This window comes from Bufo bufo, chromosome 8 (assembly GCF_905171765.1).
Source record: "Bufo bufo chromosome 8, aBufBuf1.1, whole genome shotgun sequence".
Taxonomy (NCBI): Eukaryota; Metazoa; Chordata; class Amphibia; order Anura; family Bufonidae; genus Bufo; species Bufo bufo.
The window spans coordinates 18,098,339-18,167,717 of record NC_053396.1 but is presented as its reverse complement, the minus strand read 5'-3'; the positions used below and the strand labels follow the sequence as shown (position 1 = coordinate 18,167,717).

The 69,379-nt window shown below is 44.5% G+C and overlaps 1 protein-coding gene across 1 annotated transcript; it reads right to left on the bottom strand.

The window, feature by feature from the left end:
- Positions 1-16,636: 16,636 nt before the first annotated feature.
- PTGES (prostaglandin E synthase) lies at positions 16,637-68,409 on the bottom strand. Its single transcript, XM_040405140.1, has 3 exons — positions 68,265-68,409; positions 57,854-57,936; positions 16,637-17,919 (listed from the first exon to the last, which is right to left on the bottom strand). Exons 1-3 carry the CDS (start codon positions 68,367-68,369, stop codon positions 17,670-17,672), a joined length of 438 nt encoding a protein of 145 aa, XP_040261074.1. The 5' UTR covers positions 68,370-68,409; the 3' UTR covers positions 16,637-17,669.
- Between the last annotated feature and the right edge of the window lie 970 nt (positions 68,410-69,379).

Genomic DNA, 69,379 nt, shown 5'->3' with positions numbered 1-69,379 from the left:
CGACATTGGTGTGACAAAATGTCGTGCAACAAATGTCGTCGTGTAGCCCTAGCCTTATAAGGGTACTTTCACACTAGCGTTAAAGTTTTCCGGTACTGAGTTCCGTCATATGGGCTCAATACCGGGAAAAAAACGTATCAGTTTGGTCCTAATGTATTCTGAATGGAAAGCAATCCGTTCAGTATGCACCAGGATGTCTTCCATTCCGTCCCTTTTACGGTATTTGGCCGGAGAAAATACCACAGCATGCCGCAGTATTTTCTCCGTCCAAAATTCTAGAACACTTGCCGGATATGGCATTAATTTCCATTGAAATGTATTAATACCGAAATTGCCGTATTGACGGATCCGGTTTTCCGGTCTGTGCATGCGCAGACGTTTAAAAATGTGAAAAAATTAAATACCGGATCCGTTTTTCCGGATGACACCAGAGAGACGGATCCGGTATTTCAATGCATTTGTCAGACGGAACTGGGTCCAGAAACAAATGATTTCCGTTTGCATACGGATTTCCGGATCCGGCAGGCAGTTCCGGCAACGGAACTGCCTGCCGAAATCCAACAATGCTAGTGTGAAAGTAGCCTTTTAAGGGTTCCTCACACAAACATTTTCCAATTATTCCAATCTGGCAGCCATCTTAGAAAAATTAAGTGACTGATGCAAAACCTGTTGAGAGGCAGCCATTTTACTAATATCTCAGAAATTCTGGTAATGCAGGCTATAACTGTGCAGAGAAGTTGTTATATTAGTGAGGCATGAGGCATTCTTTATTATTGGGGATGGCTGGGTAGGCTTCAGTGATATCACTGCATATATGACTGTTGAATACCTTTAAAATGGCTGCCTGTCTTCTGTGAAGGCCTCATGAGGTAAAATTAAAGCAACTAATCAGAGTTCAGCTTTCATTTTCTAAACTGCACTGGAGAAATAAAAGGTGGATTCTGATTGGTTGCTGTGGGTAACAAGGAACTATGGTTGCTGGGAGCTGTAGTTTTACAACATCAGGAGACACTCCATGACAGTGCCTGTATGTGACAGACGCCATGGTGCCACCACCAGAAACAGCCCATTTATAGTAATGACTTTACTCTGATTTTCACAATGATTTCACTCTGATATCACATATTATTTAATTTCTTCTTTATCTTATCGATAGCCAAAATGTATCTAGTCAAATTCCACAATGATGGATTAAGGCCTGAAAACCTGAGAATACCTGAATGTGCAATAGTTTTCACAGCTGAAGGTTTGCTACAGTGGTATAGGCTAATACTGTTTACATGCACTGATACAGTGAGAGAAAAAAAAATCATCAGAGATTTGCATTGCCCCGATATTTAACAGAACATTACTTAGACTGGATGCAATTGTATTTGGTATTATGAATTTTGCATTTCAAGACCTATGCTTGCGGCCAGTGAATGAAAATATCCTTGGTTAAATCAGAAGACTCCACCTGTCCTGTCCCTGAACCTAAGTTTGCAAGCACAACTGAGGGTTTGTTACCATGTATCAGTGTATGTAGGAGGAATTAGTCTACATTACAACAGATTGCAGCAGTGGGAGAAAGGCTTGCATTTCAGCGTTGAGCTGTCAACAAGAAGGTTCCTATTCATTGACAACAAGCAAAGATTTTGAAAATGAAGAATGGTAACTTGAACTATATTAGAATATGGCTACATGCACACGACCGTATGTGTTTTGCGGTCCACAAATTGCAGATCGGCATAAAAAAACTTGTGACATCTGTATGCCATCCGTTTTTTTTTTTTTTGCGGATCCATTGTAACAATGCCTAAAACGGACAAGAATAGGACATGTTCTATTTTTTTTTTTTGAGGGACTACGGAACGGACATACACTGTGTGCTTGATAATGGCTATCGGGTGCACGGTCCGCGGGTGTCCCCCAGGTACTTGATTAGAAGAAAGAACGGTGTGCTGTCTGCATTTTTTGCAGACCCATTGAAATGAATAGGTCCGCATTCTATCCGCAAAAAAACCCGGAAAGGACACGGAAACAAACAACGTTCGTGTGCATGAGGCCTATTATCTCTGCTCCATCTTCTGCTTCTTGTTTCGTAAATTTCAGATTTTGGATTAATTGGGTCCTCTGTATTCATGTGAATGGGGGTGAGCTGCAATACCAGACACTGCCCATGACGAGGGATGGCGCTGTCTCAGAAAAAAATCCTTTGGATGGGGGCGATATTAGAATATAAATTATCTTGTTGAATATTCACGTCATATTGTTATGATGCCAATTCTCTATATATTTACATTTTCTTCGAGGAATTTTCCACTTTCGTTCACCCCCTGCATAGCTGAAGGTAAAGGGGAGTGACCTTGCTTCCATTGGATACTTCCAATCGCCGCTACGTCCAGACCCAGACGCATAGGAAGCGTCCTACTCCCTCCAGCAGGTACGGCTGTGTTATACGTTTTTGAACATGATGATTGTGATCGAGCTCAGGCCTCAATTGACATTATAGAATAGCGCCATCACAGGCCGTGACAGGTACTGCACCCCACAACACACATGGTGATAATCATGAACTAGCTTTTTATAACATTCATTTTGTCGTTTGCAAAAAAACAAAAAAAGCAAAAAAAAAAATATATATTTTATTAAACAGTCAGTATTACGGATCACGCTTGTCTTGTTTCTGTACTTTGTGAAATTGTATCTGTCAAGGAAGGTTTTTGTCTTGTGATAATATTACAGAAAATAATAAATACTTTTTCCAAATGACCTTTTTGCAGTAGTAAAATATCTTTTTGGCGCAAAATGAATTTTATTTACAGGTAATGACTTTACTGTAGATTTGCGTGATGTCCACTAGGGGGAGCAGAGGAGCTAACTCAATCTTGCTTTATTATTAAAGGGTTTCTATCACTTCATATGACATAATTAGCTGGCAGACACTAGCGATCTGCTAGTGTCTGCTCTGGCCAACCATCCTACTATAATCACTTGTGGGGCAGCAGTTTTGCTAAAAAACTAACTTTTATAAATATGCTAATGAGCCTCTAGGTGCTATGTGGGCGTCATTAGCACCTAGAGGCTCCGTCTACCTTCATACACAGCGGCCGCCCAGCACGTCCCTCCAGCCCGCCCATGTCCTCCTCCGTGTGACGCAGCGGCCGAATTCTCGCGCATGCGCCGTGCGCGGCTGTATTCGGCGCATTAGAGATGTCTGAGCTCGGAGCGGTCAGACATTCAATGCGCATGCGCGGAACAGCCGCGCATGCGCATTGAATGTCTGACCGCTCCGAGCTCAGACATCTCTAATGCGCCGAATACAGCCGCGCACGGCGCATGCGCGAGAATTCGGCCGCTGCGTCACACGGAGGAGGACATGGGCGGGCTGGAGGGACGTGCTGGGCGGTGGCTGTGTATGAAGGTAGACGGAGCCTCTAGGTGCTAATGACGCCCACATAGCACCTAGAGGCTCATTAGCATATTTATAAAAGTTAGTTTTTTAGCAAAACTGCTGCCCCACAAGTGATTATAGTAGGATGGTTGGCCAGAGCAGACACTAGCAGATCGCTAGTGTCTGCCAGCTAATTATGTCATATGAAGTGATAGAAACCCTTTAAGTTCAATATACAGTATTTTAGGCCAATTGCACACGACCGTATGGCTTTTTCAGTGCTTTGCAGTCCGTTTTTCACGGATCCGTTGTTCTGTTTTTTGTTTCCGTTGTGTTTCCGTTTCTGTTCCGTTTTTCCGTATGGCATATACAGTATACAGTAATTACATAGATAAAATTGGGCTGGCCATAACATTTTCAATAGATGGTTCAGCAAAAAACGGAACGGAAACGGAAGACATACAGATGCATTTCCGTATGTGTTCCGTTTTTTTTGCGGACCCATTGACTTGAATGGAGCCACGGACCGTGATTTGCGGGCAATAATAAGACCTGTTCTATGTTAAAACGGAACGGAAAAACGGAAATACGGAAACGAAATGCATACAGAGTACATTCCGTTTTTTTTGCGGAACCATTGAAATGAATGGTTCCGTATACGGACCGTATACGGAACCCAAAAAACGGCCAGTAAGGCCTCATGCACACGACCGTTTTTTTTGCGGTCCGCAAAACGGATTTCCGTTGTTCCGTGATCTGTGGCCGTTTTTTCTTCCGTGGCTCTTCCTTGATTTTTGGAGGATCCACGGACATGAAAAGTGAAAAAAAAAAAGTCAAGTTTGCATTGAATTTGATAGGAAAAACGGACACAGATCACGGACACGGATCACGGACGCGGATGACTATCTTGTGTGCATCCATGATTTTGTTGTCCGTTGTCCGTGAAAAAAATAGGACAGGTCATATTTTTTTCACGGACTGGAAAAACGGATCACGGACGCAGAAGCCAAACGGTGTATTTTCCGATTTTTCCACGGACCCATTGAAAGTCAATGGGTCCGCGAAAAAAAACGGAAAACGGAACAACGGCCGCGGGTGCACACAACGGTCGTGGGCATGAGGCCTAAACGGGAAAAAAAAACGTCCGTGTGCAGGAGGCCTTAACCCCTTAGTGGACCTTGAATATCACAGGGGTGCAAGCAGTGTCTGGAGCGGGCTCAGGAGCTGACCCTTCTGCATAGTTGGTTTGTGCTGTATAAGGCCTCATGCACACAAACATATTTCCTTTCCGTGTCCGTTACGTTTTTTTGCGGACTGTATGTGAAACCATGAATTTCAATGGGTACACAAAAAAACGGACGTTTCTGTACGTCCGTTCCGCAAAAAAAATTGAATACATCCTATTATTGTAGGCATTACGGACAAGGAGAGGACCGTTCAATTAGGGGCCAGCTGTTCCCTTCCACAAAATACGGAATGCACACGGACGTCATCCGTATTTTTTGTGGATCCGTGTTTTGCGGACTGCAAAATACATACGATTGCGTGCATGAGCCCTTACACAGCTGACACCAGCCTGCAGCGACCCGAGATTGGAGACAACTCTGATCCTAGCCGTTAAGCCCCTTGGATGCCGCAGTCAATAGTGATCCCGGCATCTGAGTGGTTAAACAGAAGAACAGGAGTTTGGAACCCTATAGGACGCAATTGAGGAGGGTTGAATGGTTGTCACGGCAGACTGAGGCCTAATGAAGGTCCCCAGTCCTGCCATGTTAGTACTCCTATTACACCCTGCCCCTGGATAACAGGAAAATCACAATACAAGCTCGATCGAAGGTTCAGCTCCCCTAGGGGGATTATTAAAAAAAATAATAATAATAAACGGTTAAAAAATGTAATAACGTTTTTACAAACTGTAAAAAAAATTATAAAATTTGTACAGATTGAAAAAAAAATGTAAAAAATGTAAAAATGTTTTTACAAATAAAAAAAAATAAAAAAAGTAATAACCTTTTTACAAATGATAAGCAAAGTTTACTACTAGTAAAACTGAACAAAAGCTATAGGCCCCTTTCACACGGGCGAGTATTCCGTGCGGATGCGAGGCGTGAGTTGAACGCATTGCACCCGCACTGAATACCGACCCATTCATTTTTTTATGGGGCTGTTCACATGAGCAGTGATTTTCACGCATCACTTGTGCGTTGCGTGAAAATAGCAGCATGCTCTATATTCTGCCCAATAGAAGTGAATGGGGTTGCGTGAAAATCGCAAGCATCCGCAAGCAAGTGTGGATACGGTGCGATTTTCACGCGCGGTTGCTAGGAGACGATCGGGATGGAGACCCGATCATTATTATTTCCCCTTATAACATGGTTATAAGGGAAAATAATAGCATTCTGAATACAGAATGCATAGTAAAATAGCGCTGGAGGGGTTAAAAAAATATAATAATAATTTAACTCACCTTAGTCCACTTGTTCGCGCTGCCCGGCATCTCCTTCTGTCTCCTTTCTTCAGGACCTGTGGTGACGTCACTCCGGTCATCACATGATCCATCACATGATCTTTTACCATGGTGATGGATCATGTGATGGGCCATGTGACGACCGGCGTGACGTCACCACAGGTCTTTTACCCAGGTCCTGAATAAAGAATACAGTAGGAGATGCCGGGCTACGCGATCAAGTGGACTAAGGTGAGTTAATTTTTTTTTTTTTTTTTTTAACCCCTCCAGCGCTATTTTACTATATATTCTGTATTCAGAATGCTATTATTTTCCCTTATAACCATGTTATAAGGGAAAATAATACAATCTACAGAACACCGATCCCAAGCCCGAACTTCTGTGAAGAAGTTCGGGTTTGGGTACCAAACATGCACGATTTTTCTCACGCGAGTGCAAAACGCATTACAATGTTTTGCACTCGCGCGGAAAAATCGCGGGTGTTCCCGTAACGCACCCGCACATTTTCCCGCAATGCCCGTCTGAAAGAGGCCTAAGAAGTTGATATCACTGTGATGAAAATGACTCGCAAAACAAGGTTAGGCCTCGTTCGCATTTCCGTTTTTCGCGGTCCTGTGCTATCCAGATTTTCCACGTACACCACACGTACCCATTGATTTTAACGTGTTTGCTCACACAGTGATTTTCCACAGAATGTGCGTCAGTGGAAACATCACGGAGACGTGCACTACTTAGGTTGTGATGTGGCCCACACATGACCATTGAAGTCTATGGATCTGTGATAAACCACTGACAGAATACGGGTGCTATCTGTGTTAATTTCCTGTCAATGCGGAAGACATGCGAAAAAAACCGGACACATGGATCCTTCACTGATATCTTCAATGAGGCCTTATTAAGTCAATTTTAACACATAGTCGATGCCGTAAAAACGAACCACCTCCCCCTCCGTATTATGTTCCATTCAACCCCACAATAATTAAAATCATTTTTTTATAGTTTGCAATACCTTGCTAGGGCACCTGTCAGAAGGATCAACTCTATTAGGCTAGACATCCTTTCTGGTGGGGTTGATCCTGCTGATTAGGCCTCATGCACACACGACCGTTGTTGTGTTCCGTTCTGCAAAATGGGGTTCGGTTGTTCCGTGATCCGTTTCCGTTTTTGTTTCCGTGTGTCTTCCTTTATTTCTGGAGGACCACCAGACATAAAGGAAAGTAAAAAAAAATCTAAGTCAAGTTTGCCATGCAAATGATAGGAAAAAAACAGACGCGGATGACAATCTTGTGTGCCTCGGCGTTTTTTCACAGACCCATTGACTTGAATGGGTCCGCGAACCGTTTTCCGTGAAAAAAATAGGACAGGTTATATTTTTTTGATGGACTGGAACCACGGATCATGAACGCGGATGACAAACGGTGCATTAGCCGAGTTTTCAACGGACCCATTGAAAGTCAATGGGTCCGCAGAAAATCACGGAAAACGGAACAACGGACACGGAACACAACAACGGTCGTGTGCATGAGGCCTTAAACCGATACCGAGGGGTGTGGTCAGCCAGTGGCGCACCTACAGGGGGGGTCCAGCGGGTCTGGACCCCCCCTAGAACAACCAACCGAATTTTTTTTTTTTTAATCCTTCAGGGCCGCACCGCCGATCACCACAGGCGGCGCGGCCCTGGATGTAATGGCGGCCGGGGGGGGGGGGGGGGGGGGGGCAGTGGGAGTACTAGGAGATGAGCGCTTCCATTGTGGAAGCGCTCATCTCCATATCTAATCCATCTGTATCGCCGTCCTTAGGACAGCGATACAGATGCCTGTGCTGTGCTGCGGCAGGGGAGGGAGAGGCGTGTCCCTCCCCTGTTCTTCTGATAGGCCGCAGGCACTAATGCCTGCAGCCTATCAGAGGCCGGCTCAGGCGAGATGACGTCATCATCACGCGCCTGAGCCGGGCAGCACACAGCAGGGACACAGGCCGGAAGAGCCTGCATCGCATCGCTGCTGATGGAGGTAAGTATCAGTGTATTTTTTATTTTATTTTTGTTGTTTTGTTTTTTTTGGAGGGGGGGAGCTGGCACTATGGGGGCACTAAAGGGACGAACGGCACTATGGGGCATCTGGTGGTACTCTTTTTTTTTTTTTAGGTGGCACTTCTTACTGGCACATTATGGGGGGGCGGGACCATGGGGGAGAGGAGCACTATGGGGGCTCTAAAGGGGCTTTTTTTTTTACACATTATGGGGAGAACGGCACAAGGGGGCATCTGGTGGCACTATAGGGGCATTATTTGGGGGGCACCATGGGGGAGAGGAGCACTATGGGGGCCTCTAAAGGGGCTTTTTTTTTTTTACACATTATGGGGGGCACTATAGGGGAGAACGGCACTATGGGGCATCTGGTGGCACTATAGGGGCATTATTTGGGGGGCACCATGGGGGAGAGGAGCACTATGGGGGCTCTAAAGGGGCTTTTTTTTACACATTATGGGGAGAACGGCACAAGGGGGCATCTGTTATTTTCATGCAGGCCTTTTAGAATCGCCAAGTAAAAGAATCAGCACAACACACTACACCCTTTCCCTGCATTTTTAAATATAAAGGGGGCTTTGAAAAATTCAATTAGCATAGCGCACTACACATGCCGCATTTTTTTGCCTTTCGGACCCCCCCTAAAGAAAATTCCTGGGTGCTCCCCTGTGGTCAGCACTGGAAAGCTGAGGAGCTGAGGTGCACTGAGAGACTAAGACCAGCCCCTCGTTGCACTGAAGGCCTCATTTGCGTAAATAATAAAACTATTTTTTTCCTCAGGAACTCTGCAACGATTTTCACAAGGCAGGTATCCTTTTTTAATCAACCGTAGCAGTCATGTTGATGCTGCTGACAGGTGCTCTCTTTAAAGGGAATCCATGCAGCTGAAATGCGAGACGTGCGCTCGCCGGCTGAATGTAATGCTGTTGGCCCCATCTCCATAGGTGGCCGCAATGTAGAGAAAATAGCTTTGTTAAAATATGTAAATTAGCCCTTTAGTGCAAAGAGGGTGGTGCCGTTGCACCCAGAGGTTCCGCACTCTGCCTCCTTTGCCTCGCTCCACCACTGTCATTGACAGGCCAGGCATTGAAAACATATTCACTCCTCGCCCTGAAGTCTCTGCTGGTCCTAGACAATCCCCCGTGAGCTAAATACATCAATAGCCCACATGTTGGGTTTCTATTCACTGTCCACATGCAGAGATTTTGAAAAAGATTGAATCACTAAATATTCCTCCAACATAGACTTAAAACTGACTTAAAAAAATTCCCCTCATGATTTACATATCCCTGTGTGTCACTTTTTATTCCAATCTCAACCCATTAGCCTGAAGCGAACCCACATAAAAGTCCATTATTCCTTAACATTGACTTTGTCGCCGCCTAGTGTCCAAAAATGTACATTACATTAACGTAACCCCAGTTCACAGGACTGGTCCCCCCGACAATGTGCTAACCAGGGGCGTAGCTATTGGGCAAGCAGGGGAAGCGGCTGCTTTGGGGCCCTGACCCAAAAAGGGCCCATCCAGGAGCAGGGGGACTAATGGATTTGGTCAGGGCCCCCTCAACAGTATTACACAATGAATTTATATACAGTGACAGTATAGACAGTGTAGAAAAGGGATGGAACAGCTGCCAGGCCTGGTCTGAGAGAGCGATATTTACTAGCCACAGGAATGGGGGCGGCATGAAAGGAAGGGGTTGCGAAAAAATTACTGGGGGAGGGGGGGCCCCATTCAAAATTTTGCTGTGGGGCCCAGTCATTTCTAGCTAGGCCACTGGTGCTGACTGTAGGGTGGGGTCTCGTTCCAACCAAGCATTCATTTTTCCTACAGCATGCTAAACAAAGCTGTCTGAAATAAAATATATTTGGAGCCCTGCTTGCTGACGGTTTTCAAATACCAAGTAGTGAGGCACTTTTGCATTTGCTGCCTATATGGCTGATCTTGGCTTCTTTTTACAAGGGTTTTCTCTTGGTCTCTTTGTTCTTTCGGCAATCCTTTTATAGGCTATCATACATCCTCTTCCCAGCCCCGTGCCTTTTATTTTTTTTTAATGGTTCCTGCTCGTAATAGCACACGCTGTTTTTCTTTCTTTCTAAATCTGTCTGCGCGAAGTGTCCTATTACCTGAGCCTTGTAAAAAAAAACTGCGAGACGTCAATAGCCGAGCCCGAGTCTAGACGAAGACTCACCGGCCGTCTCTCAACGTCACGCATAATCCCGCAGACGTCACAGGAAATCCCAGGGAGACAAAAGACGCACCCATTGTTGCATGCATGCAGGCAGGCAAAGGGTTAAATGTATATCGAGGGGGGGGGAGAATGAAAAAACAGAAAAATGTGCGCGCCCCCAGAAAGCAGACGCCATTGTGGCTGTAAAATCTGATCCAGATAACCACAGCAATGTCTCCCGCATACAAAGAGAATGTGAGCGCCATAGAGAGCATTAACACCAGGGGCCCGGGAAGGGGGCGGCGGGCTCTTCTGCCAACACATCATACCCCAGGGTCCTGAAGAATAATGTTTCGGAGCGCGCTGTTGTGCTCACACTTACACGTATAGGTTTTTATTTATTTTGGTGTGTCACACATCAGAACCAGAGGCTCAGATTATACAAGCAACCCCCGGTTTCCTTTAACAGGTCAACCATGGAGATTTCCACGAAATAATGGGCTTAGTGCAGCATGTGATGACACTATGGCGGTTTTTAGAGGAAATCCAAGAGGTCATCGGGTCCTAGAGGGGGTGTAAAGATCAAAACAAACCCGGAGATGGTTCACTGGGATCATGTGAAGCCATGTTTCGCTGCATATTTAAAGAGGACCTCTAACCTCTCCTGACATGACTGTTGTACTTGCAGTCCCCCATGTAATAACAATTGAGAAAATTCTATTCTTATGACTCTATGTTGTACCATTCCTCTATTATTCCTGCCAGAAGCTATGAATTCATTTCAAAAAATTTCTAGCAGTCTGCAATGAAGGTCTAGATGGGTGTAACCAGTTGGCAGCCTGAATAATGTGCAGCATTCTCAAAATACTCCAATAAAGAGCCCACACAATGCTGTCATATACTGTATAGTGCCAGTACAACACTGCCATATACTGCCCAAATAATACCACCCTATAGAGCCTAAATAATGTACAGCATACTAAAAAATACTCCAATAAAGAGCCCACACAATGCCGTCATATACTGTATAGTGCCAGTACAACACTGCCATATACTGCCCAAATAATACCACCCTATAGAGCCTAAATAATGTACAGCATACTAAAAAATACTCCAATAAAGAGCCCACACAATGCTGTCATATACTGTATAGTGCCAGTACAACACTGCCATATACTGCCCAAATAATACCACCCTATAGAGCCTAAATAATGTACAGCATACTAAAAAATACTCCAATAAAGAGCCCACACAATGCCGTCATATACTGTATAGTGCCAGTACAACACTGCCATATACTGCCCAAATAATACCACCCTATAGAGCCTAAATAATGTACAGCATACTAAAAAATACTCCAATAAAGAGCCCACACAATGCTGTCATATACTGTATAGTGCCAGTACAACACTGCCATATACTGCCCAAATAATACCACCCTATAGAGCCTAAATAATGTACAGCATACTAAAAAATACTCCAATAAAGAGCCCACACAATGCTGTCATATACTGTATAGTGCCAGTACAACACTGCCATATACTGCCCAAATAATACCACCCTATAGAGCCTAAATAATGTACAGCATACTAAAAAATACTCCAATAAAGAGCCCACACAATGCTGTCATATACTGTATAGTGCCAGTACAACACTGCCATATACTGCCCAAATAATACCACCCTATAGAGCCTAAATAATGTACAGCATACTAAAAAATACTCCAATAAAGAGCCCACACAATGCTGTCATATACTGTATAGTGCCAGTACAACAATGCCATATACTGCCCAAATAATACCACCCTATAGAGCCTAAATAATGTACAGCATACTAAAAAATACTCCAATAAAGAGCCCACACAATGCTGTCATATACTGTATAGTGCCAGTACAACACTGCCATATACCGCCCAAATAATACCACCCTATAGAGCCTAAATAATGTACAGCATACTAAAAAATACTCCAATAAAGAGCCCACACAATGCTGTCATAGGCCTCCTGCACACGAATGTGTGCGGGTCGCAATGCACGAACACAGTCCATGGGGCAGCCGCAGCGGATTGCGGACTCATTCACTTTAATGGGTCCGTGATCCGGCCGTTCCGCAAAAAGATAGGACATGTTCTATCTTTTTGTGGAAAGGAAGTACGGAACGAAACCCCACGGAAGCACTCCGTAGTGCTCCCGTAGGGTTCCGTTCCGTGCTTCCGTTCTGCACCATTCCGCATCTCCGGAATTGCAGACCCATTGTATTGAATGGGTCCGCATCCGTAATGCAGAATGGCCACGAAATCGCGCCCATGTATTGCAGTTGGCAATACGGCAACGGAAGCACACATTCATGTGCAGGAGGCCATATACTGTATAGTGCCAGCACAACATTGTCATATACTGCCCAAACAATACCACCCTATAGAGCCTAAATAATGTACAGCATATCAAAAAATACTCCAATAAAGATCCCGCACAATACTGCCATATCCTGTATAGTGCCAGTACAACACTGCCATATACTGCCCAAATAATACCACCCTATAGAGCCTAAATAAGGTGCAGCATTCCTAAAATACTCCAATAAACAACCCACATGATACTGCCATATACTCTATAGCAGGCATGCTCAACCGGCGGCCCTTTAGCTGTTGCAAAACTACAACTACCAGCATGCCTGAACAGCCTACAGCTATCAGCCTACAACATGGCATTGTGGGAGTTGTAGTTTTACAACAGCTGGAGGGCCGCAGGTTGAGCATGCCTGCTCTATAGTGTCAATATAACACTGCCATATACTGCCCAATTAATAATATCATACAGAGCCTAAATAATGTGCAGCATTCCCAAAATACTCCAATAAAGAGCCCATATAACACTGCCATATATTGCCCAAATAATACCACCCTATAGAACCTAAATAATGTACAGCATTCCCAAAATACTCCAATAAAGATCCCGCACAATACTGCCATATACTATAGTTCCCCATGATACTACAGTACAATTCAGTTCCAAAATAATACCACCCTATATCACTAATAATACTGTCTGTCCTAGGAAATGGGGGCCTTTAGTGTGAACGGGCTGTATGTGAGAGAGGCTCTGACTGGATATGAACATAAGAATGTAGAGAAGTATGACATCATAAGTAGAAAATGCAGAGTGCTCCAGCAGCACAGAGCATTTCAGGAAATGTGAATATGTTAGTGTAGACAGTGGCAGTGTTATGAGAGGGTCAGATTGCCCCCATCAGAGCCAGAGAACTGGGATCCATCAGGGGAGCGCAATTTAAACAGGTCCCAAGAGGCCCAGGGTCAGACATCCCCCTTCCATCCACTGGTTACGCGCTGGGGTCCTGGGTTTGTATCTGACCAAGGAGAACATCTGCATGAAGTTTGTATGTTCTCCTTGTGTTTTTGTGGGTTTCCTCCTAGTATTTCACTAGGATGTGCACACAGCAGTGGTTTACCACTATGACCAATGTACAGTATACCCCACACATCATGATGTGCTATTTCAGGATAGTCCACTAGAGGGCAATGTTCACCTGCTGTAGGTATGATACAAATGGAAGCATAGTTTATTATGAACATAAAATTCAACAAATAGTAAAAACAAAACAAAACAATGAATTCTAAAATAAAAAGAGTCCTTCCAGAGATTGACATTCCCATTCGGATTGGTTTCTTATGTCTTTACAATCATCTAAAATATAATTTTCTAACATGAAAAATAAAGATGTCTGGTCCATAGGTTGGCAGCATTTACAGCAATGGTGTGTCCACTTATGCAACTTTCATTACAACAACAGTGCATGTAAATTTAAACAATGAATCAATTTTAATATTTTTGATTTAAAAAAATCTGCTACCAAATTGTGTATACAGCTCCTATACATGTCCATGGATACAGACTACAATTAAACCCTTTGCAGTCTGGTCCTGCAGTCACACTCTCTTCCATTTGTCTTGTACTTCTTGCTTGCCTACATTAGTAAGCAGCTTCTTATTTAATGCCATTATCAATGCAGACCGACTATCCAGTGGCATACCGCTAGTATATGCCCCCATGGTTTGATATGTGCAGGTCCCATCTCTAGGAGCCGCTCCTATCTCATAAACCGAGTCAGCAAAGTGAAGGAGGGCGCGGTGGGCTCCTATTTATTTCTATGGGGTCGACGTAAATATTTTTATATTTTCGGCAGCCCCATAAACATGTATGGAGGGTGGCACGTCCTCCTTCACTTCGCCGGCTCAGTTTACGAGATAGGTGTGTGTCCCAGAGGTGGGACCCGCACCTATCAGACAATGGAGGCATATCCTAGCGATATACCCCCATTGTCTCAGAGGGGAATACCCCTTTAAATAAGAGGCAGCTGTGGCCAAACCCATTCTGTGGCGTTGTACCCTTAAAAGGGTTTTCCAAGACTTTGATACTGATGACCTATCCTCTGGATAGGTCATTAGAATCTGATCGGTGGTGGTCTGACACCTCGGACTCCCCCGCTGATCAGCTGTTTGAGAAGGCATCGGCACTCCTGTGAGCGCCACGGCTTTCTCGCAGCTCACCAAGCACAGCGCCGTACATTGTATAGTGGCTGTGCTTGGTATCGCGCTCAGCCCCATTCACTTCTATGGGGCTGAGCTGTGCCTAGGTCATGTGACCGATGAATGTATCATCACTGGTCTAGGACTGCGAGCACCACTGCCTTCTCGACCAGCTGAATGGTGTTGGACCCCCACCGATCAGATATTGAGGACTTATCCAGAGGATAGGTCATCAGTATTAAAATCTTGGAAAAACCCTTTAAGTTAATAGGAAGCAGATAAAAGTAAGCATGGGTGCAGGATCAGACGACACAGGGTTTGTTTGTAGTCTGTATCCATGGAGATGCATAGGAGCTGTATTCACAAAGTGGTAAGATATATTTATTCAAAAAGTTGCTACATTGTCTAAACCTGGACCTTCCCTTCAAAGGTGTTGTCCAGGATTCTCTTTTGCCTTAAATACCCTGCCCCTCCCCTGCACACTTGTCAAGGGAAGCATACATACCTGCTCCTAACCCTATCGGTCATAGCTCTGTGGGTCCACCACTGTGTTCACTGTGCGTAAACTTTTATTGCTGGCAGAGGAGCATGTGACCCCCTCCATTCGGAAAGTTTACATGCAGGGACTTAAGTACATTTAAGACATTGGTGACCCAGGGAGTCAAAACTGAGTGGCGGGAGCAGGTAAGAATGCTTCCCTTCACAGGTCCGGCAGGGAATTTAAAATAGCATAGATTCCTGGACAATCTCTTTAAGGTAGTTCTTCCCTTTCGGTGTTGACATTTGTTAGCATTGAGTCATTCACAACTACTGGTACATAGGAAAGGACCCTACGCCCATGCTCAGTATGGAATGTGTACATATATCCTTCCATGTGACATAATCTTCATGCGTAGTCATATTCCTTTTCTGATCCTTTTGTTGAATAAAGAGCCAATGAGCTGATCGTGGGGTGACATAGCAATATTAAGACAACATCTTAAACAAAAAGGGAAGTCCTTCCCATTGGCTTGCATGGCATGACGTTCGGTTCATTTCTCCTATGACCCCTGCTTTGCTCCAGATCCAGTGGAAGCCAGAACACTTCTTCACAGGCCTCATAGCATCTTCAGAAGCAGCCACATAACCTTCATGGATTTGCAAGCAACTGCACAGCCCAGATACAATATTTATGTACTGTCTCAACCAGATGACCCATAGATATCTGAAACGTGATCCAAACAATGTGGACCATAGCTGTGATCTGCCAGCTGGATTCAGAACCAGGTTTGCAAATCATTCTTCATCCTCCCAGGTCTGAGAAAAGAATTCACATTAAAAGCACAAAAATTAGGCACATATATCACACCTAGCAACATTTAAATCCTAAATCGCTGGTTACTCGCAAGCCCCACCCCCATCCTACTGGGAAGGGCCCCCAAATGGGACAAAAACATCCCTTTAATGTAAATGCGTATAAACTCCACACCCGAAAGGTGGTCCGGGTCATGGAGCCATGCCGCAAAACTCAGATAGCTGGAGCATGTGAAAAGAAAGCACATTGTATGCTGCAATAGTCAATGAATTCCTGAGTATTTCTACTCTATGTGGGACATACATAAAGATAAGGGGTCGTTCTGTCTGGGGAATAAATGTCAGATACAGGTGGGTCTCACTTAAAGGGGTTCTACAGTTTGTTTTAACTGATGATCTATCCAGAGGATAGATCATCAGCATCTGACCGGCGGGGGTCCGACACCCGGGACCCCCGCCGATCAGCTTTTTGAGAAGACAGCGGCACTCCTGCAGCTCCGCGGCCTTCTCACTGTTTACCGCTGGCCCAGTGACTTCACGACTAGTATCAACTAGCGTGGGCGCGGCTAAGCTCCATTCAAGTGAACGGACCTTGGCCGTGCCCAGGCCAGTTGATACAAGTCGTGATGTCACTGGGCCAGCGGTGAACAGTGAGAAGCCGGCGGCGCTGCAGGAGCGCCGCTGCCTTCTCAAACAGCTGATCGGCGGGGGTCCCGGGTGTCGGACCCCCGCCGGTCAGATACTGATGATCTATCCAGAGGATAGATCATCAGTTAAAACAAACTGCAGAAATCCTTTAACATAGAGCACATCATCAATGCGCTGCCTCCTTTCCATTCACTGCTATGGGAGTTCTGAATATAGCCGAGCGAGCGTGCATAGCAGTGAATGGAAAGCAAGCCGTGCACCCCTTCCTTCACCACTATGAGACCCTAGAGTTACTATAGTGGTAATTGGAGGGTGGCTGCGCATGTGCGGTTTGCTCTCCCTTAAAGGGGGTTGTGCCATGAAAAATATTCTACCTTTTTCAAATCATCACCTGAATCTGAACATTTTCGTTATTGCAGGCAATTAAAAATTTTGTGTAGCCACTGAGCTATTCAATAAAATGTATCTGTATAGCGCCACCTGCTGTTTGTTCTTTTTTCTTATTTCTTGTCCACTTCACTGAGGTGGCCGCACATGCTCAGTTTAAATCTTCAACTATCACCAGCCGTATCTTCTGTTAGAAGCGGTAGCAGTTACAGCTATAGCATAAAGGACATGCCCCCTGAGAAAGGACATGCCTATAACATCAGTCTTTGTATTTCAGGAGACAGCTTTAAAACATCTGACATTCAGCCAAAGAAAAAGTGTCTACTCCCTCCATCTTCTATACAATGCCCCCCCCCTCCCTTAAAGGGGTTGTCTGAGACTAGAAAATAAGGTAAAAAACAAAAAAACGGTACCACTCTTGCTCGTGGGCTGTGTCTGGTATTGCTGATCAGTATTGAGCTGCAGTACCAGACACATGCCTATGGTCAGGGGTGCTGCTGAAAAAAAAAACTCTGAGACAACTCCTTTAAGACCCCAAATCGAACAAAAAAAAACAACTCCTTCATCAATGGTATACAAACAATATAAAAGCTACATCGCAAACTGTCGACATGAAATAACATGCAGTCAAAATACTGATGTATAGTTTCAAAAATACATATTCCCAATGAACAAGGCACACAAGGCATCGAGGAGGTTGATGGTCAATACTGAACTGTATTCCGGCCATGTAGTGTATGAACACGCTATGCTTTTGTCTACCAGTAGGAGGCGACTGAAAAAAGAATTTGGAGAGCCATAGAGAAGCATGGCAGCTGAGCTATGCTGTAGGCAAGGGAACGTGTCGGGGCTTTCAAGGCCAGCACATAGGCCGCTGTATGTACTAAGCGGCCAATGAAGAAAACTAAGAAATGGATCCTGGCGATGCTTGGGTTGGGATCCAGTAAGGAGTAGATGGCACCAAGGAAAAGGAACGGGTAGATGTTCTCCATGTCATTGCGATGAGCTCTAGGGAAGATAAAACAGGCACATTAAAACATTAAATCAAATAAAAATAAAAAACCTAATAAGAAGGCAGTAAAAAAGTCCTTCATAGTTCATACCATACCGGTAGTCACCTTTTATGAGTGATCACGTGAAATTTAAAGGAACACTACCTGCTGAAATAACAAGATCCGTCAACAGCAGCTTTAGGTATGCCTGTATCTATCACCTTAGGCTTTCCATCAGTGGTGACTGTGTAGTAATACATGTTGTACATGGAGTAAAAGGTCTGCCATCATTGTAATGGCCAACAAGCTGCTGTTGACAGATCTCCTTCTTCTTTGTCTCTGTTTAGACCTGTGAGCACACAGTAGTGCGCTGCTATGAATGGTCTATGGTTCGGGTTGGCCGTTTAGCACCTCAGTATCCTACCGACCCTGCTTGCTGACAGTCTCCAGGCAAGCCTTTTTGTTTCCTCGCCTCACAGAGTAAGAAACAAACCTAAACAATCAAAAACATCCCAAACAGTAATGAAGGTGTATTTCATAGATGCTGGATTTTATATTTGCTGACTCAGTAAACATAACCTTGTCTACTTTAGAAAGCTTATTTTCTTCAACCCTATTAGAGATTTTAGATTTAACAGAGGGGGGAGGGTCCTCTGTTCAGGATCCTAATCTCTCTTGGTCAGAGCTGAAAGCAGTTAGAGAGTCTCTCAATATAGAGGACCTTTCCGATCCTGCATTACGTAGAAAACCCATCCAGGTGAATGGAGAGGTGACCGAGCTTGCGTGGTGCGCACTCCATTCCCTTCTATGGGACTTCCGAAAATAGCCGAGCGTGCGCACTGTCCTTTTGTTCACTTTCGGGGTCCAGAGCTGGGACCGACACCTATATGACAGGTGGCATATCCTTGTGCCAAAGTTTTTACGTAAGTGGCGTTTCTCCGCCAACCACGTCACTCTCCCAAAAAGGCAGCTGGCGAGGGCAGGGACAGTGGCCCCATCATATTTATTCTTCTTTTACGCCTGTTTTTTGGAGTAGAAGAAGACTGATATCAGCAAGGAGCCGACGTAGATTTCAGTTTAGGTGCACAGGTGCCTCATCATAATTTAGGCACAGTCTCTGACAACGCACAGGGATATCATAGACCCTGGTCTGTGATAAATTCACCCCAGAGGCCCTGATTTATCAAGGCCTGCTCTCCCGGTGGAGGCCTTGTCATAAATTACCTGCCTCTTCCGGCTCTCCGTGCACCGGAATGAAATCTACGGCAGCCCCGGGGCTGTCGTAGATTTTGGTCATTATTATTTACACCAGTTTCTTTCGTAAATAATGAAGAATGAGCCCCGCCCTCCCCACACCCTCTTTCCGTAAAATTGGCGAAGGCTGTATAAAATGGCAATTTCCACTTTTTATGCCAAAAATAGACATAGGAGCAATAATGAATTTCCCTCATCAAGTTGGGAAGGGCAGTCATGATACATGGGGAAGGTATATCTCAAGAGCAAAGTTTCCCATTTCAGTATAGCAGAGCTAATAATGTGACTTCAACTGTCGGTGAACCGTGTAATCCCAATAGCGGAACTAATTTCGTGACATTTGTGTCAAGTGATTGCAAATATTAGTCATGTCTATTGGCACTAACACCTCTGCTTCCTTGTGATTACCACTCAACTCTGCCGAACTGCCATTTCTATGGGTGCGGCTGTCTCACGTTAGCACATGTCTGAAGCCCTGGCCCAGCAAGGAAAGGCCCTCTTCCTCTTCTGTGCCCATGGGTGACCCATTGGGAATGAATGTCCGATTCTCAGGGTCAGGCCTGAATTATAGTTCTTGGAGTGATAGCTGGCGCCATAGCCTCCACTCAGAATCAAGCCTTGCGTTTAGGCCCTTGGGCAAACATATGTGGGGTCTCATCTTTTTTTGGGGATGGAAAAATGGAGAGTAATACCATCATAATTCTGCTTTTTTAAACTGTATAAAGTCTAAATGATATCTTACAGGGCATCTGTCAGCAGTTTTGTACCTATGACACTGGCTGACCTGTTACATGTGCACTTGGCAGCTGAAGGCATCTGTATTGGGCCCATGTTCACATGTGCCCGCACTGCTGAGAAAAATGATGTTTTAATATATGCAAATGAGGCTCTAAGAGCAATGGGGGCGTTGCCATTACACCTAGAGGCTCAGGCCTCTCTGCAACTGCCGCACCCTCCACACTTTGATTGGCAGGGTCTGGCATGATCATGTTTACACTACGGCGTTATCAATCAAAGTGCAGAGAGGGCAGCAGTTGCAGAAAGAGCAGAACCTCTAGGTGTAACGGCAACGCCCTCGTTGCTCCTAGAGGCTCATTTGCCAGTGACAGTGTAGTGCAAAGCTGAGAATGATAAATAGTCTTGATGTGATGTTGTATTTCATGGTGGAGGCATTTGGAGCCCCTTTTGTCCATGCTATTGTTCTGCTAATTGTTGTTGATTTGTCTTCTTTTAAGTTATATAATGAGTTATAATAATCCCTAAAGTGGTTTGTTATATGTAGGGGGTTCAGTAATTTACTATTGGTTGTTATATCAGTGAGGTGAGCGATTTTATTTCTCTTTTTTACATTTTTCACTTAATTGGCCATGAGGGATGAGGCCTTATTGTTTTTATATGGCACCATATGTGCCACGTAACCATACTATAAAGTATTCGTACAATACAGCTACAGCCATGAAGTTCCTACATAGTAGTGCCATACAGTGAACACAAAACGGTGCCATAGAAAAAATGCCATGTAATGCTCAAATAATAACGTTCCTAAATAATACCACAGAAGGTGATGTGTTTAGGCCATGCCGGTAGCCCCCATGTTGGTCCTCTCAGGCTACTTTCACACTAGCGTTTTAGTTTTCCGGTATTGAGATCCGTCATAGGGGCTCAATACCGGAAAAAAAAATTCTACAGTTTTGTCCCCATTCATTGTCAATGGGGACAAAACTGAACTGAACAGAACGAAGTGCTCCAAAATGCATTCCGTTATGTTTGGTTGCGTTTCAATGCCGGACAGCAGACCGCAACATGTTGTAGTTTGCTTTCCGTCCTGGGATGCAGAGCAAGACAGACTCGGCATGACCCCCAATGCAAGTCAATGGGGACGGATCCGTTTTCTCTGACACAATCTGACACAATAGAAAACGGATCCGTCCCCCATTGACTTTTAATGGAGTTCATGACGGATCCGTCTTGGCAATGTTAAAGATAATACAACCGGATCCGTTCATAACGGATGCAGATGGTTGTATTATCAGTAACGGAAGCGTTTTTGCTGAACCCTGCCGGATCCAGTAAAAACGCAAGTGTGAAAGTAGCCCTTTTGCCCATGCTATAATCCAGACATGAATTCAGCGGGGTGTAGACCTACACCATTAGCTGTAGCACACTTGGGTAGTAGAGTACCCATAGAGGGTCGGCCATATCTCGGGCACTTGAATGAGAGATTCTTGTGCCTATAGGCTCCTGAGAAGTATTTCTGTTACTGAGGTTCCTAGAGGTAGCAGCCCCCCCACCTCCACCCCGAAAAACGCCTTCAAATTTCCACAAGCAGCAGCAAAGCGAACAACGTCAGAAGATCTGCAGCTGAATCTTTTCATTCTGCAACTTGTCTCCAATTTCCCATGTAGCCTTGAGCCTGGAATACGATCCAGGAAAATTTTTGGACAGAATGAAAGGCCGTCTCTAAAGTAGACAGTCTCCTCCTGCCATCTAGTAATTAAGTGCAGATTTCATACTGGATGGATCCCTTCTCCACTTTCTCTGAAGGAGAATCAGTAGGACAAGTGAGACCTTGTATAAACAGGGGCTGTATAAACATTAGCTAGGGAGTTCCCTTTTCATCAGCAAGACAAGCAAAAGCTATGTATACACAAATCTCAGCTGTATATGTGTGTATACACAGAGTGAGCTGAGCTTTCAGTTGTTTCCGCATGCCTAAAGTTTCCAAAAATGTTACAACCGCAACATACCGTACAGTAACGTCCTTCCATCATAAGGTTATACAGTATGCACATTTTATTTTTCTTACTATTTTAAACTATTTATTTTTATTTTCTTTATTACTTTTTTGCTGAATATTTTTTCATTTTATTTATTTTTTCTTTTTTCTTTTCTTTATTGTTACATTTATTATTTTTTAATTTATATTATCTTCTTAATTTTCTTTATTGTTACATTTATACATTTTTTATAATTATTGTATTTTTGCATTTTATTTTACATAGTAACATAGTATATAAGGCCGAAAAAAGACATCTGTCCATCCAGTTCAGCCTGTCATCCTGCAAGTTGATGCAGAGGAAGGCAAAAAAAAAAAAAACCTGTGAGGTAGAAGCCAATTTTCCCCACTTTAGGGTAAAAAGATTATTTCCCGAATCAGGCAATGAGAATAACTCCCTGGATCCCCGACCCCTCTCTAGTAGCCATAGCCTGTAATATTACTACACTCCATAAATACATCCAGGCCCCTCTTGAACTCTTTGGCCCCTTTCACACGGGCGAGTATTCCACGCGGATGCGATGCGTGAGTTGAACGCATTGCACCCACACTGAATCCCGACCCATTCATTTCTATGGGGCTGTTCACATGAGCGGTGATTTTCACGCATCACTTGTGCGTTGCGTGAAAATCGCAGCATACTCTATATTCAGCATTTTTCACGCAACGCAGGCCCCATAGAAGTGAATGGGGTTGCGTGAAAATCGCAAGCAAGTGCGGATGTGGTGCGATTTTCACGCACGGTTGCTAGGAGACGATCGGGATGGAGACCCGATCATTATTATTTCCCCTTATAACATGGTTATAAGGGAAAATAATAGCATTCTGAATACAGAATGCATAGTAAAATAGCGCTGGAGGGGTTAAAAAAATAAATTAAAAAATTTAACTCACCTTAGTCCACTTGATCGGGCTGCCGGCATCTCCTTCTGTCTCCTTCTTTGCTGATTGTAGGAACAGGACCTGTGGTGACGTCACTCCGGTCATCACATGATCCATCACATGATCTTTTACCATGGTGATGGATCATGTGATGGACCATGTGATGACCGGAGTGACGTCACCACAGGTCCTGTTCCTACAATCAGCAAAGAAGAAGACAGAAGGAGATGCCGGCAGCCCGGTCAAGTGGACTAAGGTGAGTTAAATTATTTATTTATTTTAACCCCTCCAGCGCTATTTTACTATGCATTCTGTATTCAGAATACTATTATTTTCCCTTATAACCATGTTATAAGGGAAAATAATACAATCTATAGAACATTGATCCCAAGCCCGAACTTCTGTGAAGAAGTTCGGGTTTGAGTACCAAACAGGCACGATTTTTCTCACACGAGTGCAAAATGCATTACAATGTTTTGCACTCGCGCGGAAAAACCACGCGTGTTTCTGCAACGCACCCGCACATTTTCCCGCAACGCCCGTGTGAAAGGGGCCTAAGTCAAAAAAATTCTAAGCCTAAGTGTAAGTCAGGGCGGATCCATATGGCTCCGCACCGCCAGGCGGACAACAAAACGCTGCAAGCAGTGTTTTGGTATCTGCCTCCAGAGCGGAATGGAGGCGCAACGGAGCCAAACTGATGCATTCTGATCGGATCCTTATCCATTCAGAATGCATTGGGGCTAAACTGATCCGTTTGGGGCCGCCTGTGAGAGTCTTGAAAAGGATCTCACAGGCGGACCCTGAAACGGCAGTGTGAAAGTAGCCTTACCCACTTACAGACATTTTCTCCCAGTCCGAGCATTCTCATTTTCTATACTAACCTTTTATGTGGTACAGTGTCAAATGCTTTGGAGAAGTCCAGATATACGACATCCATTGATTCGCCGCTGTCAAGCCTAGAACTTACCTTCTCATAGAAACTGATTAAGGCTAGGTCTACACGACGACATTTGTCGCGCGACAGATAGGGCACAACTACACTGCAACATTTGTAGCGCAACAGTGTCGCGCGACAATTTTTATAATGGCAGTCTATGGTGTCGCACTGCAACATGCTGCGACTGCGATGCAACAGTTGCAGAAAAATCCATCTCGAATGGATTTTCTGTGACTGTTGCGTCACAGTCGCAGCATGTTGCATGTTGCAGTGCGACACCATAGGCTGCCATTATAAAAAATGTCGCGTGACAAATGTCGTCGTGTAGACGTAGCCTTACCATGACCGATCCCTCATGAAGCCATGCTGATATGATGTTATTTTCTTTTTTATTGTGACATATTATTTTTTAGATTTATATTGCATTGTATTTATTTGTTTAATATTAATTTTCTTTCTTGTTACATTTATTAATTTTTTATAGTTATTCATTGTTTCATTTTATTTATTTATTTTATATTACTTTTGATTGTTACGTTTATTTTTTTAGGTTTATTAAGCATTTTATTTATTTTATACTATTTTTCATTTCTTTATTGTTACATTTTTTCTTCATATTTTATTTTATATTATTTTACTTTTCTTTATTGTTACATTTAATTATTATTTACATTACTATTTATTCCTAATTTATGGAGCACATATATTTTGCAGCTCTCAGCCGAAAATTCTGTGGGGTTTACTATCTAATTTCCTTATTTCACATTCACCCTAAGGTCAGTTCCATCAGTGAGTTCTTAGAGGAAACCAGAAAACCGGAAAGCAACTCATCAGAAGATCATACAAACTACGAACAGCTAGATGTTGCCAGGTCAGATCTGAATCCAGAATCCCAGTGCCATCTAAACATAAAGCAGTGCACAAGACTGAAACATATCAATCAGCATTGTCTGAGATTAGAAAAAAATGCATTTCTTCCAGAAATGGTGCCACTCTTGCCCATGGGCTGTGTCTGGTATTACAGCTTGGCTCAATTTACTTGAAGTTACAGTATCGAACAAAGCCTGTGGGCAATAGTGGCGCTGTTCATGGAAAAAAAATTCTCAAACAACCCCTGTAAAGACCACCTGTCAACAGGATTAACCCTATTAAACCAGGCATACTGCCTATCAGGCTTGATCCTGCCGATTAAAATGATATATGTCTTGTGAAAAATCACTTGTGGGGTTCCTGAGGAAAGAGAAAAAAAAAAACTTTAATTCTTAATGCAAATCAGGGCCTCAGTGCACAGAGGGGCGGAGCCTAACTACTCAGTGACCACAGCCCTTCAGCTTTCCAGTGTTGGCCACTCCCCTCGGTGGACTGAAACCCTCATGTGCACATAGAATAAAAGTATTTTTTTTTCGGAAATCACACAACCAATTTTCACAAGATAGGTATCACTTTACTCTGCAGGATGTGCCCTACATGAAAGTATGTTTGATTTAATAGGGTTGATCCTGCTGACAAGTGCCCTTAAGTCATTTTTGGAGACAAAAAGTCAATGTTTAATAAGCAAAACCAAAATGGAGCCACCTTCTGGTGCTTATAAGGTACTTGCAGTGCACCAGATCTTGGTAAAAATGGAATGTACTGTAGAATGCACAGTTTGGTGCCACCTGGTATTGGCACCGCCTGCAGTTTTAGCTGATACACCTTTTTGGACTACATTTTAAAGGGGTATTCCTGTTGGTAAAAGTTATCCCCTATCCAAAGGATAGGAGATAACAATTAGATCGTGGGAGTCCTACCACTGGGACCCCCACCGATCATGAGAACGGGGAGCTTTGGTCATTTCAGGAGAGCTGCAAGAGGCTGCAAGGGGTAAGGGGCCCCTGTTCTCATAATCGGTGGGTGTCCCAGCAGAAGGACCCCCACCGATCTGATAGTTATCTCCTATCCTGTGGATAGGGGATAACTTTTGCCAACAGGAATACCCCTTTAATTCTGCCAAACTGAAGAGTCAGCTTTGGGTGGAATTGTCATAAAATGTAATGCATCCTGTGTAGCATCATATCATTACAGAAAGCCTTTCTACGTCTCAGGAGTTGTTCTGCGGTACAGACTGCCCAATATACGTCTGCACAAACCTCCTCCCCCCACATGCTTTGTCATACCCGTACCCATCATCAGCAAGTAAAGACAGACAGGGTTTTATGGCCCTATTAGAGAAGTCACTTTACCTAGCGACAAAGTAAACTGCTCTTTGTGAAGAGTATCCCAGCGCAAAAGACACTAATCCAGAGAGATCAGGGTAAAACCTACATCTAGACAAACACTGAGCGCATGGAATTACATCTGACCTCCCATGCCTGGCTTCACTCTCCAAATAAAACACCTCCTGGGTAGAATGATGTGAATTTCAAACAAAACATCCCCAAAATGACACCCAGGATCCAGGGTCAGAGTTGGGTCTCTGCCTTGAGGCTCCTGTACCCCATTGTTAAATTAGTTAAAACAGGTCACCTCTAAGGCCTCGTTCACATTTCAGTTTTTCACCCATTTATTTTAATGTGTCTGTGCACATATCAGTCATTTTTTTACTGACTGCGGGACATAAACGACTTTGGTCCGTGATGCGTACTAATCACACTCATTGAAGTCTATGGGTCTGTGAAACTCACAACGTGGATGGCATCTGTGTTGCATCCGTTTTTCACTAAAGACTGATAGGAGATCCTTTAAAAATAATTTTCAGCACACAGACCAAACACGGATACTTCACAGCCATCTTCATAGATGAACCACGGGCACTTTTTTTTCCACAAACGTGACACTGACACGGAAATGTGAACGAGGACTAAGGCTACCTGCACACTACAGTGAAAAAAACGGCAATTAAAAACAGACACACTGTCAGTTTTCCACTTCTATTTTGCATCCATTTTCTGCCATCTGTCCGTCTTTAATGACCATTAGAAGGGTTGCACTCCTGTTGAAAAGCGTTAAAACATTAAGGCCCCTTTCACACGGGCGTTGCGGGAAAATGTGCGGGTGCGTTGCAGGAACACGCGCGATTTTTCCGCACAGAGTGCTAAACATTGTAATGCGTTTTGCACTCGCGCGAGAAAAATCGCGCGTGTTTGGTACCCATACCCGAACTTCTTCACAGAAGTTCGGGCTTGGGATTGGTGTTCTGTAGATTGTATTATTTTCCATTATAACATGGTTATAAGGGAAAATAATAGCATTCTGAATACAGAATGCATAGTAAAATAGCGCTGGAGGGGTTAAAAACAAATAAAAAAATATTTAACTCACCTTAGTCCAGTTGATCGCGCAGCCCGGCTTCTCTTCTGTCTCCTTTGCTGAACAGGACCTGTGGTGAGCATTCATTGCAGGAACAGGACCTGTGGTGACGTCACTCCGGTCATCTCATGATCCATCACATAATCCATCACCATGGTAAAAGATCATTCGATGGACCATGTGATGACCGGAGTAACGTCACCACAGGTCCTGTTCAGCAAAGGAGACAGAAGAGATGCCGGGCTGCGCGATCAACTGGACTAAGGTGAGTTAAATAATATATATATTTTTTTAACCCCTCCAGCGCTATTTTACTATGCATTCTGTATTCAGAATGCTATTATTTTCCCTTATAACCATGTTATAAGGGAAAATAATAATGATCGGGTCTCCATCCCGATTGTCTTCTAGCAACCGTGCGTGAAAATCGCACCGCATCCGCACTTGCTTGCGGATGCTTGCGATTTTCACGCAACCCCATTCACTTCTATGGGGCCTGCGTTGCGTGAAAAACGCACAAAGAGGAGCATGCTGCGATTTTCACGCAACGCACAAGTGATGCGTGAAAATCCCCGCTCGTGTGCACAGCCCCATAGAAATGAATGGGTCGGGATTCAGTGCGGGTGCAATGCGTTCAACTCACGCATCGCATCCGCGCGGAATACTCGCCCGTGTGAAAGGGGCCTAACTCTAACCCCAACCATAAAACTTAAAAAACGGCCCCATAGATTTCAATGGGGTCTGGCCGTGAAAATGACGAAAAATAGAACGTGTCCTATTTTTTGATGGCTGCTATTCACTGGCCGCTAAAAAAAACTGCCATGTAAATAGCCCCGTTGACTTCAATTGGTTCTGAAAATGGCCGTGTGAGATTTTCTTTTGTGCGGAAACTAGAAATGCAGATATAGAAATCCACCGCATGAATGAGTCCGCATCCTTTCCGCAATTTTGGGTGCGGACCCATTCATTTCAATGGATGTGGACAGCACACTGTGTGCTGTAGGCATCTATAAATCCGTTCTGCATTCTCGTTAAAAATATAAAGCGTGTCCTATTCCTGTCCGCAATTGACAAGAATAGGCATTTCTATAATGGGCTGCCCGTTCCGCAAATTGCGGAATGCACACAGGCAGCGTCCGTGTTTTGTGGATCCTCAATTTGAGGACCGCAAAACACGTCGCTCTTGTGTGAATGCGCCCTATGTCAATTGTCTGTGTGATTTTTTGTGAGGATTTCATCCTTTGCAATGCAATTTTGAGATCTGTGGCAAATCCGCATCAAACTGGCACCAAAAAACTGCAAGTAACACATGTGGGTTTTGGTGCAGAAACGCTCAGAAATCTGTTTCTATTAGTAAACCTGCACCTGTGTGCAGGTACCCATAAAGGGCAGAGGTGCCTTTAAGGGCTGTGACTGCAACCTCTGCACTTCCTGTAGTTAAGGCTACACATTCGAGTCTGTATTTCGGTCCGCAAAATACAGATACATTTCGTGTGCCTTCTTTCTATATTTTTTACTACCATCAATAAATGGCTGTTCTCATCCGCAATATGGAGCAGTATATTGGACTTGTACTATAATTTGTGAAATGGAAAAATGGATGTGTGCATGGCCGCATAGAGATGAATAGGTCAGAGTGTGCTATCCGCAAAACCTACAGATAGAACAGGGATGAAAAATACAGTCATGTGCATGAAGCTCAGGTCCCTGTTCTCTTCATCTTAGGCCCCTTGCACACGAACGTGTGCGCCCCGTGGCCGTGCTGCAGCCCGCAAATTGCAGGCCACAATTCACGAACACCCACTGTGGGGCAGCCGCAGCGGATCGCTGTTCTTCCGTTAGAAGAACAGAAAAATTAAGAAAAAAAGAACGGATCCTGTAAAAAATAGATCCTCTAAAAAAAATGGATACGTTTGCACATTTGGCATCCATTTGAGCCATTTCCATAGAAAACAAAAGTCGCTTAAAAAAATATTTCTGCAACTTGCTGTCACACAACTATTTTAGAGCTGTAATTTGGCGGTCAAAACACAGCCAAGTTGCAGGCATGTCGCTGGCGAGTCATGTGTCCGGCATGACTTATATTGAAGTCAATGGAGTGAATTTCACGTGCAACATGCGACACAAAATGCAGCATGTCTGGATTATTTGTGACTGTCACAGTCGCATCATGTCACTTGTCGCATTCTGACACCATAGACATACATTACATAAACTGTCGCACAACTTTTTTTGGCACACGTGTAGCCCTAGCCTAAAAGTCCAATTGAGTGTTGCCAGTCTAAGGTCTTATTCACAAGTCTGGGACCATGATGAGGTCCATGACACTGTAAGGGCGCATTCACACGACCGTAGTGTTTAGCAAAAAACACGGATACCGGCCCATGTGCGTTCCGCAATTTGTGGACTACGCATGGCCGCAACTATAATAGTGAATGCCTATTCATGTCCGCGGACAAGAATAGGACATGCTCTATCTTTTTTTTAAATGAATGGGTCCGCACCTGTTCCGCAAAATTGCAAAATGGATACGGACATCGGAATGAGCCCTCAGGCTGAACATTTGTTTTCAGAGCGTCTCCTTGCAATTGTCTGTGAAAATCAATGACAACATGGATGCCAACTGTGTTCTGTCAGTGTTTTTTTTTATGGACTCATAAAATTCAATGGGCTTGTATGGTCCTCATCACGGACTAAAGTAGTGCATGTCTAACTGATATGTAAACAGACACATTAAATCAATAGATCCTAGTGTGCTGTCTGTGGAGAACACGGACATCCATGATTCACTGACGTCTGAATTAGGCCTCATGCACACGACAGTATTTTTTCACGGTCCGCAAAACGAGGTTCCGTTTTTCCGTGATCCGTGACCGTTTTTTCATCCGTGGGTCTTCCTTGATTTTTGGAGGATCCACGGACATGAAAAAAAAAGTCGTTTTGGTGTCCGCCTGGCCGTGCGGAGCCAAACGGATCCGTCCTGAATTACAATGCAAGTCAATGGGGACGGATCCTTTTGACGTTGACACAATATGGTGCAATTTCAAACGGATCCGTCCCCCATTGACTTTCAATGTAAAGTCAGGAGTTAATATACCATAGGATCGGAGTTTTCTCCAATCCGATGGTATATTTTAACTTGAAGCGTCCCCATCACCATGGGAACGCCTCTATGTTAGAATATACCATCGGATTTGAGTTACATCGTGAAACTCAGATCCGACAGTATATTCTAACACAGAGGCGTTCCCATGGTGATGGGGACGCTTCAAGTTAGAATATACTGAGAACTGTGTACATGACTGCCCCCTGCTGCCTGGCAGCACCCGATCTCTTACAGGGGGCTGTGATCCGCATAATTAACCCCTCAGGTGCTGCACCTGAAGGAGTTAATTGTGCATATCATAGCCCCCTATAAGAGATCAGGGGCTGCCAGGCAGCAGGGGGCAGACCCCCCTCCCTCCCCAGTTTTAATTTCATTGGTGGCCAGTGCGGCCCCCCCCCCCTCCCTCCATTGTATTATTTTCATTGGTGGCACAGTGTGCGGACCCCCCCCCCCCCCCCCCCCCTCTATTGTATTATCATTGGTGGCCAGTGTGCGCACCCCCCCGGCCCCCCCTCTATTGTATTATTATCATTGGTGGCCAGTGTGCGGCCTCGACATGTCAGGGGAGGGGACAGTTCTTCTTTAAATACTGTAGTAAAAGAAAAATTGCACCAGCAGATGAGATTTTGCAGTTGTTGGGGCCCCTACAGGGCCAGAAAACACGTGGAAACTGGAAGCTAGTATATGACGTCCTGAACATTTTAACGGTCTAGATAATGTTTATGAATGCAGTGAAACCGGAACATTCCTCAAGCTGAAACCTTTCGGAAAAAAGCATTCTTTAGTCTCGCACAATGCAAACTAGAGCATGGACTTAACCAAAGCCTTGGGTCATTATATAGCGGGAAGGGAGGGGGAAATATCAGATTATTAACTTCAGACACAATGAAAAGGAACCTTGTTCTTAATAAATGCCAAACACTTTCCAAAAGTAAACATACAAAGTGCAAGTTCTCAGCCCCATTAACTACAGCAGGAAGCCGACAGGAGTAAATGTACCGCTGTAGGAGAAATATAATGGGGGTCATTTACAAACCTATTTACGTTAGTTTTTGGTGTAAAAAGTTGCAAGACCCCTTTTTGCAACTTTTTAAACGTCTGTGCAACAATATTTTGATGCGCAGGTATTTTACGCCATCCTCGCCACTTGGTAGTGGCTGGGACTTTGGCTTTGGTAAATGTACTATTTTTTACACCTGAAAACAAACAAATTTATTTTTATGTGTGCTCTTCATGGCAGCTGGCAGTGGCCGAGTTTGGTGTGGTCTCAACCCTACGTTGGGTCCCCTGGACCACCATCAAAGTGTCACCACGTGTTGTTGCTCTCCTGAGGGGATGGTAAGGCGTGGTGCACCTCAATGGGAGATAGGTCCAGAGAGTCAGGGTCTGCAGTAAATTCAGGTACAAAACAATACAGGGAAAGCACTAAGCTGGCTTCTCCCAGGCAAAAGAAGGTTTTATGTTTCATGTTGAAGAAAAGCCTGAGCTAGCTGTCCCTCTCTATCTCAGAAGGCTGGTACTCTGGCCAAAGGTAGGTGGCTCAGGGTCTGTGGCTCAGCATGTCCATCTCAGTGTCTTCTTCTGATCACTCATGCAGTCTTGTAGAGTCTTGCCTACGAAACACTGATCCCTATCTGGAGACAATTAGAGTTTTTGACTGCTCTTTTTATATACAGTTTCTAGCTGCACTTAAACCTTCTCGTGGGAGGGGTGAAGTGGAGAAACACAGCCTAAACAGAAACATCGGTACAATTCCTATCTGTCATAGACTAAGTCTAAGGAAATGACTAAGCAGTTTTTCCACGCATAAGTCTTCAGACATAAACAACAGAGCAACAGTCAAAAGATCAGTGTGTCTGTTTTTTTCCCCTCCAAAATTTAACTCTGCATAGTCCCTTATAGTAAATGTGGAAGATTTCTAACTTTTCAGTACATAGCTAGAAAGTCCCAAAGTCACTCAATGTTAGCTGGCTGTGCTATACTTTTGTGAATGTTCAGTGACCCCTTAAACATTGATGACCTATCCTCAGGATCAATATCTGATCCGTGGGGGTCCAACCATTTGCAGGGCATACCAAGCAGAGTGCCATTCACTGTATAGTGGGTATGCTTGGTACTGCAGCTCAATCCCATTCACTTGAATGGGACCTAAAAGGCAGATGATATCGCAGGCTGAGGAATAGGCCGCAGAGCTTGCCCAAGTGCCCCCACCCAAAACAATTATCACTTTTCTTGCCCCAGTGTTCTTGGTGGCTCACACAAGCTTCAGTAGTCAGCAGGGGGTAGCAATGAGCACAGGGATATGCTGCTTCCATGTCTATGATAATCAGTGCTCCATCCTGGGGCATGATGGGAGGGAATTTGACAAGATTCACATAGCATTGAGAGTACATGCATTCCAGCCATTGCTGGTAATGGATACCACTGAAGTGGCGTCAGCTGAACAAAAATGGAGGTGTCCCAAGGGGATCCCCTAAAGCAGTCAAGGTACATATTGTACGTTATGTGACTACTGTTTCTTATGTAAGATACAGTGCAGTGTCCCACTAGGTAGGGGTGGGCACTACACAAGGGTCAATTGGGTCACGTGTTACTCCTACTCCTAAGGGACAGTAATATTATATTTAACCATGTACTTTAATGTATTTTCTATGTGTTTTTACATGTATTGTTCCCCTGTGATATGCATAGCAGGCCTATTAGGGTGTAGTTAGGCATCCTAGACACTAGAGGGAGATAGGGAGCCCCTAGTATAAATGTTCAGGCCCAGACAGGGAGGAGTTAGTCTGTAGTCAGGAGTCTGTGGACACAGAAGTGAGAGGGCATCTTAGCCAGAGATATGCTGAGGGCCTCCTCCTGACATGCAGCTGGATAGTCCTGGCTGCTAGTTGCTACCAGGAGGCTAGTGAAGAATTATAGCCTGCCTGTTGATAAAGTGAGCCACAGTTAGCTCAGAAGATTACCCCAGAAGAAGAGATGTGCCTCCTGGGAGAAACCTGCAGACACCCACCAATCAAGCAGTGCCAGTACAACCAGCTCAGATAAGTAAGCTGATGGGCAGAGGTACTATAAAGTGAGAGCAAGGGTCAATACGGGAGGAAGATTTATTTACCAAGGATTAAAGCCAGCATTTAGGCATCCGGGCCTTGGGATACAGCCAGCCAGAATAGCTGTGGAGATAGTGCAGCCTGGACTGTGAAGCATTAATTGTATACCCTCCAAGTATCTTTATCACGGTCGGCGTGACTATCACATACGTGACACAGAGGGAGGGAACAAGGAAGGCCCTGCCCAAGTGAGAGGGAAGGTGGTGACCCCTGACTCACCTTGCGGCTGGCACCTGGCTGCCCTGACGTCCCTAGACGGGTTCCTCACCCGTACGCCGATCACGTGCCTAAAGCCCTGGCTTTCCCTAAGCTGAGCCCTAGATAGTGAACAGGGCGGTGGGAACACTAGTCCGCACCACTAGCTCTGAAGGAAAACACCAAGGGAAGGACAGACAATACAAACTCAACATATAATCCCAGGTGGGCGACAATAGGAGACAACAAGAAGCCCAACAGGGATCCGGAGGGTAGCACTCTGGAACGACAACCAGGATTCACAACTCCAGTGGGTCAGTATAGATGTCCAGGCAGGAAGCTCTATAACTGGCAACTAGAGAAGTGTGAGGGGAGAATATAAGGAGGTTGGGAGTGGCAGACAAGAAACAGCTGAGGAGGAGAAGCTACGGATCCCTGATTGAGACAAAAAGGATAGCAAGGCAAACACAGAAAACAATCACTAAGAAACAACGTGATCTTTAGATATAGAGCGCGCAGCCACCCGCTGCGACCTCCTGACCCCGGGTATAACGAAGTCAGACGTGGCTCTTGATACCCTCGTGACAGTACCCCCCCTTTCACGAGGGGCCTCCGGACACTCAGGACCAGGTCTCTCCGGATGAGAGGCATGGAAAGCCTGAATTAACCTGTTGGCGTTTACCTCTGACGCTGGAACCCACATTCTTTCCTGGGGACCGTAACCCCTCCAATGCACCAGATACTGAAGAGAGCGGCGGACCCGACGAGAATCAACAATTCTGGCTATTTGAAACTCCAGATTACCATCCACAATAACAGGAGGAGGTGGCAGCGGTGATGGTACTAGAGGTGGAACATACTTCTTGAGTAACGATTTATGGAAGACGTTATGGATCTTAAAAGTCTGAGGTAGCTCCAGGCGAAAAGCCACAGGGTTAATGACGGCTACTATTTTATAAGGACCAATGAACCTAGGGCCCAGTTTCCAAGAGGGAACCTTCAACTTAATATTCCTAGTAGACAACCACACATAGTCATTCACCCCTAGGTCCGGACCTGGCGACCGTTTCTTATCGGCCATGCATTTATATTTACCACTCATCTTTTTCAAGTTAACTTGCACCTTCTGCCATACCGATGAAAGAGATGAAGAAAACCTTTCCTCTTCGGGAACCCCAGAAGACCCCCCCTCTTTGAAAGTACAAAATTGGGGATGAAAACCGTATGCACCAAGGAATGGTGACTTGCCAGTGGACTCCTGATAATGATTATTTATGGCAAACTCAGCTAACGGTAAATATGATGACCACAACTCTTGGTTTTCAGACACAAAACACCTTAAATATGTTTCTAGGTTTTGGTTGGTACGCTCAGTCTGTCCATTCGACTGAGGATGGAAAGCTGAGGAAAAGGACAAGTGTACCCCCAAACGGGAACAAAAAGCTTTCCAAAACTTAGAAATAAACTGGGTTCCCCGATCCGAAACCACATCGGAAGGGACCCCGTGAAGCTTCACGATTTCACTGATAAACACCTGAGCAAGAGTTTTAGCATTAGGAAGTGCGGGTAGCGCAATAAAGTGTACCATTTTGCTAAACCTGTCTACTACTACCAAAATAACTGTTTTACCCGCAGACAACGGTAAGTCAGTGATGAAATCCATTGACAGATGTGTCCATGGCCTATTGGGGATAAAAAGTGGCAATAAAGACCCTGCTGGACGTGTATGACAGACTTTCGCGCGTGCACAAGTAGAGCAAGTAGACACGAAATCCATTACATCCTGACGCAACCTTGGCCACCAAAAACGACGAGATAATAGCTCCAAGGTTGCTTTACTACCAGGGTGCCCAGCAAGTGCCGAATTATGATGTTCTTTTAATAATTCAAGACGCAGGTTTAACGGTACAAACAATTTCTCTGAGGGGCAAGAGGCCGGGGCGTCCCCCTGGGCCTCTAACACCTTTCCCTCTAGAACAGAGTGTACAGCAGAGACAACCACTCCTCTTTGTAAAATAGGTACCGGATCACTAACATTACCCCCTCCAGGGAAACTACGAGATAACGCGTCTGCCTTGGTATTTTTTGCCCCAGGACGATAGGTGATTACAAAGTTAAATCTGGTAAAGAATAGCGACCACCTAGCTTGTCTAGGGGTGAGACGCTTAGCCGATTCTAGGTACAGAAGGTTTTTGTGATCCGTAATCACTGTGACGGGATGGATTGCTCCCTCTAAGAAGTGACGCCCCTCTTCAAGCGCCAGTTTAATCGCCAACAGTTCCCTATTTCCAACATCATAGTTCTTCTCTGCAGAAGATAATTTTTTGGAAAAGAAAGCGCAAGGTCGCCATTTGCCAGGAGACGGGCCCTGAGACAATACAGCCCCCACTCCCACCTCTGACGCATCTACCTCAACAATAAAAGGCTGGGAGACATCAGGTTGAATTAGAACAGGTGCCGAGGTAAACCTCTCTTTTAGAGAGGAAAATGCATTTTTAGCGGCGTCAGACCATTTGGAAAAATCAGTCCCCTTCCTAGTCATGTCGGTAAGGGGTTTAACGATCACTGAATAATTTTTAATGAACTTTCTATAGAAATTTGCGAAACCCAAAAACCGTTTTAGGGCTTTAAGGTTCTCAGGAAGATCCCAATCTAAAATTGCCTGGACCTTCCCAGGATCCATACGGAAACCTGAAGCAGATAATAGATATCCCAGGAACTGTATTTCCTGAACGGCGAAGACACATTTTTCAATTTTCGCATATAATTTATTCGTCCGTAGGACCTGCAGTACTTGCCTGACATGCACCTCATGTGTTTTCAGATCAGCCGAATAAATTAAGATATCATCTAGGTATATGACTACAAACCTGCCGATGAGATGACTAAAAATATCATTAACGAAATGTTGGAAGACAGCGGGGGCATTGGTCAGACCGAAAGGCATAACTAGATTTTCATAATGCCCCTCAGGGGTGTTAAAAGCTGTCTTCCACTCATCCCCTTCCCTGATACGAATCAATCTGATTAAAAAGGTCAGGAATGAGAGGAAGAGGGTATGGGTCTCGGATGGTTATCTGGTTTAGCTCACGGAAATCTAGGCAAGGACGCAGGCCCCCATCTTTCTTTTTAACAAAGAAAAACCCTGCAGCCACGGGTGAAGAAGAGGGTCTGATGTGTCCCTTAGCCAGACTCTCGGAGATATAATCTTTCATGGCTTGTCTCTCGGGACCCGAAAGATTATACAACCTGGACTTGGGTAATTTTGCACCGGGAATCAGGTTAACCGGGCAATCATAAGGACGATGAGGTGGTAGCTTCTGACAACCCTTTTCAGAAAAAACGTCCTCAAAGTCCGAAATAAATGTAGGTAGGGAAGCTATGGAGGCGATTAAGCAATTGTTATTTAAGCAATTCTCTCTGCAATGCTCACTCCACTCCAATATCTCCCTGGCCTGCCAATCCACCACTGGATTGTGCGCTACCAACCAGGGAAGACCCAATACCACAGGAGAGGGAAGGCCCTCCAGAACGTAACATGAAAGACACTCATTATGGTGGTCCCCTACCCGAAGGTGTAAATTATGAACAATGTGGGTGAGGTTTCTCTGAGACAGAGGAGCCGAATCTATAGCGAATACGGGAATAGGTCTCTGCAGCGTACAGAGAGACAAACCCATAGTGCGGGCAAAATGGGCATCTATCAAATTTACCCCTGCTCCACTGTCTAGAAAAAAAGAAATAGACTCCGTCTTAACACCTAAAACAATAACCGCTGGTAACACAAATTGAGATGTTCGTATGGAGGAAACGTATACCCCCCGGCTGACATCCTCCGCACAGCCTGGGGTTAGTAGTTTTCCGACGGTCTTTTGTCTTTGAGAAAGGAGGGACAGACATTAATGAAATGACCCTTCCCCCCACAGAAAAAACAAGCCCCCCCCCTACGGCGAACCTCAGGAGGACGGACCTGACGAGAAGTTCCGCCTAGCTGCATAGGCTCATCTAAGTCAGTACAGACTAATTGTTGCTTGGGAGAGGTAACCAATTGCTCAGGAATTTTCGATCTCTCCCTAAGACGCCTATCTATTCTGATAGAGAGGGACATAACAGCATCAAGGGAAAGGGGGGTCTCATACAGCGCCAGTGCATCCTTAACCCTTTCAGATAACCCAGAGCAGAACTGACTCCTGAGAGCCGGGTCGTTCCACTGAGTATCCGTAGCCCACCTACAGAACTCTGAGCAATATTCCTCTGCTGACCGATCTCCCTGTAGGAGTCTCCGTAACTTCGACTCAGCCAGGGCGACTCGGTCAGGGTCATCATATATGAGACCCAAAGTCCCAAAAAATCCCTCCACTGACCGGAGAGCCTGGGAACCAGGGGGTAACGAGAACGCCCAGGATTGTGGGTCCCCCTGAAGCAGGGAAATGACAATCCCTACCCGCTGTTCTTCATTACCTGAGGAGTAAGGGCGCAACTTAAAGTATAATTTGCAGGCCTCACGGAACGTCGCAAATTTGTCCCTTCCCCCAGAAAATCTGTCAGGAAGAACAACCTTGGGTTCTGTAACAACCTGGTTACCCATAGCAACCGCTGGGGGTGCGGTCTGCTGCATTTGCTGCTGTTGTTGGAGGACAGACGCCTTCAATCCTGCCACCTCCAAAGACAGGCCTTGAAGCTGTTTTGCCAAGGCAGCAATAGGATCCATATTGGATTCTAAGTAGAGAAAAAAAAAAAAAAAAAAAAAGAAATTTTTATTTATTTTTTCTCAAAAAGTAAAGGCCAGTTATAATATCACGGTCGGCGTGACTATCACATACGTGACACAGAGGGAGGGAACAAGGAAGGCCCTGCCCAAGTGAGAGGGAAGGTGGTGACCCCTGACTCACCTAGCAGCTGGCACCTGGCTGCCCTGACGTCCCTAGACGGGTTCCTCACCCGTACGCCGATCACGTGCCTAAAGCCCTGGCTTTCCCTAAGCTGAGCCCTAGATAGTGAACAGGGCGGTGGGAACACTAGTCCGCACCACTAGCTCTGAAGGAAAACACCAAGGGAAGGACAGACAATACAAACTCAACATATAATCCCAGGTGGGCGACAACAGGAGACAACAAGAAGCCCAACAGGGATCCGGAGGGTAGCACTCTGGAACGACAACCAGGATTCACAACTCCAGTGGGTCAGTATAGATGTCCAGGCAGGAAGCTCTATAACTGCCAACTAGAGAAGTGTGAGGGGAGAATATAAGGAGGTTGGGAGTGGCAGACAAGAAACAGCTGAGGAGGAGAAGCTACAGATCCCTGATTGAGACAAAAAGGATAGCAAGGCAAACACAGAAAACAATCACTAAGAAACAACGTGATCTTTAGATATAGAGCGCGCAGCCACCCGCTGCGACCTCCTGACCCCGGGTATAACGGAGTCAGACGTGGCTCTTGATACCCTCGTGACAATCTTGCAAGATTATACCTGCCATTATTGAAAGTAAGCCTGCTTGTGGAATATATGATAAAAGGGACTGCATTATTACCAACTGTATGTACAGTCGTGGCCAAAAGTTTTGAGAATGACACAAATATTAGTTTTCACAAAGTTTGCTGCTAAACTGCTTTTAGATCTTTGTTTCAGTTGTTTCTGTGATGTAGTGAAATATAATTACAGGCACTTCATACGTTTCAAAGGCTTTTATCGACAATTACATGACATTTATGCAAAGAGTCAGTATTTGCAGTGTTGGCCCTTCTTTTTCAGGACCTCTGCAATTCGACTGGGCATGCTCTCAATCAACTTCTGGGCCAATTCCTGACTGATAGCAACCCATTCTTTCATAATCACTTCTTGGAGTTTGTCAGAATTAGTGGGTTTTTGTTTGTCCACCCGCCTCTTGAGGATTGACCACAAGTTCTCAATGGGATTAAGATCTGGGGAGTTTCCAGGCCATGGACCCAAAATGTCAACATTTTGGTCCCCGAGCCACTTAGTTATCACTTTTGCCTTATGGCACGGTGCTCCATCGTGCTGGAAAATGCATTGTTCTTCACCAAACTGTTGTTGGATTGTTGGAAGAAGTTGCTGTTGGAGGGTGTTTTGGTGCCATTCTTTATTCATGGCTGTGTTTTTGGGCAAAATTGTGAGTGAGCCCACTCCCTTGGATGAGAAGCAACCCCACACATGAATGGTCTCAGGATGCTTTACTGTTGGCATGACACAGGACTGATGGTAGCGCTCACCATTTCTTCTCCGGACAAGCCTTTTTCCAGATGCCCCAAACAATCGGAAAGAGGCTTCATCGGAGAATATGACTTTGCCCCAGTCCTCAGCAGTCCATTCACCATACTTTCTGCAGAGGATCAATCTGTCCCTGATGGGTTTTTTTGGAGAGAAGTGGCTTCTTTGCTGCCCTTCTTGGCACCAGGCCATCTTCCAAAAGTCTTCGCCTCACTGTGCGTGCAGATGCGCTCACACCTGCCTGCTGCCATTCCTGAGCAAGCTCTGCACTGGTGGCACTCCGATCCCGCAGCTGAATCCTCTTTAGGAGACGATCCTGGCACTTGCTGGACTTTCTTGGACGCCCTGAAGCCTTCTTAACAAGAATTGAACGTCTTTCCTTGAAGTTCTTGATGATCCTATAAATTGTTGATTGAGGTGCAATCTAAGTAGCCACAATATCCTTGCCTGTGAAGCCATTTTTATGCAACGCAATGATGGCTGCACGCGTTTCTTTGCAGGTCACCATGGTTAACAATGGAAGAACAATGATTTCAAGCATCACCCTCCTTTTAACATGTCAAGTCTGCCATTTTAACCCAATCAGCCTGACATAATGATCTCCAGCCTTGTGCTTGTCAACATTCTCACCTGAGTTAACAAGACGATTACTGAAATGATCTCAGCAGGTCCTTTAATGACAGCAATGAAATGCAGTGGAAAGATATTTTTGGGATTAAGTTAATTTTCATGGCAAAGAAGGACTATGCAATTCATCTGATCACGCTTCATAACATTCTGGAGTATATGCAAATTGCTATTATAAAAACTTAAGCAGCAACTTTTCCAATATTTATGTAATTCTCAAAACTTTTGGCCACGACTGTACAAAGTTTGGACTGTTTTAAGTAAAGCAACGTTTGGTTCATCATACCATCTGTGTACCTCAATTACTACTCCTATAAATCGGTGTGCCACCGTTACAGGCACTGGCGTCACGATCCTTAAAGGGACCTTGCCCCAGGCACTCAAAATACCTGGAACATCCAGGGCACCTCATCCACCGTCAGGCCTGGTCCCTACATACAGAGTGTGCCCCAGAGGAACTTGTGTCTACCTCTCCTTCACTGCCGCATGCCTGCCCAGGGTTCTCCAATACAGTGAGTAACCCTCGATTGCCCATAACCGTGACCTTACTTCGCAATACCCTGCAGGTCTGGCGTGCTGCACAGTATATATCTATGTCTTACCTCTCACTTGCAGATCTCCACATCTGACTTACACAACATTGCACTTGTGCCAAAATAGAAGAAACTTTGTACTTTCCTCAAAGACAACTTAAGATCCAGCTGCCAAGTTATTCGCTAAACATCGTAAAACTGCCCTAAATATTAGGTTTACTATGGGAAAAACAAGCGTTAATCAGGGATTACTGTCCTGCTTAATTGTGGCTTCCTGGACCGCTACATCTGTTGACATTCCCTGCAGGCGAACCCTCCCCAAGGAATCCAGAGGGCACAGAAATGGCGGTATGTGATCTATGCACTAGCTTACGACTCTATACATTCAGAGGACCCACTGCAGCTCCAGTGCTCAAAATGGAATAAAAGTATGTTTAATCTGAATTAACCCCTCCCCGACCTCTGCCGTACAAATACTGTGGAAGTCAGGTCTTTAAAAATGGTGCTGTGTTTCTGCTGTTTCACACTGCAGACACCTGGAGCTAATGTCTGCAATTGGTGATAACGCCGATAGCAGACATTTTACCCCTCAGATGCCATGGTCAATTGTGACTATGCGTTTAAGGCGGTTTTGCCCAGGAGGGTGAACAGCTCCCCACGCAGGAGCCGTTCATTTCTTGTGGCAGCCTCAGTCCCTCTGAAGGAACCAAGGCTACCACAGCGATAGTTCATATGGAACCTGACCTGTGGTAGGGCCCCTTAGGCCCCTTTCACACGGGCGAGTATTCCGCACGGGTGCAATGCGTGATGTGAACGCATTGCACCCGCACTGAATCCTGACCCATTCATTTGTATGGGGCTGTGCACACGAGCAGTGATTTTCACGCATCACCTGTGCGTTGCGTGAAAATCGCAGCATGCTCTATATTGTGCGTTTTCCACGCAACGCAGGCCCCATAGAAGTGAATGGGGCTGCGTGAAAATCGCAAGCATCCACAAGCAAGTGCGGATGCGGTGCGTTTTTCACGCACGGTTGCTAGGAGACGATCGGGATGGAGACCCGATCATTATTATTTTCCCTTATAACATGGTTATAAGGGAAAATAATAGCATTCTGAATACAGAATGCATAGTAGGGGTTAAAAAAATAAAAATAAAATTTAACTCACCTTAATCCACTTGATCGCGCAGCCCGGCTTCTCCTTCTGTCTTCTTCTTTGCTGTGTGCAGGAAAAGGACCTGTGATGACGTCACTCCGGTCATCACATGATCCATCACCATGGTAAAAGATCATGTGACGGACCATGTGATGACCGGAGTGACGTCACCACAGGTCCTTTTTCCTGCACACAGCAAAGAAGAAGACAGAAGAGAAGCCGGGCTGCGCGATCAAGTGGATTAAGGTGAGTTAAATAATTTTTTATAACCATGTTATAAGGGAAAATAATACAATCTACAGAACACCGATCCCAAGCCCGAACTTCTGTGAAGAAGTTCGGGTTTGGGTACCAAACATGCCGATTTTTCTCACGCGCGTCCAAAACGCATTACAATGTTTTGCACTCGCACGGAAAAATCTTGCATGTTCCCGCAACGCACCCGCACCTTTTCCCGTAACGCCCGTGTGAAATAGGCCTTAGGAACATACTGAATGTCCCATAGGCTGCAATAGTAATTTATTGCAGTCTGTGGGACAAGAGATCTAACAATCACAGGTTCAAGGGACTTAATATTAGTGAAATAAAAAGTGAAAAAAAATGATTTAATACACATAAAAAAAACAATAAAAAATATAAAAATTCTAATTACCCCCCCCCACTCCCCTTAGCGAAAAATAAACAAAAGATACAAATCATTAGCACCGTTGCATTCCAAATTACACTTCAGAACTGTCACCATACATGTTCAGCAAAAGTCCAAGGTTTAAAAATGGAGCCTGCTCACAAGCAGAGAGGGCACCATAGACGCCAGATTTCTGTAGTTTTAGGGTCCATTCACATGACCGTATGTGTTTTGCAGAAAACATGGAAACCGGCAATGTGCGTTCCGCATTTTGCGGATCGCACATCGCCGGCACTCTCATAGAAAATGCCTTTTCTTGTCCACAAGAACAAGAATAGGACATGTTCTATTTTTTGCGGAACGGAAGTGCGGATCCGTAAGTGCAGATCCGCAAATGTGGATGCGGACAGCACATTCCGGCCCCATTGAAAATTAATGGGTCCGCACCTGTTCCGCAAAATTGTGGAACGGATGCGGCCCCATTTGGCGGACATGTAAATGGACCCTTAAACAGCAGTCAGCCAGAGCTAATGTCTGCGATCTGCAACAATGACCATCGCAAACATTTAACCTCTCAATACCATGGTCAATTGTGGGCTCCCATGGCCTGAACGGCTTCCCTGCGCAGGAGCTGTTCATTCCTTGTAGAAGGATCAGAGGATCCTAAAAGATTTGAGGCTACCACAGTGATAGTTCCTAATTCCTATGGAGCACTAACTGTGGCAAGGCCACATAGGAATGTACTGAATGTCCCATAGGCTGCAATGGTAATTCATTGCAGTCTATGGAACAAGGAATCTAACGATCACATGTTCAAGTTTTTAAAAATATGAAATAAAACTATCAAAAATATAAAAATTTTAATCACTCCCTGTAATGACCGACGACACGCACAGGGAGGAAAACAGGGAAAGCCCTGCCCAAGGGAGAGGGAAAGGTGGTGACCCCTAACTCACCTTGCGGCTGGCACCTGACTGCCCTGACGTCCCTAGACGGGTTCCTCACCCGTGCGGCGATCACGTGCCTAAACCCTGGCTTTCCCTAATATGAGCCCTGGATAGTGAACAGGCCGGTGGGATCGCTAGTCCACACCACTATCACTAAGAGGGAAACACCAGGGAGAGGACAGACAAAACATACAAACACATACACCCAGGTGGGCGACCACAATAAACCAAAAAGGTCCAACAGGGATCTGGAGGGTAGCGTACTGGACCAACTACCAGCGAACGCAGCAACACAGCTCCAGAAGGTCAGAATAGATGTCCAGGCAGGAAGTTCTATCTCTGGCAACCAGAGAAGTGTGAGAGAGAAATATAAGGAGGTCTGGGAGTGCTGGACAAGGGACAGCTGAGGAGAAGTAGCTACGGATCCCTGAGTGAGCCAAAAGGGTTTGCTAAGCAAACCCAGAAAGCTACCATAAGGAAAACAGCCCTATCTTAAATAGAGCGTGCAGCCAACCGCTGCGACTTCCTGACCCCGGGTATAACGGAGTCAGGCGTGGTCCTCGACACCCTCGTGACACTCCCTTTTTCCCATAGTAAAAATAACAATAAATAAATAAATAAACATCATTAGCACTGCCACATCCCAATATGTTTAAACTACCCTTCAGGACTGCTGTGGTACATGTATGGCAGAAATCCGTGGTTTAAAAATGGCGCCTCGCTCACGAGTCGTGTGGGCGCCATATTTGCCAGGTTTTTGCGGTTCTAAACAGCAGACACCTGAAGCTAATGTCTGAAAAACACTGAAGGCAATTTAGTGGTGGCTGTGCGCAGGAAGAATTTTATCATTTACCACGGTCATATGAAGGCAAGCAGAGGAATTGAGACGCGATGCCTGTGTTTTTAGGGCCTCTACCTCTTTCTGACCCATGCTTCTGACTATCGGACTAGGCTAGCTGCAGAATATGGAAACTTCAATCCAGGGAATAAAAAGAACAGGAAATGGTGCAAAGTGCCAGAGACACAACAAAGGCCGCTCTTCCTCTGGGGTTTGTGGGATGCGATTGATGTTTGGGAAGTGTTTTTATACCTCTCCGTGTCTAATATGACCCTAGAGATAACATGAATGTCAAGGTATGTGCAGCCCCAGCTTTGGTGAAGCTACACCGATATATTAGAAAAAGTGCATATAAGACAATTCCTTAAAGGGGTTGTGTCACTTCAGCAAATAGCATTTATTATATAGAAGAAGATAATACAAGGCATTTACCATACCTCCCAAGTGTCCCCCTTTTGACCCGAGTCCCTCTGTCTCTCTTTGCTCCTTAAAAGTCCCTCTTTTTAAACTGAGGTATAGTTTTGCATTATTACATTTACAATATTGATCCAGAATGTGTTTCCCTGGTCCCACCTTGCATATTATTTCCTTATTTGATGTCATTTTGATTTAAGAAATCTTTATATTCAGATAATTTTTGCGCTATTGTGTAAAACAAAAGCTATTGAAGTATATAAATATGCAGGAAAGGTGGACCTTTCACATAATAAACCATAAGTGTCCCTCTTTGACCATCTAAAAAGTTGGGAGGTATGCACTTACTAATGTATTGTGATTGCCCATATTGCCTCCTTTGTTGGCTGGATTCATTTTTCCATCACATTATACACTACTCGTTTCCATGGTTATGACCACCCTGCAATCCAGCAGCAGTGGTCGTGCTTGCACACTATAGGAAAAAGCACCTGCAATCCAGCAGCAGTGGTCGTGCTTGTAAACTATAGTACTCCTGACCACCAGAGAGGCCTTCGCTTTTTGCTGTAGTATGCAAGCACGACCACTACTGATGGATTGCATGGTGGTCATAACCATGGAAACGAGCAGTGTATAATGTGATGGAAAAATGAATCCAGCCAGCGAAGGACGCGATATGGATAATAACAATACATTAGTAAGTGCCTTGTATTAACTTCCTCTACATAATAAATGCTATTTTCTGGAGTGAGACAACCCCTTTAAAGAAGTTATCCAGGCTACAGATAGTGATGAACTATCCTCAATATAAGGGCTCTTTCACACCTGCGTTATTGTCTTCCGGCATAGAGTTCCGTCGTCGGGGCTCTATGCCGGAAGAATCCTGATCAGGATTATCCTAATGCATTCTGAATGGAGAGTAATCCGTTCAGGATGCATCAGGATGTCTTCAGTTCCGGTACGGAACGTTTGTTGGCCGGAGAAAATACCGCAGCATGCTGCGCTTTTTGCTCCGGCCAAAAATCCGGAACACTTGCCGCAAGGCCGGATCCGGAATTAATGCCCATTGGAAGGCATTGATCCGGATCCGGCCTTAAGCTAACCGTCGTTTCGGCGCATTGCCGGAGCCGACATTTAGCTTTTTCAGAGTGGTTACCATGGCTGCCGGGACGCTAAAGTCCTGACAGCCATGGTAAAGTGTAGCGGGGAGCGGGGGAGCAGTATACTTACCGTCCGTGCGCTCCAGAGTGACGTCAGGGCGCCCCAAGCGCATGGATCACGTGATCCATGTGATCACGTCATCCATGCGCATGGGGCGCTCTGACGTCATTCTGGAGCGCCCCGGGAGCCGCACGGACTGTAAGTATACCGCTCCCCCGCTCCCCGCTCCTACTATGGCAACCAGGACTTTAATAGCGTCCTGGGTGCCATAGTAACACTGAAAGCATTTGGAAGACGGTTCCGTCTTCCAAATGCTTTCAGTACACTTGCGTTTTTCCGGATCCGGCAGGCACCTCCGGCAACGGAAGTGCATGCCGGATCCCAACAACGCAAGTGTGAAAGAGGCCTAAGTTATCAATATCAGATAGCTTGGGGTCCGACAACCGACACCCCTACTTATCAACGCCAAAACTATATAGTGTACAAAGTGGAAGCATTCCACTGCATAGTCTCTGGCACTCACTTGAATGGGAGCTGAGCTGCAGTACCCCAGCATGGCCACTATACAGTGTAGGGAGCTGTTTGCAGTATATAGTTCCCGGCACAGGAGGCAGCCTGAAACAGCTGCTCGGTTGCGGTGCTGTGTGTCAGTCCCTCACTGATCTGATACTGTATGACTTTGCTTGGTGTATGAAGGTCATGCTCTGCCCCCTCAGCATATCTGTTTTTCCTTTAAAACCTGGAGGAACTTGGATACAGCGCAGAACTGTCAGGCATCATATATCATGTGTTTTGTAAAGGCTCAGCCCGGTTGACCCTGCGCGACGCTCTCAAAAGCTCACCCTCCGGCACAAGTTCTGGTCTACACCAACTAGTTACCCTACAATACAAACACAGCAAATGTGCGTTGTGTTGTGATTTTGGGATCAGTCTACTGCACAAAGGGAATTTGCAGATTTCTGACCAAGCTGCAAAAAAACGGAGTCAATGATACAATCTTGTCCACATTAGATGCGGGGGCACGATCTATTGAGGAGATGCTGGGTGTCAGCTAGATAGGCCGACCTATTACCATGCAATCAGGGTGTGTTGATCCAGAGAAAGTAAAAAAAAATAATAATCCATGTATAGGTGAGTACATAGTATGGGGAAAGATTAAAATGGCTACCCCCTTCTGGTGCAGATTAACGCCACCATAACAGAACTTTGGGTTTTGTCCTACTTTCCATAATCACTAGTGTTGAGCGCGAATATTCGAATCGCAAATTTTAATCGCGAATATCGCCACTTCGAAAATTTGCGAATATTTAGAATATAGTGCTATATAATCGTATTTGCGAATAGTGTTGAATATTCTAATCGCAAATTTATCACAAATATATTACATTGCCGATTTTCGCAATCAAGTAAACAATGACTGGAGATTACGAATTCTCGAATTTGCGAATTTATGGCGGACACTCGGTGAAAAATTAGTGAAATATCGCAAATTCGAATATTGCCTATGCCGCTCATCACTAAAATTAATCACACCCCTGTTTGCTATTGTTGTAAGATGTGCGAAGAGGTGATCCCACCGCCAGAGGCATAACTTCCAGGCCCCCCAATGCAATGTATGTAATTGGACCCCCGACTATTACTATCATTTATAATGCTAGTCTCATATGGGGCAGAGGAGACTTTTTGGCTTGTAGCTACGAGGAGGGTCTCCCTTTGTTAGCATTACATAGATAGCCTATTGATTTCAATAGGCACGGTGTAATACTTTATTTCTCCTCTGGAGGCACTGTAAGGGATGGTAACGTTTTCTGACAGTTCACCCCACTGATTACTGCCGATCACTGGAGGTTCAAGCACCGTGACACCCAACATCATGGGACTTTTCTAACAAAAGAGATTGTCGAAGGCAGAGAAAACGTCAGTCAAATTAGTTCATGGGAACCCCCTTTTACTACTAGAAGAGGATTCTTTACGGTAAGAGCAGTGAGACTATGGAGCTCTCTGCCTGAGGAGGTGGTGATGGTGAGTTCACTAAAAGAGTCCAAGAGGGGCCTGGATGTATTTCTGGAGTGTAATATTATTACAGGCTATAGCTACTAGAGAGGGGTCGGGGATCCAGGGAGTTATTCTGATGCCTGATTGGAGTCGGGAAGGAATTTTTTATTCCCCTAAAGTGGAGAAAATTGGCTTCTACCTCACAGGTTTTTTTACTTTGCCTTCCTCTGGATCAACTTGCAGGATGACAGGCCGAACTGGATGGACAAATGTCTTTTTTCAGCCTTATGTACTATGTTACTATGTTACTGCCTGCAGGTCAGCAAGAAGAGGGGGCAAACAGAGTGGAGTAAAGTGGAGTAAGTCTCTGTTCACACAGAATATTTTCAGTGCTGAAAAAACCTTATGTGGAAACCTGGCACGGTTTTAACATGGTTTATGGTGCGTTTTGGCGAGGATTTTAATTTCTGCCCATTATCAATAGAAATTCCGGACTCGGACACCGTGTCAAGAATGGACAGGACACTTGTGGGGGAAAACTCTGTATGGCTTAACATGCGGAATCCCCATTGAAATCAATAGGGAAGTTTTGCATGCGTTCTTGGCATGAATTTATGGAACTGGCCCCAAATTCTCCATGTGAACCTATGAAAAAAGATAAGAGATTTTCCTAGAAATGAATTGCTAATTTGCTTAATTTCTTATTTTAGATGCAATTACCCACTAAAAGTGATTGCAAAAGTCTACATACCCTGTCAGCATCCAAGCGGCATTCACATTTATGGAAAAACATAGCTGTTTAGGTCCTGGCTGAACTTTAGCCTCAGGGAAGGAACTGCGCATGCGCTAGCTCGCGCATCACGAGATTACGGCGCTCCAGCTTTCTGACGTCGGGGAGCAAGGAGGAGATTCTGAGGATGAGGGGCGGTGCTGGGCTCCTTCACGCTGGACTCACCTCAGGGACAGGACTCATCTCAGGATAATTTGCATATGTATCAAATCAGTTTTTTTTACACAATAAAAGCACACAGAGCTATGGGGACTGGGTATTGCGGATGTGCTAGCAGCCATCTAGCAACCCATGTCCTCAGCTCTATACACAAAATCCCGGTGACAGATTCCCTTTAAATCACCGATTACTAATGTTTTACCGCATTGTGCAAAAGAAAGTGACTCATAGCAAGGTTTCCTCCGACTTCTGTTTTATTTAAGTGTGAAGAGCATGAGGCTGTTTACGCCAGAAGTTTGCTTTCATTACGGAGGAAAAAGTAAGACTGTGGTCAGACTTGGCCGGGGCAGCGATGGCTGGAGCTGACAAGTAGAGATGTGACAGAGGAACATCTGCGATCCATCCCAATAATACACCCTTATACGGCCAGGCCAGAAGCACACGCATTATTCTCTCTGCCTCTCTATGGGAAATATCTCTCCTCTTAGTCAGTGTGGACAGGGTGCCAAGCCTGGGGTACTACCCTAATACTGCCAAGTACCAGGCTACAGCAGACATGTTTAAAGAGGAGCAGTCTCCTCTCCTGACATGACTGTTTTACTGACTACTTGCATCCCCCATGTAATCACAATTCTGCAGCATCTACTCTTATGACTGTATGTTGTGCCATTCCTTTATTATTTCTGCTAGAAGTTAGGAATGAATGGTCCAGATGGGTGTTACTAGTTGGGGGTGTCCCTGCACAGTCTGACGCTATCCAATCAGTGCTGCCAGTGTCAGACTGTGTAGGGACACACCCCCAACTGAAAACACCCACCTGGAACTTCATTGCCAACTCCTAGCAATTTGTGTATAACTTCTAGCAGGAATAATAAAGGAATGACACATCCTAGAGTCATAAGAATAGCTATTCCAGAATTATTACATGCAAGGTCCTGTTTAAGAGACATTGATGGACGAGTGGCATCACACCTAATTCTGCATAGTGCCTGATATATAGTGCATTAGGGCCCCCTTCCTAATAAGGCAGGTTAAGACATACTGCCCTCTGCTGGCAAAATTGGGCTGTGTGATATTTGAAAGCGAGGTCTGATACCCAAGCATTCCTTCAAATAGCTGATCAATAGGGGTGCTGAGGGTCAGACTCCCACTGATCTGATATTGATGGCCTATTCCAGGGATGGCCCACCTGCATCTCTCCAGCTGTTGCAAAACTACAACTCCCAGCATGCCCAGCCTACAGCAGAGTATGTAGAAGCCTACAGCAGGGCATGGTGGGAATTGTAGTTTTACAACAGCTGGACAGCCGCAGGTTGGCCATCCCTGGCCTATTCCAAGGACAAGTTAGTAAAAAAAAAACAGGCAGCATTTTAAGTAGGTGTGGGAATTTTTTTTATTTTTTCAGAAACAGCGCCACTCCTTTCCACAGGCTATGTCTGGTATTACAGTCTATCCCCATTCAAAGGAATACAATATTATATTGAATACAATTCCGGATGAAACCCCTAGATGAGAGTGGCCAGGCACCTATACCACGACCTCTTTCAAATTCAGAAGGAATATGGAGATAAGCAGCCACTATAACAATCTGGCACTAGTTATCTTCCACCTATATGATAGGATATAAATGTGACTGGTGTCACCCAGCAATGGGAGCTGGCAGGGGAATCAAGGTGATGAGCTATGGCATCCATATGTGCATTGCATCCAGCCTGCCCCACTTTCAATAATGACGGCGCCCATCACAACTTTTGTGGTCTGGCGAGCTGGTGGACGTGAAGCGCAAATCACAACCGGATTTGAAAAGTACAGGTTTATTGAGAGACAACGCGTTTCGGGGTGCGCATGACCCCTTTATCAAGTCTACAAGAAACATAAATCATAACAAAAGAGTATATACATGTACAATTTGTACTCAAAGGGGGGGGCGGAATTGTAGGAATAAAAAGCGAGGATTTGATAAAACTCACAATAATAATAATAGACGAAAATAAGAGATAAGAATAATATGAAGAGTAGAAATATCTTTCAATTAAAATAGTAGAATGGAATAAAAAGTGCTCTGTTCAAAAGACAAAATGTAGAAGAGAAGAAAAATATAATAATATAAAATATATATATATGATGGCTTTCTGGATGGATAAAGACTCTATAGAGGAAAGAGGCCTATAAGGAATAAGCATCAAAGAAAATGAATGTGTAGGCGTATAGTTAATGGTTCGCAAAAACACAACAGTTTGATAAAAAGGATCAGTTTTAATGTCGTCATATAAAATTGTGTATGTAAGCCTGAATTCATACATAAATGTATAAATAGATAGATAGAAGTCTGTCAATTCATATGTATTCCCATGTTAAATTATATGGGTCAGATAGGGTGTGAGTATCAATTGGTACGTAGATAAATACATAAATAAATAAAAGGATTTAAAAAAAAAAAAAGAGTTTTTTAAAAAGATAAATAGATTAATAACATTAGATAATGGAGCCACGAACTGTGACTAGTTCCTGCAGATGAACGGGATTGGTCGGTATGTAATGGATGGTGACATCATAAGTAGATGTGAGTGCGTTATTTTGGTGGTTGGAGGAAATAGCAATAAATGGATGTGGCTCACCACCGCGACAGGTAACAAGAATAATAATCTAATTACATGACCATAACTTTCTTATCATATACCACAATTGCCTTTTTAATTACCCTAAACTGTATTTTATTACACAGCATCGCCTGACCAAGTATAATAGCAAAGCCACAGCGCTTCAGCCATATCTAATTCATCTCTGGCAAAGGTAATAACAATATTAACCATTTCCCAACATCACCACCACTCCCTCATCACTCACCCTTCACTCTGTAATAATTCCTAAACCATTTCTGCCATACAGCATTGTACTACATTGTCAGTAAAAGCGACCGAGGAGCATTAATCGAACAGCAAACTTCCAGCTGCACCTGCAGCACACCGGGTAACATCCCCCATCCAAAGTCCGCACCCAGAGCCACATCCATTTATTCCTATTTCCTCCAACCAACCACCAAAATAATGCACTCACATCTACTTATGATGTCACCATCCATTACATACCGACCAATCACGTTCATCTGCAGGAACTAGTCACAGTTCATGGCTCCATTATCTAATGTTATTATTCTATTTATCTTTTTAATCCTTTTATTTATTTATGTATTTATCTACGTACCAATTGATACTCACACCCTATCTGACCCATATAACTTAACATGGGAATACATATGAATTGACCGACTTCAATCTACAGTATCTATTTATATATTTATGAATTCAGGCTTACATACACAATTTTATTTGACGACATATAAAAACGGATTCTTTTTATCGAACTGTTGTGTTTTTGCGAACCATTAACTATACGCCTACACATTCATTTCCTTTGATGCTTATTCCTTATAGGCCTCTTTCCTCTATAGAGTCTTTATCCATCCAGAAAGCCATCATATATATATATTTTATATTATTATATTTTTCTTCTCTTCTACATTTTGTCTTTTGAACAGAGCACTTTTTATTCCATTCTACTATTTTAATTGAAAGATATTTCCACTTTTCATATTATTCTTATCTCTTATTTTCGACTATTATTATTGTGAGTTTTATCAAATCCTCGCTTTTTATACCTACAATTCCCCCCCCCCTTTGATTACAAATTGTACATGTATATACTCTTTTGTTATGATCTATGTTTCTTGTAGACTTGATAAAGGGGTCATGCGCACCCTGAAACGCGTTGTCTCTCAATAAACTTTTCAAATCTGGTTGTGATTTGCGCTTCACGTCCACCAGCTCGCCAGACCACAAAAGTAGTGGCGGGCACGGTCATTATTTCTAGTAATCAACCAAGTGGCGACTTGGCCCTCGCCCTAGGTTCTTTTGGACACGGCAGCTCCAACCAGATACCTAGTTCATCCAGCGTACCTTCATCACGGTTGCACCCAATTCGGTGCAACCTAAACAGGTGAGCATCACATATTCACCTTATTTTGAAGGATGCTGATTCATCTTTACTTATTTACCCTATAATCGCCTTTCTAATCCTGTGGCCACATATTTGCCATATTCAATAAAGCAGCCGTGTCAAACAGTGCGCCCCCCATACAGCTCGGCCTCTGCAACACTATGTCGCTCGTCAGCAGGCTTGGACTGGCCCACAGGGGTACAGGTGAATCCCCTTATGGGCCCCTGAGCAAGGTGGTCCCCTAGTCTCCCACCCCCTGCACAAGTGGCACATAACACAGTAGACTTACTGCACTACATACATATCTTCACTTATAGAACACTTGATAGATTATTTATTGTATTTGAATGTATCCGTATGGTGGGCCCCCAAAATACATTTTATTGGTGGGCCCTAGGCACCCCAGTCCGACACTGCTTGTCAGTGATATTAGTCAGTATATTAACATCACCAACCAGTGACATGTGCGAACAGATGAAAGCTTTTGAAAAACGAACATTTCACTTTGGATTGCTTCATGCTGTGCATGTTGGCGGCGCATATTAACATTTCATGTAATTCTTCCCAGACATGGTGGGTATCAGGTTTCCGCACATAACGAAACACTATGATCCTGGGATTCTGGGGAAGGCCACAATACGATGGGGTGCAGACATGAAAGGATTACGTCAGAGAGATCAACTCGATGAAAGGCAGCGAGCATTTACGATATATCGCAGCTTATGTGTCACAGTACATGATACCTTTAAAAGTATTGCCCCCTACAGCTAATTGGGTGACATATGGACGTGGTCATAAGGCCAGCTGTACACAGACCCTTGATTGTTTTGCAGAACTGTATACCACATGTTCCTTCTGTTCTACCAGTATGTCAGTCTTCACTGCAGTTTTGGCATTTGTGAACCAGGAAGGTCAGGATAAAAGGAGATATTACCTTTTTTGTTCATGGTTCATTACTCACTCCAAATGTACCACTTCTACCATTAACGAGGAGCTGTTGCCTGTCCTGACATGTCTGCTTTAATAACGACTTGCATCCCCATGTAATAACAATTCTGGAGCATCTATTCTTATGACTCTGTGTTGTGCCATTCCTTTATTATTCCTGCTAGAAGTTACAAATGAATTACTGGCGGTTGGACACCCATTCTACCACCCTGTGGATAAGTTATTAACTGGAAACAATCTATTTAACACCTTCAGGACCCTGCCATTTTTCACCTTAAGGACCAGGCCGTTTTTTGGAAACTTGACATGTGTCACTTTATGTGGTGATAACTTCGGAACGCTTCTACTTATACAAGCCATTCTGAGACTGTTTTCTTGCGACACATTGTACTTCATGATAGTGAAAATTTTTAGTCGATATAATTCACCTTTGCTGATTAAAAAATCTGAAATTTACAGAAAAATTTGAAAAATTTGCAATTTTCAAAATTTGAATTTCTCTGCTTTAAAGGCAGATAGTGATACATCATAAGAGAGTTATTACCTTACATTCCCCATATGTCCACTTTCATGTTTGCATCATTTTGTAAATGTAATTTTATTTTTTAGGATCTTATAAGGCTTAGAATTTTAGAAGCAAAATTTTTAATTTTTAAGTAAATTTCCAAAGCCCACTTTTTTAAGAACCACTTTAATTCTAAAGTCACTTTGTGAGGCTTACATAGTGGAAAACATCCATAAATGACCCCATTGTAGAAACTACACCCCTCAAGTTATTCAAAACTGATTTTACAACCTTTTTAACCCTTTAGCTCATGTGATATTTTAATAGAGCAGGTTGTAATGGATGCCTAATATGTGTGTTTTTTTAAATATATTTTGGTTTTAAACAATAAAAGCATTTTTGAAACAAAAAATTATGCTTTTATGTCTCCATTTTCTGAAAGCCATATCTTTGATAGTTTTGATTGGTATTATTTTTGGGTACATATGACTTTTTGATCGCTTGTTATTACACTTTTTGGCTTTTTTTAAGCACAGTTTTTATTTATTTATTTTACAGTGTTGACTGGACAGGGTGGAGCATGAGATATTTTTATAGAGCAATACACCCAATATGTGTGTTTTTTATTTATTTTTTCTCTATTTTTTACAATTTTATGTCTCTTTTTATGAAGGGGCTTTTTTTAATTGAATTTTTTTTATTGTTAAAAACACTTTTATTTCACTTTTATTATTTTTTCTTTTTGTCCCACTATGGGACTTCAACATTTCAGGGTCTGATCCCTGTTTCAATACAGCACAATACATTTGTATTGTGCTGTATTGAACTGTCAGTGCCTTACACTATAAGACGCAGACAGTTGCCTAGGAGGCCCAGCCCTGGGGTTGAATCTCTTGGGCTTCCGTAACTGGCAGTCCCGATACTTCGGGGCTGCCATAGCAACCATCGGGTCCCTGTCACCGCAGTACAGGGATGTACAAGCTGCCGCAAACCCCCTGTATGCCGCGGTCAGTGTGACCGCGGCATACAGGGGGTTAATCCGCCAGCATCTGTGTTTTCACTGATGCTGGCAGATACAGCAGGGGCCCGGCTGTCAGTATCAGCCAGGCCCCTGCTACTGATCGCGGCAGCGTGTGTGGGGCAGCTGGTTAACCATAGGACGAGAATGCTCATCCTAAGGCGTTAAGTACCGGCCAGTTAGGACGAGCAACCTGTTAAAGAGAAGCGGTCACCCCTCCTGACTTGTCTGTTTTCTGGGTTCACATCACTTTTTATGCCTCCGTTTGACGTATATGTTACAAAAAAAAGTATACAAAAATTCAGCACACCACATTCTTGTATCCTACACAGTCCGGTAAAAAAAAGTATATGTTTTTTTTACAATGGAACTCTAAGGTGAATGGATGCCACTGTATGGCATAAGTCTGAGACATCCGTTTAAAGAGGACCTTTCACCGATTCTTACCCTATGAACTAAGTATACATACATGTGGAGCGGCGCCCGGGGATCTCGCTGCACTTACTATTATCCCCGGGCGCCGCTCCGTTCTCCTGCTATGTCCTCCGGTATCTCCGTTCCCTAAGTTATGGTAGGCGGAGTCTGCCCTAGCGCTGGCCAATCGCATTGCAGAGCTCACAGCCTGGGAGAAAATAACCTCCCAGGCTGTGAGCTCTGCGCTGCGATTGGCCAGCGCTAGGGCAGACTCCGCCTACCATAACTTAGGGACTGGTATCTCCGCCTACTATAACTTAGTGAGCGGAGATACCGGAGGGCATAACGGGAGAACGGAGCGGCGCCCGGGGATAATAGTAAGTGCAGTGAGATCCCCGGGCGCCGCTCCACATATCTGTATAGTTAGTTCATAGGGTAAGAATCGGTGAAAGGTCCTCTTTAACATATACTTTTTGTATACCTTAAAAGGATTGGAAAAACGTGATGTGAACCCATCCTTAGTGACTACTTGCTTCCCCCATGTAATAACAATTCTGCAATTAAGGTCCAGCTGGGTGTTACCAGTTGGGGGCGTGTCTCTGCCCAGTGTGACACTATCCAATCAGTACTGCCGGTGTCAGACTATGCAGAGACACACCCTCCAACTGGTCACACCCACCTGGACCTTCATTGCAGACTGCTAGTAATTCATTCATAACTTCTCGTAGGAATAATAAAGGAACAGCACAACATAGAGTCATAAGAATAGATGCTCCAGAATTGTTATTACATGGCGGATGCAAATAGTTATTAAAACAGGTCAGGAGAGGTGACGGGTCCTCTTTAAAGGGATTGTGCCAAGTTAGAAACGTATCCACAGGGTAGGGATAAGTTTCTCATTGGTGGAATGGAGGTCCAATGCCCCCTTAGGAATGGAGTGGCAGGTCACGCATGTGCACTGCCACTCCATTCCTTTTCTGTGAAACTGCCAGAGAGATCCAAGTACAACGCCACCCAGGGTCACCCCCCGGCCTACTTCTTTCTATGACAAATCTAATTTCCGAAAAGCTCACTTACTAAACTTCAGATGTAGTTGTGGTTTAACCCTGCTGTTTACCTAACCGGCAATTACCAACTTCCTTTGCCACCCTGTCTTGTGGGTACTCGGGCACTGAGTTCATGATAATGACCCAGATATAACCTTCCTGTGATTCAGTTTTTTATATTTAAGAAGAAATCTTAGAGGGAAATTCGGCAGTTTTCTCTACACAGTCATAGTGTGACCGGAACGTCAGACGTCATCCTGGAGCGAGCCGAATGCTATGCGTGGCTATTAGTCCCAATGAAGCGGCGGGACGCCTGTGTGCCCACCGATCCCTGAGACCCCCATTGATCTGTGGAAGTTCCAGTGGCCAGTCCCCACTAATCTTACATTCACTACCTATCTTATGACCCTCCGACTCTCCCCCGGCTCCATATGTCAAGGGAGATTAGGATTGGGCTGTTGGATTTCAGCTGCCTAATCCTTTTGTCAGAGGTATCAGGACACATGCATGCTGAGCCATGTATGCACATGTATGGGCGGGGGGAGGTTAAATAGCTTCTGGCTGGATGAGCGCTTGACCAACAGCTATCTCATGTGTTTGGCCAGCTTAACACACATCCCTCTTAAAGGGGTTTTCCAACCCCATGACATTTTGTACAATGCTATAAGATAACAAAAGGAGTAGTACCCACCATACCAACCCCCAGCGGCCCCACGCCAACGCTTCCCTAATCCCTGGTCTCCTTTTCCCAGACTTCAGCAATTGCGTGTCATCTTGTGACCCCCGCAGCTGATCAATGGCTGCAGACATGACCTCGGTGTTGTGACACATCTTGGCTAGAGCCCGTCGTTGCAGAAGCAGCAGAGGACTGGTTTGGCGGGTACTGCTCCTTCAGCTTTCCTAAGGCACTACCATGTTGGCACCTCCCCAGTTAACCAGTGAAGCAGCACCAATGTTTCTGTCAGACTTGATTGCACCTTTGCTCAGTACACGGCACCTACCTCCTATAGCGCTCCACATCGGGGTCTTCGCGATAGAACTCCACACCTCCATGTCTCATGGCATCTTCAGGGTTGGCAAAAGCCTGTTGTAGGGGGCATTAAAATACAACAGTTACAGCAGATTTAAAGGGATTGGCCAAGATGAGAGAAAAACACCTGCTTTTTTTCCTGTTCAGAAACAGCGCCACCTTTGTCCACAGGCTGTTAATGGTAATGCTGCTCAGATCTATTCAACCGATGCACCACACAGGGTTTCCCAAGGCCATGCAAATTTTTGCAACAATTTTTTTTTTATTATTGAGCCTCTAATGTAAACAATAAAAGAAAAAATGTATTGAAACTTGACTGGAAAAATCCCACTGCTTTGTGTACCGAATTCCTATGCAGACCGATGCATCTCCATGGTTACACACTGCAAAGAAACCCCGTGTACTCTGACCCTGCAGTCACGTTTCCTGTTGTCCTGTAGGATAAGCAGATGAATGAAGTATGACTGCAGGATTAGACAACTTGGGGTTTGTTTGCAGCCTGTTGACGTAGAGGCATGTAGGTCCACCTAGGAGCTGTATACACAAAACGGTAGGATCAGGAAAGTTTCTTCATTTATTTTTGATGCATCGGAACAATAACAGTTGCAAAACTATACAGCCCCTTTAAATCCCGACACAATGCTGAATATACTGTAACCCTTTTGGCTCTTTTTGAAGTTTTTAAAGGAGAGGCTCATGTAAAGATTTCCCAGTCGTTAAACAGTAACTCAGCTCTGACATGTTCCATGCACCATTTGTCACCGTCGATAATTGCAAACAAAATTTATGACTGTAATTTGGAGTAAGCCATGTAGACAGCAGCACAGGTTAGGAAATCTCTGTTTGGTAAGTAGGAGTCGGAGGCATTCATGTTAAACAGTAGAGACTGCAGAGATGACATGACCTGCAACACCATATTATTACTACTACTACTACTACTACTACTACTACTACTACTACTACTCTCAGATAGATCTATTGCACTCGTATTTAAAGGGAACCTGCCACCTTAGAAATAGTGTGCACTGGGTTTTAGAGCAGGAGGAGCTGAGCAGATTGATATATAGATTTTTGGAGAAAGATTCTGAAAAACTTGTTTTTTATTAAAGTAAATCCGTGCTCCTTCAGAATCCAGTGGGCGGTCCTAGCTGCAGAAATAATTGTCAACAATGATAGGACCGCCCACCGGAAAGAGCAGAGATTTCAATAAAGAAATACACATTCTATTCTATCTTTCCCCACAGAACTAAATATCAATCTACTCAGCTCCTCCTGATCTGTAACATGCTGCCTGCAGATCAGACATGTTCAATATGACAATTTCCCTTTAACGGGGTGGCCACTTTTTTTTTTTTTTTGGGAGGGGAGGGAGGGGGGGGGGGGGGGTTGGCAACATTACCACCTAACCAGGGCAGATCTGCAAAGGGAAGCATACTTACCTGCTCTCTGCCACTGGGTCCTGGCCCATCCGGTTGCCTCGCTCGGGTCCCCCACTGTCAAAATCCATTTTGATGCCGATGCAGCCAATCACTGGCCACAGAGGTGACCTGCTCTCCTTGAGTCATGTCAACTGGACACATGACACAAGGGGGTAGATTGCAGGGGCGTCAAAGCGGAGGTTGACAGAAGTGGGACCCAAGAGAGGTAGCCGAGACTTCATATCACGCGGCCGAAATCACCATGTAGCCCTGAAAGTGTACTAGTGTATTGAATTTAGCTGCTGGGGGAGGGGAAGTACATGGTTGCCTATGTCTGAAACAGCAGGTTGTTTTTTGGAAGGGGTATGAACATTACTCCCTTGCATACAGCAGCCTCAGTAAAGAAAAATATACTGTTCCCTTCACCCTCCAAATGAAAGACTCTTCTGTGTAGTTGTCCTTGTGCAGTCCAGATCTTAAAGGGGTGGTCCAGAATTAGAAAAACATGGCCAAAAACAGCTCCAAACCTGTCCATGGATCGGACTGAAGTGGATGGAGCTGAGCTTTAATATGACATATAACCTGCGGATAGGCGTGTTGCTGTTTTTGGAAGAAAGCAGCCATCTTTTTCTAGTCCTCGACAACCCCTTTACTCATTAGGCTACCTATTGAATGGACTTGAAAAGTAACACCTGGATTTTCACACATGCTCAGAGTTGTCACTTCTTTCGGCAGTTCATACATAACCCAGCAGAGGGAGACAATGAGCACTGGAGGCAGCTCCGCCCAGGATGAAGACTGTATCAAACCTCTGTTCCATTCTAAGGATTGATGGGAGTAAGACTTTTTAAAAACCTTTAAAAAAAAAAAAAAAGTCTTCTGTATTTGACTTGCGGATATCTACCGTACTGTGGATGATAATATCCACAGTGGCTGGAGTTGCCCTTTAATTCGGGTTATCGGTCTAATGGGATAGGTGACGTTTCTATAACGTTTGCGCCCTCTCAATGATCTCCCACACCTCGCCTTCCTGTGGGAGCTTCCCAGTGTTACACAATACAAAAAAAACATTACTAAATGTATACTGTGAAAAGATGGCGCAGCCCCAGCGATGGCATGGAGGTATTTTTTTTTTTTATAAGCCTCGTAGGTAGTGGAAAATCCAGTCCTTCCTGCACATCTGTTTTCTCTCACACCATCACAGCCACCCAGAATTCATAATCAGCAGATAACACCGCACCGCCTGCTTTACCACGCAGCATCATATACTTTCTAGTCTTGTATTCAACATGTCGTACGACCTAGAAACTTTTGCAAAAACTTCTCTTCCCAGTGGCTTACTTACCATAGGGGCAGAGCATGCAGTTCAGTCCATCCTGCCTGCTGGGAGGGCACGGAACTGCTTCCCCTGTTTGCCATGAAACCTTCACTGGGGCTACTTGGAGACACCACTAGGGGGAGTCTGCATACAGATGTATACAGCTCCCATTGAGTTCAATATAATCTGTATAACACTGTATGCAGTAAGCTCCCCCTAGTGTTGGCTGTGGGCAGCCGAAATTGTATCATTTAATGAGCAAATTAGCTCACCTCTGGAAGGAAGAAAATGGCCTTTCTAGTGCTACCTATAGGTAGCATAATGTTTTTCTTACACCAGCTTAGTCTCCACAAGAATTCCCCCAGAGCTTCCCTATACATATATAATTTATATAAGATTAAAGGCTTTTTTTTCCTGGTGTTTAATATTGATGGCCTATCCTCAGAATACATCATCAATATCTGATCAGTGGGGGCCTGACACCCGGAACCTTCCACCCTCTCTCAATCCGCTGTTTGACGAGGCTGCAGTGCTACGGTATAGCGGCTGTGCTTGGTATTGCAGATCAGCCCCATTCATGGAGTGGCGCCCAAGCCATGTGACCAATGAATGTGACGTCACATGACCACAGCGTTCAGCTTCCTCTTCAACCAGTTGAGAGGAGGAGTTGCCAGCAGCCGCCCACCACCTATGCTCCCGAGGATAGGTCATCAATATTAAACACCCGGACAATCAAAGGTTAAATGTTAGTTCAAAATAATTCAGAATGAAAAACTAGTTACTTTTGCAAAGTACTTTCTGTTTGAAAAAATCCTGTAGTCGGTAAATATTCCCATTACTTCATTATAATGGCGCCCATTGGTGTCAATTGTGTATAGTAATATGCATGTCCACCTACTGAGCTGAATCAGCATGGTCGCCTATGCTCAGTTCCAACTGTTACCGGCCATATCTACTGTTAGAAGCTGTGTGAGCTAGGCTACTTTCACACCTGCGGCAGAGTGATCCGGCAGGCAGTTCCGTCACCGGAACTGCCTGCCGGATCCGGCATAACGTATGCCAACTGATGGCATTTGTAAGACTGATAGGGATCCTGATCAGTCTGAAAAATGCCTGATCAGTCAGAAAAATGCATTTAAATGCCGGATCCGATGCAAATAAATGTCGGATCCGTTTTACCGGATGACACCGGAAAGACGGATCGTCTTTCCAGTGTCATCCGGTAAAACGGATCCGACATTTTTTTTTTCACCTTTTTTTCGGCCTGCGCATGGCCAGATCAGGCATTTTGGTATTTTGAAATGCCGGCATTCAGGCAAGTCTTCAGTTTTTTGGGCCGGAGATAAAACCGTAGCATGCTGCGGTTTTATCTATTGCCTGATCAGTCAAAAAGACTGAACTAAAGACATCCTGATGCACCCTGAACGGATTGCTCTCCATTCAGAATGCATAGGGATATAACTGATCAGTTATTTTCCGGTATAGAGCCCCTAGGACGGAACTCAGTGCCGGAAAAGAAAAACGCTAGTGTGAAAGTACCCTTACAGGGGAGAGCTGCAGCAGAAAGGAAACTCCCCTGAGAAAGGATATGTCCTCTGAGCTGCCATCTTGAAATAAATCTAGCAGAGCAATTGGAGCAATGAATCTCTGGATCCATGTCAGGTACAGGGCTGGTTCTAGCTTTGTTAGAAAGAGGCTGTCATGTACTGTGTGATGTTTGATTTTCATCAGTCATGGGATAACCCCTTTAAATTTTCTAACAGTGATGTTTCTTCTATTTTTCCGCATAATGAAATATCATCTGGAAGTTGTTTGGATTGTTGCACAGCAACAGTCTCTGCATGCATCAGGTGACAGCAGCAGACCGCCATCAACCTCTGAGATCTGCAGTGGTCACTGGGAGATTTTTGACCACTTACTATCCCTTGTCATACAATTACTGTATGCATTTTTCTTCCCGTAGAGGAGCTCTACCCCCCCCCCCCCATTAAAATGTCTCATTTTGTTACACCTATTTTATCCTCTATTATTGCAGACCCCAAGCAATAAGCGGATGCACAGTGACCGCCCCATGCACAGATCCTATCAGATCCCTCTATCATATATGAAAGAGAACTGGAGCCGTCCCTAGGGACGCCCTAGGCTACAACTAGGAGTACACCATGATTTAGTCATTCTGAGTCAGTCTATGTAATTGGCCAACACATCCTACATTATTTATATGAGACCATCAGCCAGAGATTACATAGCAGAAAATCCATTGTATTAACCACTTATATTGAAAAACAAACAAAATTTAACATAGCCTCAGATCTGGTTTGCCCTAGGCACTTGCCTAGTTTGCCTGTCTAATAAATATAGCCCCGGGGGAGGGCAGAGAATAACAAGTCTTTGACAGGTCAAAAACTTTGGATGTAGGGGAAAAATAAAATTTGACTTGTACATCCAGGGCAAGCGTGCATGGCTAGTACAATTGTGCAGATAAATATATACTATATATATATATATATAGTATATAATCAACTATATACTGTATATATGATCTATAGATCGCAACATACAATAAATAGAGATCAATATTACAATTTCCTTAAAGGGGTTATCCTATCTTGAGACATTTGCAGCATATCCAATAGGTGCACGCCCCACTTCTCGGACCAGCTCTTACCTCCAGAACAAGGACCGCATTAGACAGAGAGCACACTGCACATGTGCGTTGTCTCTTCCAAAAATAGCCGACACTTCAACTTTTGGAAGTCCCATAGGAGAGCAAGCCGCGCATGCGCAGCCTTCCCTCCATTCACTGCTATGGGTCTTTGAGCGGCTTGCTCTCCATTCATTTCGAGGCCCCATACCTGAAATAGGAGCATGTCCCAAAGGTGATACTACTGATATGCCATAATTGTCCCAGATAGGAATACCCCTTTAATACGTAATAAATGAAACAGGTAGAGACATGGCATCACTACTACCAAGTTGGCACAATACAAGCCGGTTTTGAGCTGAATAGTTATGTCATCGAGACTGGTTGCTAGTGCAGCGTCCCACATATGTGTGTGTAAATGGGACACTTCAAACATCTTTTTATATATATATATATATATATATATATATATACACATGTTTTTATTTGCATTGTATGGTATTTCCTCTTATCAGACTGGCAAGGTCATTTGCACCCATTTGCCCCTAGGTGGTGCTGGCACCACATAATACAAATAGCTTGGGAGTGTCTAGACAGGAAGTTAGTCAGAGTTAGTTGAAGTTGGAGTGTGAGAGGAGGAGAAGAAGCAAGTTCATGGAGGAGAGAAACAGGCTAAAGTCACCATGTAACTGTTTTCCTTTCCTCTGGGCCCTGATCAAGTCTGGGGAAGACAACCACAGCAACCAAGCACCAGACAGTGAGTCTATGTACAAAGATGCAGAGAGCCTACCCAGGGTAACAGCTAAACTTAGCTCATAGACCTCATTAGCACAAGTGCCTGAGAGCAACTTTCCGAGTGCCTGGACACAAATGGACAGTTAGTGCGCAGAATTGTCCTTGTCCACTACACAAGCCTTCCGGGTCATAGTGGGAAAACCTATTTATAAGAGTATCCTGCAAATAATGAAGCAGATGTGTTTGCCTGCCACAAAGGAGATCGCCCTTAAAGGATATCTCATAGTAACCAGATATATCAGCATACTTTAGTACCAGAGTACTATAGAGTAAACTTGGGATTGCCACCAGGATCCTTGCCTGTAAAGTATCAGCATTAGAAGAATCCCTCCATTGACAACTACCACTACCTGATAATAGGATTACCAGAGAACTTATTATTACTTATGCCATACAAAAATCTTTCCATTGACGAACTGTACCAACTGTCCAGAGACTATTGATTCTTCAGTAAATGTTCAACTGGTTTACAACAACCGACTCCTGATTCTTACTACTGCTACTCTCAACATTTGCACCTAACGGTGCTGGCGTCATGAACCAGGGGCCCAGCCGCAAAAGCACCTAACACCAATTACCATCAAGGGCACCTCAACCAACATCTGGCTGGTAGTCCCTGCAACCGAGAGTGCCCCGGAGGATTTCGTGCTGTCTTCGCATCCACTGTACGCCAGCTCAGGGAGGCATCTGCTAACCTTCAGTACATGAACTATTGCACCCATCGGCCCACTGATGCTACACTAGGGGTACACTGGTATGCTACACTAGGGGTACACTGCTTAGCAACTATACCCTATCATATGATTGTCAGACAGCCTTTCCCTAAAAACAAGCCTGGCTCAAATGACTCCAGACTGAACTGGCACTGAGCTGCGGACACAGATGACTTGGCAGAATCTATGTCATGCTTCTCCTTATCTTTGTCTGCCATGGCGATTAGTTATAGGGTGGAAAACGATTCTTCAACACACCCATCACCATAATCCACCACCCCCGCCTTTATCTCCTGCCCTAGGCACTAGTCTAGTGTGTCTACAGGCCTTACGAATTGTGGAGATAGCTTTCATTACCAAAGGCTGACCCAAGTCTTCATCCATCAACTCCACGCCCTGATTCTCACTACTGGGCCTTCAGATCAGATATCCAGCAGGTGAGCAGATGTAATCTGACCTTTTGGCTCTCAGCCATGTGTACCCTGGGCGTGGAAGATGTTAACCCTACTGTCTTCACACATGAAAGATCCATTGACGCCATTCACAATGAATGCACTAAAGTTGACGCGCCATGAACCTGCTTTACTTTCTGGATGTGCATCGTCTCTAGCATTTGGTGCCCTTTGAAAGAATGTGCAGGTCTAAAACAGTATCTACATAGTCTTCCACACCTTGTTACGTGAGGATCATTGGACTGACAGGTCAATTGGGGTCAGGTAGGCATGTCACAGGAGGTGCTGAAGACCTATTATTTTCAGGAACGACACTCAAAAACCCATAACAGTCTGGATATTCCTGTTTCCAAGGTTGTATCCGAGATTACTGAGCAGGTGTATCATGTGTGCATGGCTTGCTGGCAGTGATGTGACCCTATGTCAAATAGGTGACCACTCATTCATCAATGTCATCGAGTCACCATTGTTCTTTAAAGGTTAATAGCCAAGGTGGCTTTTTAAAGGGTTACAAGATTAACACCTTCTGGGAAAAAGCTGTAATTAAGGGCTCATGCACACGACTGTGTGCTGGCCGGGCCCATGCACGGGCACCGACCGCGGGGCAGCCGCATGCAGATCGCGGCGCCATTCACTTGAATGGGGTCTGCGATCCGCATCCGAAGGTCCGCACCGCAAAAAAGTGTAGCATGCACTACTTTTTTGCGGTGCGGAGGCACATACAATAAACCCACAGAAGTACTCTGTAGTGCTTCTGTGGGCTTCCGATCCGTGCCTCCGTTCCGCATCTCCCGGATTGCAGACCCATTCAAGTGAATGTGTCCGCGATCCGTGATGCACACACGGCCGGTGCCCGTGTATTGCGGACCCACCATATGCAGGCCGCAATACCACCACGGCCAGCACACGGTCGAGTGCATGAGAACTAAGGCCCCTTTCAGACGGGCGAGTATTCCGCGCGGATGCGATGCGTGAGTTGAACGCATTGCACCCGCACTGAATCATGACCCATTCATTTCTATGGGGCTGTGCACACGAGCAGTGATTTTCACGCATCACTTGTGCGTTGCATTTCTATGGGGCCTGCGTTACGTGAAAAACGCACAAAGAGGAGCATGCTGCGATTTTCACGTAACGCAGGCCCCATAGAAATGAATGGGGTTGCGTGAAAATCGCAAGCATCCGCAAGCAAGTGCGGATAGGGTGCGATTTTCACGCACGGTTGCTAGGAGACGATCGGGATGGAGACCCGATCATTATTATTTTCCCTTATAACATGGTTATAAGGGAAAATAATAGCATTCTGAATACAGAATGCATAGTAAAATAGCGCTGGAGGGGTTAAAAAAAATAATAATAATTAAACTCACCTTAGTCCACTTGATCGCGAAGCCCGGCTTCTCTTCTGTCTCCTTCTTTGCTGATTGCAGGAAAAGGACCTGTGGTGATGTCACTCCGGTCATCACATGATCCATCACATGATCTTTTACCATGGTGATGGCTCATGTGATGGACCATGTGATGACCGCAGTGACGTCACCACAGGTCCTGTTCCTGCACACAGCTAAGATGAAGACAGAAGAGAAGCCGGGCTGCGCGATCAAGTGGATTAAGGTAAGTTACTTTTTTTTTTTTAACCCCTCCAGCCCTATTGTACTAAGCATTCTGTATTCAGAATGCTATTATTTTCCCTTATAACCATGTTATAAATGAAAATAATACAATCTACAGAACACCGATCCCAAGCCCGAACTTCTGTGAAGAAGTTCGGGTTTTGGTACCAAACATGCGCGATTTTTCTCACGCGAGTGCAAAATGCATTACAATTTTTTGCACTCGCGCGGAAAAATCGCGCATGTTCCCGCAACGCACCCGCACCTTTACCCGCAACGCCCGTGTGAAAGAGGCCTAAGACTGTGAGAAGCATGTGGCAGTGCGACATACTCGCGTGTGTTCAGACTCTTTATAACTGCAGTATATCCAGGACTGGAATTGGAGGGAATTTCCAGTTTGGAGGTACTCTGTTAGGCCATTTCGAATTAATGGAGGAGAGTCCCTGTTTATGGACCTTTTGCATGTCCGTCTCAAAAGGACTCTGTTTTTCCATGGACAGCCAACTGATTTCAATAAGCAGCATGTAATGTTTAATTTCTCCTGTGGTGGCGCTGCACCTAAGAAATGGCAGCAGTGCTCACAGAGCGCCGCTGTCCCTTCACACAGCTGATCGGCAGGGGTGCTGGGATTCGGACCGCCACCGATCTGATACTGATGACCAATCCTGAGTAAAACCCCTTTAAGTAACTGCATAGCTAGTAATTTAATTGCATAACTAGTAATCCCCTAATAAAATATTGTAATCGGAACTGATGCTTTCACCATTTACAAAGGTAAGTGATCCACCTCTGGCACCGAGTCCCAACTGTTGTGACACTACAACTCTTAGCATGTACACTTGCTCCGCCGTTCTTAGAACTCTCATGCAAGTGAACGGAGCACGCTGGGAGTTGTCATTCACAACAGAATAATAAAAGGGGCTGATTCCTTTCCAGAAACAGCCGCACTCTTGTCCATGGGCTATGTTTGATATAAAGCAGCAAAAAACGTTCCCTTGACCAGGTAAGAGCGGCAATACCAGACACAACCTATGGACAAGAGCGGCGCTGTTTTTGGAAAATAAGCAGCCCCTTTTTATTTTAATCCTGCATCCCTTTAAGTGTACCTGGTCGCTAAAGGGTTAGCCCTCAGTCTCCAGTCTTCCCACCCACATATACACATCAATCACACTTCATTAGTTTGCCGTTCATGCGTTTGGCGTTGACAACTGTCCGTCAGTAATCCCCGAAAGCGTTAACCATTTACTTGCCAGGACAAACTGCAGACTATACTGTATCTGTTTCACTACATGCTGCTCCACCAGCAATAGACAATCCTGCTATTCAGTGTGAGCCCCCAGGGAATGCAAGGAACATTTAACCTTTTCCATCCTAATAGTATTATGCTGCTTTAAAAAAAAAAAAAAAGTATGAGGTTTTTGTGACTTACTTTTTTCCGTAGTCGGATCTGCCCGGTGATTATAGCCAGAATGTACATTTTGATTATGAGGAGGGTGCTGTAGAAGACAAACGACAGGAATACCTTGTTTTCCATCTCGGCAGCTGGAAGGAGCAGTAAGCCTAGACTGAAGTGTAGATGGGAACCTCAGACAGTAGTAGAGGGGGGAAGGAAGCAGGAGGAGTAACTCCAAAGAAAGGAGGGGATAGTTCCAGCTGTGTGTGACCACAGAAAAATTGTAAAAATCCATAAAGTGATGTGGATGGGTATGAAAATGGGGTAAAAAATAATGAGAATTTCCACAAGCCAGGGAATGTGTCATCAGAAAATGACTTATTGTTTAAATCAAGTTTTTATGCTAAACATTTTGTTAAATAATTTTTGGTGGTTATTTTCCATTTTCCACATCACTATCTATATATTTTTTTAAATCCTAAGGTTTTCGCACTGGCCACTAAGCCTAATAATAGGTGACACTTCTTGGTCTGTAAAAATCACTTTTCAGCAGTCATATCATTATCATCACAGGATTAGGCTACATTCACACGACCGCATGTCCTTTTGGCATCTGTATTGCATCTGTTTTTTTTTGCGGATCCATGGTAACAATGCCTATCCTTGTCCGCAAAACGGACACTCTGTATATTTTTTTTTGCGGGGCTACTGAATGGACGTACGGATGCAGACAGCACACGGTGTGCTGTCTACATTTTTTGCCTACCCATTGAAATGAATGAGTCCTCATCCAATCCGCAAAAAATCGGAACGGACACAGAAACAAAATACGTTTCTGTGAATGTAGCCTTAGAATGACAGATATCACCTCTGTGTAGCTAACTTAGGATCCACCATTTGCAAAGCTTATCTACTCTCCCTCTCTGTACAATGGCGTCATTTTTTAGTCACAGAGCATGCCTAAAAAATGCCCCCATAAAAGACAATGAGGTTCTCTCCTGTCCATTGTGGCTATGATCCATGGTGACTGCTGTAAAGCATTTCTCTAAATGCTGTTAAAGGGAGTCTGTCACCTAATCTGAGCCTTTTAGACCGCTCAGATCAGGTTATAGACTCATTTGCCCACATTACAATGGTACCTTTATTTGTGC

Bases quoted from the DNA above. Each gene is read 5' to 3' on its own strand.
- PTGES (XM_040405140.1), bottom strand. From the start codon at position 68,369: ATGGAAAACAAGGTATTCCTGTCGTTTGTCTTCTACAGCACCCTCCTC. The intron at 57,937-68,264 runs GTAAGTCACAAA...CCCCTACAACAG, and splicing joins AGATCCGACTACGGAAAAAA to GCTTTTGCCAACCCTGAAGA. The intron at 17,920-57,853 runs GTAGGTGCCGTG...TATCTTCCCTAG, and splicing joins GATGTGGAGCGCTATAGGAG to AGCTCATCGCAATGACATGG.